Below are 72,089 nucleotides of genomic sequence, written 5' to 3' on the forward strand. Positions count from 1 at the left end.
TCCTTTACACTAGCAGTGTAAAGCAGCGTAATATCCTTTACACTAGCAGTGTAAAGCAGCGTAATATCCTTTACACTAGCAGTGTAAAGCAGCGTAATATCCTTTACACTAGCAGTGTAAAGCAGCGTAATATCCTTTACACTAGCAGTGTAAAGCAGCGTAATATCCTTTACACTAGCAGTGTAAAGCAGCGTAATATCCTTTACACTAGCAGTGTAAAGCAGCGTAATATCCTTTACACTAGCAGTGTAAAGCAGCGTGATGTCCCTTACACTAGCAGTGTAAAGCAGCGTAATATCCTTTACACTAGCAGTGTAAAGCAGCGTAATATCCTTTACACTAGCAGTGTAAAGCAGCGTGATATCCTTTACACTAGCAGTGTAAAGCAGCGTGATGTCCCTTACACTAGCAGTGTAAAGCAGCGTGATGTCCTTTACACTAGCAGTGTAAAGCAGCGTGATGTCCTTTACACTAGCAGTGTAAAGCAGCGTGATGTCCTTTACACTAGCAGTGTAAAGCAGCGTGATGTCCCTTACACTAGCAGTGTAAAGCAGCGTAATATCCTTTACACTAGCAGTGTAAAGCAGCGTAATATCCTTTACACTAGCAGTGTAAAGCAGCGTAATATCCTTTACACTAGCAGTGTAAAGCAGCGTAATATCCTTTACACTAGCCGTGTAAAGCAGCGTGATGTCCCTTACACTAGCAGTGTAAAGCAGCGTGATGTCCCTTACACTAGCAGTGTAAAGCAGCGTGATGTCCTTTACACTAGCAGTGTAAAGCAGCGTGATGTCCTTTACACTAGCAGTGTAAAGCAGCGTAATATCCTTTACACTAGCAGTGTAAAGCAGCGTAATATCCTTTACACTAGCCGTGTAAAGCAGCGTGATGTCCCTAACACTAGCAGTGTAAAGCAGCGTGATGTCCCTTACACTAGCAGTGTAAAGCAGTGTGATGTCCCTTACACTAGCAGTGTAAAGCAGCGTGATGTCCCTTACACTAGCAGTGTAAAGCAGCGTGATGTCCTTTACACTAGCAGTGTAAAGCAGCGTGATGTCCTTTACACTAGCAGTGTAAAGCAGCGTGATGTCCCTTAAACTAGCAGTGTAAAGCAGCGTGATGTCCTTTACACTAGCAGTGTAAAGCAGCGTGATGTCCTTTACACTAGCAGTGTAAAGCAGCGTGATGTCCCTTAAACTAGCAGTGTAAAGCAGCGTGATGTCCCTTACACTAGCAGTGTAAAGCAGCGTAATGTCCTTTACACTAGCAGTGTAAAGCAGTGTGATATCCTTTACACTAGCAGTGTAAAGCCGCGTAATATCCTTTACACTAGCAGTGTAAAGCAGCGTGATGTCGCTTACACTAGCAGTGTAAAGCAGCGTGATGTCCCTTACACTAGCAGTGTAAAGCAGCGTGATGTCCCTTACACTAGCATTGTAAAGCAGCGTGATGTCCCATACACTAGCAGTGTAAAGCAGCGTAATATCTTTTACACTAGCAGTGTAAAGCAGCGTAATATCCTTTACACTAGCAGTGTAAAGCAGCGTAATATCCTTTACACTAGCAGTGTAAAGCAGCGTAATATCCTTTACACTAGCAGTGTAAAGCAGCGTAATATCCTTTACACTAGCAGTGTAAAGCAGCGTAATATCCTTTACACTAGCAGTGTAAAGCAGCGTAATATCCTTTACACTAGCAGTGTAAAGCAGCGTAATATCCTTTACACTAGCAGTGTAAAGCAGCGTAATATCCTTTACACTAGCAGTGTAAAGCAGCGTGATGTCCCTTACACTAGCAGTGTAAAGCAGCCTAATATCCTTTACACTAGCAGTGTAAAGCAGCGTAATATCCTTTACACTAGCAGTGTAAAGCAGTGTGATATCCTTTACACTAGCAGTGTAAAGCAGCGTAATATCCTTTACACTAGCAGTGTAAAGCAGCGTGATGTCGCTTACACTAGCAGTGTAAAGCAGAGTGATGTCCCTTACACTAGCAGTGTAAAGCAGCGTGATGTCCCTTACACTAGCATTGTAAAGCAGCGTGATGTCCTTTACACTAGCAGTGTAAAGCAGCGTGATATCCTTTACACTAGCAGTGTAAAGCAGCGTGATGTCCTTTACACTAGCAGTGTAAAGCAGCGTGATGTCCCATACACTAGCAGTGTAAAGCAGCGTAATATCTTTTACACTAGCAGTGTAAAGCAGCGTAATATCCTTTACACTAGCAGTGTAAAGCAGCGTAATATCCTTTACACTAGCAGTGTAAAGCAGCGTAATATCCTTTACACTAGCAGTGTAAAGCAGCGTAATATCCTTTACACTAGCAGTGTAAAGCAGCGTAATATCCTTTACACTAGCAGTGTAAAGCAGCGTAATATCCTTTACACTAGCAGTGTAAAGCAGCGTAATATCCTTTACACTAGCAGTGTAAAGCAGCGTAATATCCTTTACACTAGCAGTGTAAAGCAGCTTGATGTCCCTTACACTAGCAGTGTAAAGCAGCGTAATATCCTTTACACTAGCAGTGTAAAGCAGCGTAATATCCTTTACACTAGCAGTGTAAAGCAGCGTGATATCCTTTACACCAGCAGTGTAAAGCAGCGTGATGTCCCTTACACTAGCAGTGTAAAGCAGCGTGATGTCCTTTACACTAGCAGTGTAAAGCAGCGTGATGTCCTTTACACTAGCAGTGTAAAGCAGCGTGATGTCCTTTACACTTGCAGTGTAAAGCAGCGTGATGTCCCTTACACTAGCAGTGTAAAGCAGCGTAATATCCTTTACACTAGCAGTGTAAAGCAGCGTAATATCCTTTACACTAGCAGTGTAAAGCAGCGTAATATCCTTTACACTAGCAGTGTAAAGCAGCGTAATATCCTTTACACTAGCCGTGTAAAGCAGCGTGATGTCCCTAACACTAGCAGTGTAAAGCAGCGTGATGTCCCTTACACTAGCAGTGTAAAGCAGCGTGATGCCCTTTACACTAGCAGTGTAAAGCAGCGTGATGTCCTTTACACTAGCAGTGTAAAGCAGCGTAATATCCTTTACACTAGCAGTGTAAGGCAGCGTAATATCCTTTACACTAGCAGTGTAAGGCAGCGTAATATCCTTTACACTAGCAGTGTAAAGCAGCGTAATATCCTTTACACTAGCCGTGTAAAGCAGTGTGATGTCCCTAACACTAGCAGTGTAAAGCAGTGTGATGTCCCTTACACTAGCAGTGTAAAGCAGCGTGAGGTCCCTTACACTAGCATTGTAAAGCAGCGTGATGTCCTTTACACTAGCAGTGTAAAGCAGCGTGATGTCCCTTACACTAGCAGTGTAAAGCAGCGTAATATCCTTTACACTAGCAGTGTAAAGCAGCGTAATATCCTTTACACTAGCAGTGTAAAGCAGCGTAATATCCTTTACACTAGCCGTGTAAAGCAGCGTGATGTCCCTAACACTAGCAGTGTAAAGCAGTGTGATGTCCCTTACACTAGCAGTGTAAAGCAGCGTGATGTCCCTTACACTAGCAGTGTAATGCAGCGTGATGTCCTTTACACTAGCAGTGTAAAGCAGCGTAATATCCTTTACACTAGCAGTGTAAAGCAGCGTGATGTCGCTTACACTAGCAGTGTAAAGCAGCGTGATGTCCCTTACACTAGCAGTGTAAAGCAGCGTGATGTCCCTTACACTAGCATTGTAAAGCAGCGTGATGTCCTTTACACTAGCAGTGTAAAGCAGCGTGATATCCTTTACACTAGCAGTGTAAAGCAGCGTGATGTCCTTTACACTAGTAGTGTAAAGCAGCGTGATATCCTTTACACTAGCAGTGTAAAGCAGCGTGATGTCCTTTACACTAGCAGTGTAAAGCAGCGTGATGTCCCATACACTAGCAGTGTAAAGCAGCGTAATATCCTTTACACTAGCAGTGTAAAGCAGCGTAATATCCTTTACACTAGCAGTGTAAAGCAGCGTAATATCCTTTACACTAGCCGTGTAAAGCAGCGTGATGTCCCTAACACTAGCAGTGTAAAGCAGCGTGATGTCCCTTACACTAGCAGTGTAAAGCAGCGTGATGTCCTTTACACTAGCAGTGTAAAGCAGCGTGATGTCCTTTACACTAGCAGTGTAAAGCAGCGTAATATCCTTTACACTAGCAGTGTAAGGCAGCGTAATATCCTTTACACTAGCAGTGTAAGGCAGCGTAATATCCTTTACACTAGCAGTGTAAAGCAGCGTAATATCCTTTACACTAGCCGTGTAAAGCAGTGTGATGTCCCTAACACTAGCAGTGTAAAGCAGTGTGATGTCCCTTACACTAGCAGTGTAAAGCAGCGTGAGGTCCCTTACACTAGCATTGTAAAGCAGCGTGATGTCCTTTACACTAGCAGTGTAAAGCAGCGTGATGTCCCTTACACTAGCAGTGTAAAGCAGCGTAATATCCTTTACACTAGCAGTGTAAAGCAGCGTAATATCCTTTACACTAGCCGTGTAAAGCAGCGTGATGTCCCTAACACTAGCAGTGTAAAGCAGTGTGATGTCCCTTACACTAGCAGTGTAAAGCAGCGTGATGTCCCTTACACTAGCAGTGTAAAGCAGCGTGATGTCCTTTACACTAGCAGTGTAAAGCAGCGTGATGTCCTTTACACTAGCAGTGTAAAGCAGCGTGATGTCCTTTACACTTGCAGTGTAAAGCAGCGTTATGTCCCTTACACTAGCAGTGTAAAGCTGCGTAATATCCTTTACACTAGCAGTGTAAAGCAGCGTAATATCCTTTACACTAGCCGTGTAAAGCAGCGTGATGTCCCTAACACTAGCAGTGTAAAGCAGCGTGATGTCCCTTACACTAGCAGTGTAAAGCAGTGTGATGTCCCTTACACTAGCAGTGTAAAGCAGCGTGATGTCCCTTACACTAGCAGTGTAAAGCAGCGTGATGTCCTTTACACTAGCAGTGTAAAGCAGCGTGATGTCCTTTACACTAGCAGTGTAAAGCAGCGTGATGTCCCTTACACTAGCAGTGTAAAGCAGCGTGATGTCCCTTACACTAGCAGTGTAAAGCAGCGTGATGTCCTTTACACTAGCAGTGTAAAGCAGCGTGATGTCCTTTACACTAGCAGTGTAAAGCAGCGTGATGTCCTTTACACTTGCAGTGTAAAGCAGCGTTATGTCCCTTACACTAGCAGTGTAAAGCTGCGTAATATCCTTTACACTAGCAGTGTAAAGCAGCGTAATATCCTTTACACTAGCCGTGTAAAGCAGCGTGATGTCCCTAACACTAGCAGTGTAAAGCAGCGTGATGTCCCTTACACTAGCAGTGTAAAGCAGTGTGATGTCCCTTACACTAGCAGTGTAAAGCAGCGTGATGTCCTTTACACTAGCAGTGTAAAGCAGCGTGATGTCCTTTACACTAGCAGTGTAAAGCAGCGTGATGTCCTTTACACTAGCAGTGTAAAGCAGCGTGATGTCCCTTAAACTAGCAGTGTAAAGCAGCGTGATGTCCTTTACACTAGCAGTGTAAAGCAGCGTGATGTCCTTTACACTAGCAGTGTAAAGCAGCGTGATGTCCCTTAAACTAGCAGTGTAAAGCAGCGTGATGTCCCTTACACTAGCAGTGTAAAGCAGCGTAATGTCCTTTACACTAGCAGTGTAAAGCAGTGTGATATCCTTTACACTAGCAGTGTAAAGCAGCGTAATATCCTTTACACTAGCAGTGTAAAGCAGCGTGATGTCGCTTACACTAGCAGTGTAAAGCAGCGTGATGTCCCTTACACTAGCAGTGTAAAGCAGCGTGATGTCCCTTACACTAGCATTGTAAAGCAGCGTGATGTCCTTTACACTAGCAGTGTAAAGCAGCGTGATGTCCCTTACGCTAGCATTGTAAAGCAGCGTGATGTCCTTTAAAATAGCAGTGTAAAGCAGCGTGATATCCTTTACACTAGCAGTGTAAAGCAGCGTGATGTCCTTTACACTAGCAGTGTAAAGCAGCGTGATGTCCCATACACTAGCAGTGTAAAGCAGCGTAATATCCTTTACACTAGCAGTGTAAAGCAGCGTAATATCCTTTACACTAGCAGTGTAAAGCAGCGTAATATCCTTTACACTAGCCGTGTAAAGCAGCGTGATGTCCCTAACACTAGCAGTGTAAAGCAGCGTGATGTCCCTTACACTAGCAGTGTAAAGCAGCGTGATGTCCTTTACACTAGCAGTGTAAAGCAGCGTGATGTCCTTTACACTAGCAGTGTAAAGCAGCGTAATATCCTTTACACTAGCAGTGTAAGGCAGCGTAATATCCTTTACACTAGCAGTGTAAGGCAGCGTAATATCCTTTACACTAGCAGTGTAAAGCAGCGTAATATCCTTTACACTAGCCGTGTAAAGCAGTGTGATGTCCCTAACACTAGCAGTGTAAAGCAGTGTGATGTCCCTTACACTAGCAGTGTAAAGCAGCGTGAGGTCCCTTACACTAGCATTGTAAAGCAGCGTGATGTCCTTTACACTAGCAGTGTAAAGCAGCGTGATGTCCCTTACACTAGCAGTGTAAAGCAGCGTAATATCCTTTACACTAGCAGTGTAAAGCAGCGTAATATCCTTTACACTAGCATTGTAAAGCAGCGTGATGTCCTTTACACTAGCAGTGTAAAGCAGCGTGATGTCCCTTACACTAGCATTGTAAAGCAGCGTGATGTCCTTTACACTAGCAGTGTAAAGCAGCGTGATATCCTTTACACTAGCAGTGTAAAGCAGCGTGATGTCCTTTACACTAGCAGTGTAAAGCAGCGTGATGTCCCATACACTAGCAGTGTAAAGCAGCGTAATATCCTTTACACTAGCAGTGTAAAGCAGCGTAATATCCTTTACACTAGCAGTGTAAAGCAGCGTAATATCCTTTACACTAGCCGTGTAAAGCAGCGTGATGTCCCTAACACTAGCAGTGTAAAGCAGCGTGATGTCCCTTACACTAGCAGTGTAAAGCAGCGTGATGTCCTTTACACTAGCAGTGTAAAGCAGCGTGATGTCCTTTACACTAGCAGTGTAAAGCAGCGTAATATCCTTTACACTAGCAGTGTAAGGCAGCGTAATATCCTTTACACTAGCAGTGTAAGGCAGCGTAATATCCTTTACACTAGCAGTGTAAAGCAGCGTAATATCCTTTACACTAGCCGTGTAAAGCAGTGTGATGTCCCTAACACTAGCAGTGTAAAGCAGTGTGATGTCCCTTACACTAGCAGTGTAAAGCAGCGTGAGGTCCCTTACACTAGCATTGTAAAGCAGCGTGATGTCCTTTACACTAGCAGTGTAAAGCAGCGTGATGTCCCTTACACTAGCAGTGTAAAGCAGCGTAATATCCTTTACACTAGCAGTGTAAAGCAGCGTAATATCCTTTACACTAGCAGTGTAAAGAAGCGTAATATCCTTTACACTAGCCGTGTAAAGCAGTGTGATGTCCCTAACACTAGCAGTGTAAAGCAGTGTGATGTCCCTTACACTAGCAGTGTAAAGCAGCGTGATGTCCCTTACACTAGCAGTGTAAAGCAGCGTAATGTCCTTTACACTAGCAGTGTAAAGCAGTGTGATATCCTTTACACTAGCAGTGTAAAGCAGCGTAATATCCTTTACACTAGCAGTGTAAAGCAGCGTGATGTCGCTTACACTAGCAGTGTAAAGCAGCGTGATGTCCCTTACACTAGCAGTGTAAAGCAGCGTGATGTCCTTTACACTAGTAGTGTAAAGCAGCGTGATATCCTTTACACTAGCAGTGTAAAGCAGCGTGATGTCCTTTACACTAGCAGTGTAAAGCAGCGTGATGTCCCATACACTAGCAGTGTAAAGCAGCGTAATATCCTTTACACTAGCAGTGTAAAGCAGCGTAATATCCTTTACACTAGCAGTGTAAAGCAGCGTAATATCCTTTACACTAGCAGTGTAAAGCAGCGTAATATCCTTTACACTAGCAGTGTAAAGCAGCGTAATATCCTTTACACTAGCAGTGTAAAGCAGCGTGATGTCCCTTACACTAGCAGTGTAAAGCAGCCTAATATCCTTTACACTAGCAGTGTAAAGCAGCGTAATATCCTTTACACTAGCAGTGTAAAGCAGCGTGATATCCTTTACACCAGCAGTGTAACGCAGCGTGATGTCCCTTACACTAGCAGTGTAAAGCAGCGTGATGTCCTTTACACTAGCAGTGTAAAGCAGCGTGATGTCCTTTACACTAGCAGTGTAAAGCAGCGTGATGTCCTTTACACTTGCAGTGTAAAGCAGCGTGATGTCCCTTACACTAGCAGTGTAAAGCAGCGTAATATCCTTTACACTAGCAGTGTAAAGCAGCGTAATATCCTTTACACTAGCAGTGTAAAGCAGCGTAATATCCTTTACACTAGCAGTGTAAAGCAGCGTAATATCCTTTACACTAGCCGTGTAAAGCAGCGTGATGTCCCTAACACTAGCAGTGTAAAGCAGCGTGATGTCCCTTACACTAGCAGTGTAAAGCAGCGTGATGCCCTTTACACTAGCAGTGTAAAGCAGCGTGATGTCCTTTACACTAGCAGTGTAAAGCAGCGTAATATCCTATACACTAGCAGTGTAAGGCAGCGTAATATCCTTTACACTAGCAGTGTAAGGCAGCGTAATATCCTTTACACTAGCAGTGTAAAGCAGCGTAATATCCTTTACACTAGCCGTGTAAAGCAGTGTGATGTCCCTAACACTAGCAGTGTAAAGCAGTGTGATGTCCCTTACACTAGCAGTGTAAAGCAGCGTGAGGTCCCTTACACTAGCATTGTAAAGCAGCGTGATGTCCTTTACACTAGCAGTGTAAAGCAGCGTGATGTCCCTTACACTAGCAGTGTAAAGCAGCGTAATATCCTTTACACTAGCAGTGTAAAGCAGCGTAATATCCTTTACACTAGCAGTGTAAAGCAGCGTAATATCCTTTACACTAGCCGTGTAAAGCAGCGTGATGTCCCTAACACTAGCAGTGTAAAGCAGTGTGATGTCCCTTACACTAGCAGTGTAAAGCAGCGTGATGTCCCTTACACTAGCAGTGTAATGCAGCGTGATGTCCTTTACACTTGCAGTGTAAAGCAGCGTTATGTCCCTTACACTAGCAGTGTAAAGCTGCGTAATATCCTTTACACTAGCAGTGTAAAGCAGCGTAATATCCTTTACACTAGCCGTGTAAAGCAGCGTGATGTCCCTAACACTAGCAGTGTAAAGCAGCGTGATGTCCCTTACACTAGCAGTGTAAAGCAGTGTGATGTCCCTTACACTAGCAGTGTAAAGCAGCGTGATGTCCCTTACACTAGCAGTGTAAAGCAGCGTGATGTCCTTTACACTAGCAGTGTAAAGCAGCGTGATGTCCTTTACACTAGCAGTGTAAAGCAGCGTGATGTCCTTTACACTAGCAGTGTAAAGCAGCGTGATGTCCCTTAAACTAGCAGTGTAAAGCAGCGTGATGTCCCTTACACTAGCAGTGTAAAGCAGCGTAATGTCCTTTACACTAGCAGTGTAAAGCAGTGTGATATCCTTTACACTAGCAGTGTAAAGCAGCGTAATATCCTTTACACTAGCAGTGTAAAGCAGCGTGATGTCGCTTACACTAGCAGTGTAAAGCAGCGTGATGTCCCTTACACTAGCAGTGTAAAGCAGCGTGATGTCCCTTACACTAGCATTGTAAAGCAGCGTGATGTCCTTTACACTAGCAGTGTAAAGCAGCGTGATATCCTTTACACTAGCAGTGTAAAGCAGCGTGATGTCCTTTACACTAGTAGTGTAAAGCAGCGTGATATCCTTTACACTAGCAGTGTAAAGCAGCGTGATGTCCTTTACACTAGCAGTGTAAAGCAGCGTGATGTCCCATACACTAGCAGTGTAAAGCAGCGTAATATCCTTTACACTAGCAGTGTAAAGCAGCGTAATATCCTTTACACTAGCAGTGTAAAGCAGCGTAATATCCTTTACACTAGCAGTGTAAAGCAGCGTAATATCCTTTACACTAGCAGTGTAAAGCAGCGTAATATCCTTTACACTAGCAGTGTAAAGCAGCGTGATGTCCCTTACACTAGCAGTGTAAAGCAGCCTAATATCCTTTACACTAGCAGTGTAAAGCAGCGTAATATCCTTTACACTAGCAGTGTAAAGCAGCGTGATGTCCCTTACACTAGCAGTGTAAAGCAGCGTGATGTCCTTTACACTAGCAGTGTAAAGCAGCGTGATGTCCTTTACACTAGCAGTGTAAAGCAGCGTGATGTCCTTTACACTAGCAGTGTAAAGCAGCGTGATGTCCTTTACACTAGCAGTGTAAAGCAGCGTAATATCCTTTACACTAGCAGTGTAAAGCAGCGTAATATCCTTTACACTAGCAGTGTAAAGCAGCGTAATATCCTTTACACTAGCAGTGTAAAGCAGCGTGATATCCTTTACACTAGCCGTGTAAAGCAGCGTGATGTCCCTAACACTAGCAGTGTAAAGCAGCGTGATGTCCCTTACACTAGCAGTGTAAAGCAGCGTGATGCCCTTTACACTAGCAGTGTAAAGCAGCGTGATGTCCTTTACACTAGCAGTGTAAAGCAGCGTAATATCCTATACACTAGCAGTGTAAGGCAGCGTAATATCCTTTACACTAGCAGTGTAAGGCAGCGTAATATCCTTTACACTAGCAGTGTAAAGCAGCGTAATATCCTTTACACTAGCAGTGTAAAGCAGCGTGATGTCCCTTACACTAGCAGTGTAAAGCAGCGTGATGTCCCTTACACTAGCAGTGTAAAGCAGCGTGATGTCCCTTACACTAGCATTGTAAAGCAGCGTGATGTCCTTTACACTAGCAGTGTAAAGCAGCGTGATATCCTTTACACTAGCAGTGTAAAGCAGCGTAATATCCTTTACACTAGCAGTGTAAAGCAGCGTAATATCCTTTACACTAGCAGTGTAAAGCAGCGTAATATCCTTTACACTAGCAGTGTAAAGCAGCGTGATGTCCCTTACACTAGCAGTGTAAAGCAGCGTGATGTCCCTTACACTAGCAGTGTAAAGCAGCGTGATGTCCTTTACACTAGCAGTGTAAAGCAGCGTGATGTCCTTTACACTAGCAGTGTAAAGCAGCGTGATGTCCCTTACACTAGCAGTGTAAAGCAGCGTAATATCCTTTACACTAGCAGTGTAAAGCAGCGTAATATCCTTTACACTAGCAGTGTAAAGCAGCGTGATGTCCTTTACACTAGCAGTGTAAAGCAGCGTAATGTCCTTTACACTAGCAGTGTAAAGCAGCGTGATGTCCCTTACACTAGCAGTGTAAAGCAGCGTGATGTCCCTTACACTAGCAGTGTAAAGCAGCGTGATGTCCTTTACACTAGCAGTGTAAAGCAGCGTGATGTCCTTTACACTAGCAGTGTAAAGCAGCGTGATGTCCTTTACACTAGCAGTGTAAAGCAGCGTGATGTCCCTTACACTAGCAGTGTAAAGCAGCGTGATGTCCCTTACACTAGCAGTGTAAAGCAGCGTGATGTCCTTTACACTAGCAGTGTAAAGCAGCGTGATGTCCTTTACACTAGCAGTGTAAAGCAGCGTAATATCCTTTACACTAGCAGTGTAAAGCAGCGTAATATCCTTTACACTAGCAGTGTAAAGCAGCGTAATATCCTTTACACTAGCAGTGTAAAGCAGCGTAATATCCTTTACACTAGCAGTGTAAAGCAGCGTAATATCCTTTACACTAGCAGTGTAAAGCAGCGTAATATCCTTTACACTAGCAGTGTAAAGCAGCGTGATGTCCCTTACACTAGCAGTGTAAAGCAGCGTAATATCCTTTACACTAGCAGTGTAAAGCAGCGTAATATCCTTTACACTAGCAGTGTAAAGCAGCGTAATATCCTTTACACTAGCAGTGTAAAGCAGCGTGATGTCCCTTACACTAGCAGTGTAAAGCAGCGTAATATCCTTTACACTAGCAGTGTAAAGCAGCGTAATATCCTTTACACTAGCAGTGTAAAGCAGCGTGATGTCCCTTACACTAGCAGTGTAAAGCAGCGTGATGTCCCTTACACTAGCAGTGTAAAGCAGCGTGATGTCCCTTACACTAGCAGTGTAAAGCAGCGTGATGTCCTTTACACTAGCAGTGTAAAGCAGCGTGATGTCCTTTACACTAGCAGTGTAAAGCAGCGTGATGTCCCTTACACTAGCAGTGTAAAGCAGCGTGATGTCCTTTACACTAGCAGTGTAAAGCAGCGTGATGTCCTTTACACTAGCAGTGTAAAGCAGCGTGATGTCCCTTAAACTAGCAGTGTAAAGCAGCGTGATGTCCCTTACACTAGCAGTGTAAAGCAGCGTAATGTCCTTTACACTAGCAGTGTAAAGCAGTGTGATATCCTTTACACTAGCTGTGTAAAGCAGCGTAATATCCTTTACACTAGCAGTGTAAAGCAGCGTGATGTCGCTTACACTAGCAGTGTAAAGCAGCGTGATGTCCCTTACACTAGCAGTGTAAAGCAGCGTGATGTCCCTTACACTAGCATTGTAAAGCAGCGTGATGTACTTTACACTAGCAGTGTAAAGCAGCGTGATATCCTTTACACTAGCAGTGTAAAGCAGCGTGATGTCCTTTACACTAGTAGTGTAAAGCAGCGTGATATCCTTTACACTAGCAGTGTAAAGCAGAATGATGTCCCTTACACTAGCAGTGTAAAGCAGCGTGATGTCCCTTACACTAGCAGTGTAAAGCAGCGTGATGTCCCTTACACTAGCAGTGTAAAGCAGCGTGATGTCCTTTACACTAGCAGTGTAAAGCAGCGTAATGTCCTTTAAACTAGCTGTGTAAAGCAGCGTGATGTCCTTTACACTAGCAGTGTAAAGCAGCGTGATGTCCCATACACTAGCAGTGTAAAGCAGCGTAATATCCTTTACACTAGCAGTGTAAAGCAGCGTAATATCCTTTACACCAGCAGTGTAAAGCAGCGTAATATCCTTTACACTAGCAGTGTAAAGCAGCGTAATATCCTTTACACTAGCAGTGTAAAGCAGCGTAATATCCTTTACACTAGCAGTGTAAAGCAGCGTAATATCCTTTACACTAGCCGTGTAAAGCAGCGTGATGTCCTTTACACTAGCAGTGTAAAGCAGCGTGATGTCCTTTACACTAGCAGTGTAAAGCAGCGTGATGTCCTTTACACTAGCAGTGTAAAGCAGCGTGATGTCCCTTAAACTAGCAGTGTAAAGCAGCGTGATGTCCTTTACACTAGCAGTGTAAAGCAGCGTGATGTCCTTTACACTAGCAGTGTAAAGCAGCGTAATATCCTTTACACTAGCCGTGTAAAGCAGCGTAATATCCTTTACACTAGCAGTGTAAAGCAGCGTAATATCCTTTACACTAGCAGTGTAAAGCAGCGTAATATCCTTTACACTAGCAGTGTAAAGCAGCGTGATATCCTTTACACTAGCCGTGTAAAGCAGCGTGATGTCCCTAACACTAGCAGTGTAAAGCAGCATGATGTCCCTTACACTAGCAGTGTAAGCAGCGTGATATCCTTTACACTAGCAGTGTAAAGCATCGTAATATCCTTTACACTAGCAGTGTAAAGCAGCGTGATGTCCCTTACACTAGCAGTGTAAAGCAGCGTGATGTCCCTTACACTAGCAGTGTAAAGCAGCGTGATGTCCCTTACACTAGCATTGTAAAGCAGCGTGATGTCCTTTACACTAGCAGTGTAAAGCAGCGTGATATCCTTTACACTAGCAGTGTAAAGCAGCGTGATGTCCTTTACACTAGTAGTGTAAAGCAGCGTGATATCCTTTACACTAGCAGTGTAAAGCAGCGTGATGTCCCTTACACTAGCAGTGTAAAGCAGCGTGATGTCCCTTACACTAGCAGTGTAAAGCAGCGTGATGTCCCTTACACTAGCAGTGTAAAGCAGCGTGATGTCCTTTACACTAGCAGTGTAAAGCAGCGTAATGTCCTTTAAACTAGCAGTGTAAAGCAGCGTGATGTCCTTTACACTAGCAGTGTAAAGCAGCGTGATGTCCCTTACACTAGCAGTGTAAAGCAGCGTAATATCCTTTACACTAGCAGTGTAAAGCAGCGTAATATCCTTTACACTAGCAGTGTAAAGCAGCGTAATATCCTTTACACTAGCAGTGTAAAGCAGCGTGATGTCCCTTACACTAGCAGTGTAAAGCAGCGTGATGTCCTTTACACTAGCAGTGTAAAGCAGCGTGATGTCCTTTACACTAGCAGTGTAAAGCAGCGTGATGTCCTTACACTAGCAGTGTAAAGCAGCGTGATGTCCCTTACACTAGCAGTGTAAAGCAGCGTGATGTCCCTTACACTAGCAGTGTAAAGCAGCGTGATGTCCCTTACACTAGCATTGTAAAGCAGCGTGATGTACTTTACACTAGCAGTGTAAAGCAGCGTGATGTCCTTTACACCAGCAGTGTAAAGCAGCGTAATATCCTTTACACTAGCAGTGTAAAGCAGCGTAATATCCTTTACACTAGCAGTGTAAAGCAGCGTAATATCCTTTACACTAGCAGTGTAAAGCAGCGTAATATCCTTTACACTAGCAGTGTAAAGCAGCGTAATATCCTTTACACTAGCAGTGTAAAGCAGCGTAATATCCTTTACACTAGCAGTGTAAAGCAGCGTAATATCCTTTACACTAGCAGTGTAAAGCAGCGTGATGTCCCTAACACTAGCAGTGTAAAGCAGCGTGATGTCCTTTACACTAGCAGTGTAAAGCAGCGTGATGTCCCTTAAACTAGCAGTGTAAAGCAGCGTGATGTCCTTTACACTAGCAGTGTAAAGCAGCGTGATGTCCTTTACACTAGCAGTGTAAAGCAGCGTGATGTCCCTTAAACTAGCAGTGTAAAGCAGTGTGATATCCTTTACACTAGCTGTGTAAAGCAGCGTAATATCCTTTACACTAGCAGTGTAAAGCAGCGTGATGTACTTTACACTAGCAGTGTAAAGCAGCGTGATGTCCTTTACACCAGCAGTGTAAAGCAGCGTAATATCCTTTACACTAGCAGTGTAAAGCAGCGTGATGTCCTTTACACTAGCAGTGTAAAGCAGCGTGATGTCCCTTAAACTAGCAGTGTAAAGCAGCGTGATGTCCCTTACACTAGCAGTGTAAAGCAGCGTAATGTCCTTTACACTAGCAGTGTAAAGCAGTGTGATATCCTTTACACTAGCTGTGTAAAGCAGCGTAATATCCTTTACACTAGCAGTGTAAAGCAGCGTGATGTCGCTTACACTAGCAGTGTAAAGCAGCGTGATGTCCCTTACACTAGCAGTGTAAAGCAGCGTGATGTCCCTTACACTAGCATTGTAAAGCAGCGTGATGTACTTTACACTAGCAGTGTAAAGCAGCGTGATATCCTTTACACTAGCAGTGTAAAGCAGCGTGATGTCCTTTACACTAGTAGTGTAAAGCAGCGTGATATCCTTTACACTAGCAGTGTAAAGCAGAATGATGTCCCTTACACTAGCAGTGTAAAGCAGCGTGATGTCCCTTACACTAGCAGTGTAAAGCAGCGTGATGTCCCTTACACTAGCAGTGTAAAGCAGCGTGATGTCCTTTACACTAGCAGTGTAAAGCAGCGTAATGTCCTTTAAACTAGCTGTGTAAAGCAGCGTGATGTCCTTTACACTAGCAGTGTAAAGCAGCGTGATGTCCCATACACTAGCAGTGTAAAGCAGCGTAATATCCTTTACACTAGCAGTGTAAAGCAGCGTAATATCCTTTACACCAGCAGTGTAAAGCAGCGTAATATCCTTTACACTAGCAGTGTAAAGCAGCGTAATATCCTTTACACTAGCAGTGTAAAGCAGCGTAATATCCTTTACACTAGCAGTGTAAAGCAGCGTAATATCCTTTACACTAGCCGTGTAAAGCAGCGTGATGTCCTTTACACTAGCAGTGTAAAGCAGCGTGATGTCCTTTACACTAGCAGTGTAAAGCAGCGTGATGTCCTTTACACTAGCAGTGTAAAGCAGCGTGATGTCCCTTAAACTAGCAGTGTAAAGCAGCGTGATGTCCTTTACACTAGCAGTGTAAAGCAGCGTGATGTCCTTTACACTAGCAGTGTAAAGCAGCGTAATATCCTTTACACTAGCCGTGTAAAGCAGCGTAATATCCTTTACACTAGCAGTGTAAAGCAGCGTAATATCCTTTACACTAGCAGTGTAAAGCAGCGTAATATCCTTTACACTAGCAGTGTAAAGCAGCGTGATATCCTTTACACTAGCCGTGTAAAGCAGCGTGATGTCCCTAACACTAGCAGTGTAAAGCAGCATGATGTCCCTTACACTAGCAGTGTAAGCAGCGTGATATCCTTTACACTAGCAGTGTAAAGCATCGTAATATCCTTTACACTAGCAGTGTAAAGCAGCGTGATGTCCCTTACACTAGCAGTGTAAAGCAGCGTGATGTCCCTTACACTAGCAGTGTAAAGCAGCGTGATGTCCCTTACACTAGCATTGTAAAGCAGCGTGATGTCCTTTACACTAGCAGTGTAAAGCAGCGTGATATCCTTTACACTAGCAGTGTAAAGCAGCGTGATGTCCTTTACACTAGTAGTGTAAAGCAGCGTGATATCCTTTACACTAGCAGTGTAAAGCAGCGTGATGTCCCTTACACTAGCAGTGTAAAGCAGCGTGATGTCCCTTACACTAGCAGTGTAAAGCAGCGTGATGTCCCTTACACTAGCAGTGTAAAGCAGCGTGATGTCCTTTACACTAGCAGTGTAAAGCAGCGTAATGTCCTTTAAACTAGCAGTGTAAAGCAGCGTGATGTCCTTTACACTAGCAGTGTAAAGCAGCGTGATGTCCCTTACACTAGCAGTGTAAAGCAGCGTAATATCCTTTACACTAGCAGTGTAAAGCAGCGTAATATCCTTTACACTAGCAGTGTAAAGCAGCGTAATATCCTTTACACTAGCAGTGTAAAGCAGCGTGATGTCCCTTACACTAGCAGTGTAAAGCAGCGTGATGTCCTTTACACTAGCAGTGTAAAGCAGCGTGATGTCCTTTACACTAGCAGTGTAAAGCAGCGTGATGTCCTTACACTAGCAGTGTAAAGCAGCGTGATGTCCCTTACACTAGCAGTGTAAAGCAGCGTGATGTCCCTTACACTAGCAGTGTAAAGCAGCGTGATGTCCCTTACACTAGCATTGTAAAGCAGCGTGATGTACTTTACACTAGCAGTGTAAAGCAGCGTGATGTCCTTTACACCAGCAGTGTAAAGCAGCGTAATATCCTTTACACTAGCAGTGTAAAGCAGCGTAATATCCTTTACACTAGCAGTGTAAAGCAGCGTAATATCCTTTACACTAGCAGTGTAAAGCAGCGTAATATCCTTTACACTAGCAGTGTAAAGCAGCGTAATATCCTTTACACTAGCAGTGTAAAGCAGCGTAATATCCTTTACACTAGCAGTGTAAAGCAGCGTAATATCCTTTACACTAGCAGTGTAAAGCAGCGTGATGTCCCTAACACTAGCAGTGTAAAGCAGCGTGATGTCCTTTACACTAGCAGTGTAAAGCAGCGTGATGTCCCTTACACTAGCAGTGTAAAGCAGCGTGATGTCCTTTACACTAGCAGTGTAAAGCAGCGTGATGTCCTTTACACTAGCAGTGTAAAGCAGCGTGATGTCCTTTACACTAGCAGTGTAAAGCAGCGTGATGTCCCTTACACTAGCAGTGTAAAGCAGCGTGATGTCCTTTACACTAGCAGTGTAAAGCAGTGTGATATCCTTTACACTAGCAGTGTAAAGCAGCGTAATATCCTTTACACTAGCAGTGTAAAGCAGCGTGATGTCCCTTACACTAGCAGTGTAAAGCAGCGTGATGTCCCTTACACTAGCAGTGTAAAGCAGCGTGATGTCCCTTACACTAGCATTGTAAAGCAGCGTGATGTCCTTTACACTAGCAGTGTAAAGCAGCGTGATATCCTTTACACTAGCAGTGTAAAGCAGCGTGATGTCCTTTACACTAGTAGTGTAAAGCAGCGTGATATCCTTTACACTAGCAGTGTAAAGCAGCGTGATGTCCCTTACACTAGCAGTGTAAAGCAGCGTGATGTCCCTTACACTAGCAGTGTAAAGCAGCGTGATGTCCCTTACACTAGCAGTGTAAAGCAGCGTGATGTCCTTTACACTAGCAGTGTAAAGCAGCGTTATGTCCTTTACACTAGCAGTGTAAAGCAGCGTGATGTCCTTTACACTAGCAGTGTAAAGCAGCGTGATGTCCCTTACACTAGCAGTGTAAAGCAGCGTAATATCCTTTACACTAGCAGTGTAAAGCAGCGTAATATCCTTTACACCAGCAGTGTAAAGCAGCGTAATATCCTTTACACTAGCAGTGTAAAGCAGCGTAATATCCTTTACACTAGCAGTGTAAAGCAGCGTAATATCCTTTACACTAGCAGTGTAAAGCAGCGTAATATCCTTTACACTAGCCGTGTAAAGCAGCGTGATGTCCTTTACACTAGCAGTGTAAAGCAGCGTGATGTCCTTTACACTAGCAGTGTAAAGCAGCGTGATGTCCTTTACACTAGCAGTGTAAAGCAGCGTGATGTCCCTTAAACTAGCAGTGTAAAGCAGCGTGATGTCCTTTACACTAGCAGTGTAAAGCAGCGTGATGTCCTTTACACTAGCAGTGTAAAGCAGCGTAATATCCTTTACACTAGCCGTGTAAAGCAGCGTAATATCCTTTACACTAGCAGTGTAAAGCAGCGTAATATCCTTTACACTAGCAGTGTAAAGCAGCGTAATATCCTTTACACTAGCAGTGTAAAGCAGCGTGATATCCTTTACACTAGCCGTGTAAAGCAGCGTGATGTCCCTAACACTAGCAGTGTAAAGCAGCATGATGTCCCTTACACTAGCAGTGTAAGCAGCGTGATATCCTTTACACTAGCAGTGTAAAGCATCGTAATATCCTTTACACTAGCAGTGTAAAGCAGCGTGATGTCCCTTACACTAGCAGTGTAAAGCAGCGTGATGTCCCTTACACTAGCAGTGTAAAGCAGCGTGATGTCCCTTACACTAGCATTGTAAAGCAGCGTGATGTCCTTTACACTAGCAGTGTAAAGCAGCGTGATATCCTTTACACTAGCAGTGTAAAGCAGCGTGATGTCCTTTACACTAGTAGTGTAAAGCAGCGTGATATCCTTTACACTAGCAGTGTAAAGCAGCGTGATGTCCCTTACACTAGCAGTGTAAAGCAGCGTGATGTCCCTTACACTAGCAGTGTAAAGCAGCGTGATGTCCCTTACACTAGCAGTGTAAAGCAGCGTGATGTCCTTTACACTAGCAGTGTAAAGCAGCGTAATGTCCTTTAAACTAGCAGTGTAAAGCAGCGTGATGTCCTTTACACTAGCAGTGTAAAGCAGCGTGATGTCCCTTACACTAGCAGTGTAAAGCAGCGTAATATCCTTTACACTAGCAGTGTAAAGCAGCGTAATATCCTTTACACTAGCAGTGTAAAGCAGCGTAATATCCTTTACACTAGCAGTGTAAAGCAGCGTGATGTCCCTTACACTAGCAGTGTAAAGCAGCGTGATGTCCTTTACACTAGCAGTGTAAAGCAGCGTGATGTCCTTTACACTAGCAGTGTAAAGCAGCGTGATGTCCTTACACTAGCAGTGTAAAGCAGCGTGATGTCCCTTACACTAGCAGTGTAAAGCAGCGTGATGTCCCTTACACTAGCAGTGTAAAGCAGCGTGATGTCCCTTACACTAGCATTGTAAAGCAGCGTGATGTACTTTACACTAGCAGTGTAAAGCAGCGTGATGTCCTTTACACCAGCAGTGTAAAGCAGCGTAATATCCTTTACACTAGCAGTGTAAAGCAGCGTAATATCCTTTACACTAGCAGTGTAAAGCAGCGTAATATCCTTTACACTAGCAGTGTAAAGCAGCGTAATATCCTTTACACTAGCAGTGTAAAGCAGCGTAATATCCTTTACACTAGCAGTGTAAAGCAGCGTAATATCCTTTACACTAGCAGTGTAAAGCAGCGTAATATCCTTTACACTAGCAGTGTAAAGCAGCGTGATGTCCCTAACACTAGCAGTGTAAAGCAGCGTGATGTCCCTTACACTAGCAGTGTAAAGCAGTGTGATGTCCCTTACACTAGCAGTGTAAAGCAGCGTGATGTCCCTTACACTAGCAGTGTAAAGCAGCGTGATGTTCTTTACACTAGCAGTGTAAAGCAGCGTGATGTCCTTTACACTAGCAGTGTAAAGCAGCGTGATGTCCTTTACACTAGCAGTGTAAAGCAGCGTGATGTCCCTTACACTAGCAGTGTAAAGCAGCGTAATATCCTTTACACTAGCAGTGTAAAGCAGCGTAATATCCTTTACACTAGCCGTGTAAAGCAGCGTGATGTCCCTAACACTAGCAGTGTAAGGCAGCGTGATGTCCCTTACACTAGCAGTGTAAAGCAGTGTTATGTCCCTTACACTAGCAGTGTAAAGCAGCGTGATGTCCTTTACACTAGCAGTGTAAAGCAGCGTGATGTCCTTTACACTAGCAGTGTAAAGCAGCGTGATGTCCTTTACACTAGCAGTGTAAAGCAGCGTAATATCCTTTACACTAGCCGTGTAAAGCAGCGTAATATCCTTTACACTAGCAGTGTAAAGCAGCGTAATATCCTTTACACTAGCAGTGTAAAGCAGCGTAATATCCTTTACACTAGCAGTGTAAAGCAGCGTGATGTCCCTAACACTAGCAGTGTAAAGCAGCGTGATGTCCCTTACACTAGCAGTGTAAAGCAGTGTGATGTCCCTTACACTAGCAGTGTAAAGCAGCGTGATGTCCCTTACACTAGCAGTGTAAAGCAGCGTGATGTTCTTTACACTAGCAGTGTAAAGCAGCGTGATGTCCTTTACACTAGCAGTGTAAAGCAGCGTGATGTCCTTTACACTAGCAGTGTAAAGCAGCGTGATGTCCCTTACACTAGCAGTGTAAAGCAGCGTAATATCCTTTACACTAGCAGTGTAAAGCAGCGTAATATCCTTTACACTAGCCGTGTAAAGCAGCGTGATGTCCCTAACACTAGCAGTGTAAGGCAGCGTGATGTCCCTTACACTAGCAGTGTAAAGCAGTGTTATGTCCCTTACACTAGCAGTGTAAAGCAGCGTGATGTCCTTTACACTAGCAGTGTAAAGCAGCGTGATGTCCTTTACACTAGCAGTGTAAAGCAGCGTGATGTCCTTTACACTAGCAGTGTAAAGCAGCGTAATATCCTTTACACTAGCCGTGTAAAGCAGCGTAATATCCTTTACACTAGCAGTGTAAAGCAGCGTAATATCCTTTACACTAGCAGTGTAAAGCAGCGTAATATCCTTTACACTAGCAGTGTAAAGCAGCGTGATATCCTTTACACTAGCCGTGTAAAGCAGCGTGATGTCCCTAACACTAGCAGTGTAAAGCAGCATGATGTCCCTTACACTAGCAGTGTAAGCAGTGTGATATCCTTTACACTAGCAGTGTAAAGCATCGTAATATCCTTTACACTAGCAGTGTAAAGCAGCGTGATGTCCCTTACACTAGCAGTGTAAAGCAGCGTGATGTCCCTTACACTAGCAGTGTAAAGCAGCGTGATGTCCCTTACACTAGCATTGTAAAGCAGCGTGATGTCCTTTACACTAGCAGTGTAAAGCAGCGTGATATCCTTTACACTAGCAGTGTAAAGCAGCGTGATGTCCTTTACACTAGTAGTGTAAAGCAGCGTGATATCCTTTACACTAGCAGTGTAAAGCAGCGTGATGTCCCTTACACTAGCAGTGTAAAGCAGCGTGATGTCCCTTACACTAGCAGTGTAAAGCAGCGTGATGTCCCTTACACTAGCAGTGTAAAGCAGCGTGATGTCCTTTACACTAGCAGTGTAAAGCAGCGTAATGTCCTTTAAACTAGCAGTGTAAAGCAGCGTGATGTCCTTTACACTAGCAGTGTAAAGCAGCGTGATGTCCCTTACACTAGCAGTGTAAAGCAGCGTAATATCCTTTACACTAGCAGTGTAAAGCAGCGTAATATCCTTTACACTAGCAGTGTAAAGCAGCGTAATATCCTTTACACTAGCAGTGTAAAGCAGCGTGATGTCCCTTACACTAGCAGTGTAAAGCAGCGTGATGTCCTTTACACTAGCAGTGTAAAGCAGCGTGATGTCCTTTACACTAGCAGTGTAAAGCAGCGTGATGTCCTTACACTAGCAGTGTAAAGCAGCGTGATGTCCCTTACACTAGCCGTGTAAAGCAGCGTGATGTCCCTTACACTAGCAGTGTAAAGCAGCGTGATGTCCCTTACACTAGCAGTGTAAAGCAGCGTAATATCCTTTACACTAGCAGTGTAAAGCAGCGTGATATCCTTTACACTAGCCGTGTAAAGCAGCGTGATGTCCCTAACACTAGCAGTGTAAAGCAGCATGATGTCCCTTACACTAGCAGTGTAAGCAGCGTGATATCCTTTACACTAGCAGTGTAAAGCATCGTAATATCCTTTACACTAGCAGTGTAAAGCAGCGTGATGTCCCTTACACTAGCAGTGTAAAGCAGCGTGATGTCCCTTACACTAGCAGTGTAAAGCAGCGTGATGTCCCTTACACTAGCATTGTAAAGCAGCGTGATGTCCTTTACACTAGCAGTGTAAAGCAGCGTGATATCCTTTACACTAGCAGTGTAAAGCAGCGTGATGTCCTTTACACTAGTAGTGTAAAGCAGCGTGATATCCTTTACACTAGCAGTGTAAAGCAGCGTGATGTCCCTTACACTAGCAGTGTAAAGCAGCGTGATGTCCCTTACACTAGCAGTGTAAAGCAGCGTGATGTCCCTTACACTAGCAGTGTAAAGCAGCGTGATGTCCTTTACACTAGCAGTGTAAAGCAGCGTAATGTCCTTTAAACTAGCAGTGTAAAGCAGCGTGATGTCCTTTACACTAGCAGTGTAAAGCAGCGTGATGTCCCTTACACTAGCAGTGTAAAGCAGCGTAATATCCTTTACACTAGCAGTGTAAAGCAGCGTAATATCCTTTACACTAGCAGTGTAAAGCAGCGTAATATCCTTTACACTAGCAGTGTAAAGCAGCGTGATGTCCCTTACACTAGCAGTGTAAAGCAGCGTGATGTCCTTTACACTAGCAGTGTAAAGCAGCGTGATGTCCTTTACACTAGCAGTGTAAAGCAGCGTGATGTCCTTACACTAGCAGTGTAAAGCAGCGTGATGTCCCTTACACTAGCAGTGTAAAGCAGCGTGATGTCCCTTACACTAGCAGTGTAAAGCAGCGTGATGTCCCTTACACTAGCATTGTAAAGCAGCGTGATGTACTTTACACTAGCAGTGTAAAGCAGCGTGATGTCCTTTACACCAGCAGTGTAAAGCAGCGTAATATCCTTTACACTAGCAGTGTAAAGCAGCGTAATATCCTTTACACTAGCAGTGTAAAGCAGCGTAATATCCTTTACACTAGCAGTGTAAAGCAGCGTAATATCCTTTACACTAGCAGTGTAAAGCAGCGTAATATCCTTTACACTAGCAGTGTAAAGCAGCGTAATATCCTTTACACTAGCAGTGTAAAGCAGCGTAATATCCTTTACACTAGCAGTGTAAAGCAGCGTGATGTCCCTAACACTAGCAGTGTAAAGCAGCGTGATGTCCCTTACACTAGCAGTGTAAAGCAGTGTGATGTCCCTTACACTAGCAGTGTAAAGCAGCGTGATGTCCCTTACACTAGCAGTGTAAAGCAGCGTGATGTTCTTTACACTAGCAGTGTAAAGCAGCGTGATGTCCTTTACACTAGCAGTGTAAAGCAGCGTGATGTCCTTTACACTAGCAGTGTAAAGCAGCGTGATGTCCCTTACACTAGCAGTGTAAAGCAGCGTAATATCCTTTACACTAGCAGTGTAAAGCAGCGTAATATCCTTTACACTAGCCGTGTAAAGCAGCGTGATGTCCCTAACACTAGCAGTGTAAGGCAGCGTGATGTCCCTTACACTAGCAGTGTAAAGCAGTGTTATGTCCCTTACACTAGCAGTGTAAAGCAGCGTGATGTCCTTTACACTAGCAGTGTAAAGCAGCGTGATGTCCTTTACACTAGCAGTGTAAAGCAGCGTGATGTCCTTTACACTAGCAGTGTAAAGCAGCGTAATATCCTTTACACTAGCCGTGTAAAGCAGCGTAATATCCTTTACACTAGCAGTGTAAAGCAGCGTAATATCCTTTACACTAGCAGTGTAAAGCAGCGTAATATCCTTTACACTAGCAGTGTAAAGCAGCGTGATGTCCCTAACACTAGCAGTGTAAAGCAGCGTGATGTCCCTTACACTAGCAGTGTAAAGCAGTGTGATGTCCCTTACACTAGCAGTGTAAAGCAGCGTGATGTCCCTTACACTAGCAGTGTAAAGCAGCGTGATGTTCTTTACACTAGCAGTGTAAAGCAGCGTGATGTCCTTTACACTAGCAGTGTAAAGCAGCGTGATGTCCTTTACACTAGCAGTGTAAAGCAGCGTGATGTCCCTTACACTAGCAGTGTAAAGCAGCGTAATATCCTTTACACTAGCAGTGTAAAGCAGCGTAATATCCTTTACACTAGCCGTGTAAAGCAGCGTGATGTCCCTAACACTAGCAGTGTAAGGCAGCGTGATGTCCCTTACACTAGCAGTGTAAAGCAGTGTTATGTCCCTTACACTAGCAGTGTAAAGCAGCGTGATGTCCTTTACACTAGCAGTGTAAAGCAGCGTGATGTCCTTTACACTAGCAGTGTAAAGCAGCGTGATGTCCTTTACACTAGCAGTGTAAAGCAGCGTAATATCCTTTACACTAGCCGTGTAAAGCAGCGTAATATCCTTTACACTAGCAGTGTAAAGCAGCGTAATATCCTTTACACTAGCAGTGTAAAGCAGCGTAATATCCTTTACACTAGCAGTGTAAAGCAGCGTGATATCCTTTACACTAGCCGTGTAAAGCAGCGTGATGTCCCTAACACTAGCAGTGTAAAGCAGCATGATGTCCCTTACACTAGCAGTGTAAGCAGTGTGATATCCTTTACACTAGCAGTGTAAAGCATCGTAATATCCTTTACACTAGCAGTGTAAAGCAGCGTGATGTCCCTTACACTAGCAGTGTAAAGCAGCGTGATGTCCCTTACACTAGCAGTGTAAAGCAGCGTGATGTCCCTTACACTAGCATTGTAAAGCAGCGTGATGTCCTTTACACTAGCAGTGTAAAGCAGCGTGATATCCTTTACACTAGCAGTGTAAAGCAGCGTGATGTCCTTTACACTAGTAGTGTAAAGCAGCGTGATATCCTTTACACTAGCAGTGTAAAGCAGCGTGATGTCCCTTACACTAGCAGTGTAAAGCAGCGTGATGTCCCTTACACTAGCAGTGTAAAGCAGCGTGATGTCCCTTACACTAGCAGTGTAAAGCAGCGTGATGTCCTTTACACTAGCAGTGTAAAGCAGCGTAATGTCCTTTAAACTAGCAGTGTAAAGCAGCGTGATGTCCTTTACACTAGCAGTGTAAAGCAGCGTGATGTCCCTTACACTAGCAGTGTAAAGCAGCGTAATATCCTTTACACTAGCAGTGTAAAGCAGCGTAATATCCTTTACACTAGCAGTGTAAAGCAGCGTAATATCCTTTACACTAGCAGTGTAAAGCAGCGTGATGTCCCTTACACTAGCAGTGTAAAGCAGCGTGATGTCCTTTACACTAGCAGTGTAAAGCAGCGTGATGTCCTTTACACTAGCAGTGTAAAGCAGCGTGATGTCCTTACACTAGCAGTGTAAAGCAGCGTGATGTCCCTTACACTAGCCGTGTAAAGCAGCGTGATGTCCCTTACACTAGCAGTGTAAAGCAGCGTGATGTCCCTTACACTAGCAGTGTAAAGCAGCGTAATATCCTTTACACTAGCAGTGTAAAGCAGCGTAATATCCTCTACACTAGCAGTGTAAAGCAGCGTAATATCCTTTACACTAGCAGTGTAAAGCAGCGTAATATCCTTTACACTAGCAGTGTAAAGCAGCGTGATGTCCTTTACACTAGCAGTGTAAAGCAGCGTGATGTCCTTTACACTAGCAGTGTAAAGCAGCGTGATGTCCTTTACACTAGCAGTGTAAAGCAGCGTGATATCCTTTACACTAGCAGTGTAAAGCAGCGTGATGTCCTTTACACTAGTAGTGTAAAGCAGCGTGATATCCTTTACACTAGCAGTGTAAAGCAGCGTGATGTCCCTTACACTAGCAGTGTAAAGCAGCGTGATGTCCCTTACACTAGCAGTGTAAAGCAGCGTGATGTCCCTTACACTAGCAGTGTAAAGCAGCGTGATGTCCTTTACACTAGCAGTGTAAAGCAGCGTAATGTCCTTTAAACTAGCAGTGTAAAGCAGCGTGATGTCCTTTACACTAGCAGTGTAAAGCAGCGTGATGTCCCTTACACTAGCAGTGTAAAGCAGCGTAATATCCTTTACACTAGCAGTGTAAAGCAGCGTAATATCCTTTACACTAGCAGTGTAAAGCAGCGTAATATCCTTTACACTAGCAGTGTAAAGCAGCGTGATGTCCCTTACACTAGCAGTGTAAAGCAGCGTGATGTCCTTTACACTAGCAGTGTAAAGCAGCGTGATGTCCTTTACACTAGCAGTGTAAAGCAGCGTGATGTCCTTACACTAGCAGTGTAAAGCAGCGTGATGTCCCTTACACTAGCCGTGTAAAGCAGCGTGATGTCCCTTACACTAGCAGTGTAAAGCAGCGTGATGTCCCTTACACTAGCAGTGTAAAGCAGCGTGATGTCCCTTACACTAGCAGTGTAAAGCAGCGTAATATCCTCTACACTAGCAGTGTAAAGCAGCGTAATATCCTTTACACTAGCAGTGTAAAGCAGCGTAATATCCTTTACACTAGCAGTGTAAAGCAGCGTAATATCCTTTACACTAGCAGTGTAAAGCAGCGTAATATCCTTTACACTAGCAGTGTAAAGCAGTGTGATGTCCCTTACACTAGCAGTGTAAAGCAGCGTGATGTCCTTTACACTAGCAGTGTAAAGCAGCGTGATGTCCTTTACACTAGCAGTGTAAAGCAGCGTGATGTCCTTTACACTAGCAGTGTAAAGCAGCGTGATGTCCCTTAAACTAGCAGTGTAAAGCAGCGTGATGTCCTTTACACTAGCAGTGTAAAGCAGCGTGATGTCCTTTACACTAGCAGTGTAAAGCAGCGTGATGTCCCTTAAACTAGCAGTGTAAAGCAGCGTGATGTCCCTTACACTAGCAGTGTAAAGCAGCGTAATGTCCTTTACACTAGCAGTGTAAAGCAGCGTAATATCCTTTACACTAGCAGTGTAAAGCAGCGTAATATCCTTTACACTAGCAGTGTAAAGCAGCGTGATATCCTTTACACTAGCCGTGTAAAGCAGCGTGATGTCCCTAACACTAGCAGTGTAAAGCAGCGTGATGTCCCTTACACTAGCAGTGTAAAGCAGCGTGATGTCCTTTACACTAGCAGTGTAAAGCAGCGTGATGTCCTTACACTAGCAGTGTAAAGCAGCGTGATGTCCCTTACACTAGCCGTGTAAAGCAGCGTGATGTCCCTTACACTAGCAGTGTAAAGCAGCGTGATGTCCCTTACACTAGCAGTGTAAAGCAGCGTGATGTCCCTTACACTAGCAGTGTAAAGCAGCGTAATATCCTCTACACTAGCAGTGTAAAGCAGCGTAATATCCTTTACACTAGCAGTGTAAAGCAGCGTAATATCCTTTACACTAGCAGTGTAAAGCAGCGTAATATCCTTTACACTAGCAGTGTAAAGCAGCGTAATATCCTTTACACTAGCAGTGTAAAGCAGTGTGATGTCCCTTACACTAGCAGTGTAAAGCAGCGTGATGTCCTTTACACTAGCAGTGTAAAGCAGCGTGATGTCCTTTACACTAGCAGTGTAAAGCAGCGTGATGTCCTTTACACTAGCAGTGTAAAGCAGCGTGATGTCCCTTAAACTAGCAGTGTAAAGCAGCGTGATGTCCTTTACACTAGCAGTGTAAAGCAGCGTGATGTCCTTTACACTAGCAGTGTAAAGCAGCGTGATGTCCCTTAAACTAGCAGTGTAAAGCAGCGTGATGTCCCTTACACTAGCAGTGTAAAGCAGCGTAATGTCCTTTACACTAGCAGTGTAAAGCAGCGTAATATCCTTTACACTAGCAGTGTAAAGCAGCGTAATATCCTTTACACTAGCAGTGTAAAGCAGCGTGATATCCTTTACACTAGCCGTGTAAAGCAGCGTGATGTCCCTAACACTAGCAGTGTAAAGCAGCGTGATGTCCCTTACACTAGCAGTGTAAAGCAGTGTGATATCCTTTACACTAGCAGTGTAAAGCAGCGTGATGTCCCTTACACTAGCAGTGTAAAGCAGCGTGATGTCCCTTACACTAGCATTGTAAAGCAGCGTGATGTCCTTTACACTAGCAGTGTAAAGCAGCGTGATGTCCTTTACACTAGCAGTGTAAAGCAGCGTGATGTCCCTTAAACTAGCAGTGTAAAGCAGCGTGATGTCCTTTACACTAGCAGTGTAAAGCAGCGTGATGTCCTTTACACTAGCAGTGTAAAGCAGCGTGATGTCCCTTAAACTAGCAGTGTAAAGCAGCGTGATGTCCCTTACACTAGCAGTGTAAAGCAGCGTAATGTCCTTTACACTAGCAGTGTAAAGCAGCGTAATATCCTTTACACTAGCAGTGTAAAGCAGCGTAATATCCTTTACACTAGCAGTGTAAAGCAGCGTGATATCCTTTACACTAGCCGTGTAAAGCAGCGTGATGTCCCTAACACTAGCAGTGTAAAGCAGCGTGATGTCCCTTACACTAGCAGTGTAAAGCAGTGTGATATCCTTTACACTAGCAGTGTAAAGCAGCGTAATATCCTTTACACTAGCAGTGTAAAGCAGCGTGATGTCCCTTACACTAGCAGTGTAAAGCAGCGTGATGTCCCTTACACTAGCAGTGTAAAGCAGCGTGATGTCCCTTACACTAGCATTGTAAAGCAGCGTGATGTCCTTTACACTAGCAGTGTAAAGCAGCGTGATATCCTTTACACTAGCAGTGTAAAGCAGCGTGATGTCCTTTACACTAGTAGTGTAAAGCAGCGTGATATCCTTTACACTAGCAGTGTAAAGCAGCGTGATGTCCCTTACACTAGCAGTGTAAAGCAGCGTGATGTCCCTTACACTAGCAGTGTAAAGCAGCGTGATGTCCCTTACACTAGCAGTGTAAAGCAGCGTGATGTCCTTTACACTAGCAGTGTAAAGCAGCGTAATGTCCTTTAAACTAGCAGTGTAAAGCAGTGTGATGTCCTTTACACTAGCAGTGTAAAGCAGCGTGATGTCCCTTACACTAGCAGTGTAAAGCAGCGTAATATCCTTTACACTAGCAGTGTAAAAGAGCGTAATATCCTTTACACTAGCAGTGTAAAGCAGCGTAATATCCTTTACACTAGCAGTGTAAAGCAGCGTGATGTCCCTTACACTAGCAGTGTAAAGCAGCGTGATGTCCTTTACACTAGCAGTGTAAAGCAGCGTGATGTCCTTTACACTAGCAGTGTAAAGCAGCGTGATGTCCTTACACTAGCAGTGTAAAGCAGCGTGATGTCCCTTACACTAGCAGTGTAAAGCAGCGTGATGTCCCTTACACTAGCAGTGTAAAGCAGCGTGATGTCCCTTACACTAGCAGTGTAAAGCAGCGTGATGTCCTTTACACTAGCAGTGTAAAGCAGCGTGATGTCCCTTACACTAGCAGTGTAAAGCAGCGTGATGTCCTTTACACTAGCAGTGTAAAGCAGCGTGATGTCCCTTACACTAGCAGTGTAAAGCAGCGTAATATCCTTTACACTAGCAGTGTAAATCAGCGTAATATCCTTTACACTAGCAGTGTAAAGCAGCGTAATATCCTTTACACTAGCAGTGTAAAGCAGCGTGATGTCCCTTACACTAGCAGTGTAAAGCAGCGTAATATCCTTTTACACTAGCACCTTACCTAGTACCTTAGTAGCCGTACGCCTCCCCTGCCAGGTTGCCATCTAGTGTACATCATAAGTAATTAATTGCTGTTCTGGCTGTGAATACCTGTCCTGCTAGCTGTACCCTGTTGTCTGAGGACTCGCTTAGTTTCATTTTGGACCCAAACAGAATTCCTTCTGTTTTGCCGAGGTGCGGAGATAGCTTGTTGATGTTAGTGAGCTCTGCACTCAGTATACTCTCCAGAGTGGTTTGGTTTATGTGAAAAACCAGGAGTGCAGAGTCATCTGCATAAAGAAACGGGTGACATTGAGCAAGCATCCTTGATATCTTTAATGTACAGCAGGAATAACAGAAACCCTAGCACACTTGCCTGTGGCACGCCACAGCTTATTTTACAGTGAGCTAATGAACATAAGCACAGTATCAGTCTGGCTTCATCTTGGGGTGGTAGAGAAGTATTTTTATCTTTGTATTATTTGTCCTTGTTGGATTTCCACGGGTCTTGACTTATTGATGGTCTGGAGGAGAGTGTAGTAAATGTAATCCATGTGTTTGTTGCAGAGGCCCTGTGCAAACACAAGACAAACAATTACAGCACTGATTAATAGGCCATATTAACGGCAGCAGCAAACTCGGCACACGCTGAGCCGACACTCTATCCAGTTTTACGGAGGAAAAAAATATTCTATAGGACTAATGCCCATACAGTCATGACTATTATAGTGCTACCATTGTATGATACTTTTATCACACGATAACAGATTGCAAAGATAAGTAAATACAGCGAGTGACTGAGAACACCAATGCTGATACACTTGGTGTTTTCAATTTCATATTCAGCCCTAGAAATAAAATAGGTGTAGTTAACACTGAGCAGAAAATAAAGATCTACAAACAACAGATGCAACTTTTCAAGAGCATCTCTTCCGGTTTTCTGCAAAGTGAGTTTGACTAAAAGGGAAAGGAAAGGGGGATACCTAGTCAGTTGTACAACTGAATGCCTTCAACTGAAATGTGTCTTCCGCATTTAACCCAACCCCTCTGAATCAGCCATGTTTTCACCATATCACTACCCATCTGTTCACACTCATTCAAGAGGCAAGACAATCTCTCCGTAGCAAAGACATCTAAAGCTCACACAGCAGATCCTGACTAAATGTGGTAGGTAACAGTTAGCTTCAACAACACTGTGTTATTCTACAGGTCTAGTATAGAGTATGATTATTATACCAGTGATACACAGACCCATGGATTTAATTTACAATATGAATTATTTTAAAACAAGCACACTATATCACGCAGGAAGGAGAGTGTACATCTCAGCATTTATCCCATTAGACTGAGAAGAGGACAGTGAAAAGGCCTGCCAGCCATAATCCCAGGGGAGCACTTTGAATGTGTTTTGATGATCTCATAGGTCAGTGTTACATGTTACATTACACAAAGGGTTAGCCACTTTGCCTTAAGGGAATAGCAGATAAAACAAGGTTTCCATTGAAGCCCTGTGTAACACACCTTGACCAGGACACGTGTACAGATGTAGGATCTTAATTTGAGCCGGTTTGCTAACGCAGGAAAATAATTCTGCAGCAACAGGAAATGTAAATTATTATGTGGATTATAATTTATTTAATTCATTTTTCTCAAGGGAAAATCAAGTCTGAAATGTCAATGTTGAAATTACAAACTTTAGAAGACTTTTTAAATTTCAAATACACTACAAGTTTTACATTTCCTTCATTGCACAAAAGTTCACTTGCAACAGGGTGATCAAATTAAGATCCCACATCTGTATATCCATCAAACCTGCTGAGCTAATTACAATACAGCTTGTGATGATCCCTGTTCTTCTGCTCATCTCTCTCACCCTCTCTCTCTCTCTCTCTCTCTCTCCCTCGCCCCCCTATCTCTCCCTCCCTCTCGCTTTCCTCACAAAGTCACAGAGGGAGGGCTAGCTCCATCTACAGCTACATTAAATGTGCTCTCCACATTTCCTTTAACTTTGGGTTCTAGTTTTTTGGGGGTTTTACTTAACATAAATTGTAGTAGGCCTACTAATATCAATCATCTGGCATTTCTACACCAACTACTGATCAATACATAACCATAATTCAAACAAATGATTATTGCTTGAAAATCTCAGAATCTCCAATTCATATGTATATAAAGTGCACTGCACAAACTACCAGAAAAAAAGTTGTTCCAAGCACAGTAACATGTTTCTGGGTCTATCAACATCCTGAATGAATGATATTTACAAGTACATTTCCATTTTGTTGTTAGTCTTATACTATACCTGTGTTATTGTATTTGTATTATGCCCAGCATAACATATTTAAGATAATATAAGAACTCTCTTGAATACATAACTTATTGAGCATATACAACTAACTAAAGGGTTTAGTAGGTTCTCCTAAATTAAGCATCCTTGGTTGAATGAAGGAGATTGCTGAAGAAAAGTTGTTGTATTCGTTCTGTTTCATTTTATGTTTATTAAATGTATTTCTTAGAAGTAGAAAGCTTATATTATGCTATTTCATTTTTATATAGAAAAGGTATTTCATGCAGTTAATTCACAGATATAAATCCTTCAATGTAGTAGGCTATCGACATCTTCTCTTGATCCAGACATTGTCCTTTTTTATATGAACCAGATTGTATTGTTTTGGCGCAGAATAAATTCCCCTTACATTCCACTGAATCAGTCATGCGGGATTTTCAAACGAGGATGAAAGTGATGCTCGACATGACAAAACAATGAAGTGCAGATAGCTAAATGTAGGCTACTTGTGTGTGTGGCCTATGTATGTATGTATTTCTTTGTCTGTTTGTTCTATTCTTGTCTAAAAAAGAAATGTGTGTAGGAGTGTGCATCAGAGAGGGAGAAAGAGAGCAGGAAAGAGAGAGAGATGGAGCGAGAGAGTGCATGCACATCTGAAAATGTATAATAGTTTTTCATGAAAAGGAAGTTGCATGTGTAAATTTAACACGGTATAAATGTATATATTTTAAAGTTGCATCATGATGGTGATGATTGGCATAGATGCACATGCATGTGAGAAGGCAAAGGGGTTTCAATAATTGGTTAAACAAGATTGAGGTTACAATGTTAAGTGGTAGGCCTAAATCATAGCGCGAAAAGATGAAACGAGGAAGAAGAATTGGTATAGGTAGAGTTTGATTCATACATCCAAATTGTGTTAAATGTGGGATTTGAATCCCGCAACTCTTAACCCAGAGGGTTCACTTACCAGAGGCACAGATAAAAGACATCGTCGTCGCCAATTAGCCGTGAGTCAGTGGGAGCGCTGATTGCCAGAGGCGTTAACTCGTTTTCGGTTTAACGTCGTCCTCCTTTTAAGATAGAAAGTCCCTGAGGAGGGCTGGTGTTTAGAATTTTATAAATAATGTAGCAATTTAAACGGCGAGGGGCAAGCGAGATCCAAACGATAACGATATTACGCACAATGATTTCCCACACAGCACTGTAAAGTATTAGGCTATTAAACACACGCAGGTAAACGATCTGTGCGTTATTTGATAGCTATGGCTAGAGATAGCTCGTGCTACCTATATGATCAGGCTATTATTTTAGTATATGTGAGCTAATAATTCTCTATGTAGCTTAATAAACGAAATGGCATACAGTAAATTAGGCCTCAAAATCTGTATAGATTTCAATATAGCCTATTCAAAAAAAGCTGGTAAATGTAGTTTGTTTTAGCAATACATGTTGTCATGATCTCTGTGTGATATGGCTTAATGCAACTTGCTTCAGAAAGATCCGTTGAGTTTAAGGAGAAGCAGGTACAAAAGAGAGTCGGACCACTTTGAAAGCATACTTTCGTAAATGGGTAGACGGATAAACAAATATTGTATTTTTTTTATTTTAAGTTACCATACCCAAAAGCACCCCGGGCCAGTCACAAATCAGTAATGTTAACACATGAAATGTTCTAACTGGCTTCAAAAACATAGTGAAAAAAAAAATACATGAAAATACAGATACAGTACGCCTATAAACAGTAGATAGATACCTCACACCTTGTCATGCGCCATCCCTCATGGACAGAGTGGCTGTAGACTGAAGAAATCCCGGTCATAAATTAGATCACACGTTGAAAACTATGCTCCAGTTGAGATGCAGATATGATGAGTCCGGAACTGAAGTTTGGTAGAAAACAAATCTAGAGGGGCGTGATCCACTACGATTTCCGTTCATCAAAGTCTGTCAAAAGAAATTACATTGATTTTTGCATTAGTCAATATGTTTTAGATTTTCAAAGCGTAAACATAGATCTAATGATTAAATAATGCACTTTTGACATAGCCTAGGCTATCTAAAAAGACTGCCAGAGAGGCAACTGACGATTCATAAAACTCACGGGTCTGTCTCTGTTGATAAATCTAAATCAATATTCAAATCTGTTTGAAGTGAGCGGTTATGCCAGTGTGAGTGTGTGTTTGTTGTCTGTGTGTGTTTGTTGTCTCTCTGTGTGTGTGTGTGTGTGTGTGTGTGTGTGTGTGTGTGTGTGTGTGTGTGTGTGTGTGTGTGTGTGTGTGTGTGTGTGTGTGTGTGTGTGTGTGTGTGTGTGTGTGTGTGTGTGTGTGTGTGTGTGTGTGTGTGTGTGTGTGTGTGTGTGTGTGTGTGCGTGCGTGCGTGCGTGCGTGCGTGCGTGTGTGTGTGTGTGTGTGTGTGTTCCTCAAGCTTTTAAGATGATACATTTACCAAGCCGTGACAAAACCCTCGGCATATTGTTTTTGTGTCATACAGGTTTAACATTCAGGTGACGTAGGCTATTAGTTGTGGCTTGAGTCAATATAAATGGCGGAAATCAGTTACAATGTCTGTTCTATTAACTATTCAACTAAAGCCCCTATTCAACTACAATAATAATAATATACATGATTTTGTAATAATATACAGGGATTCCATAACGCAATTCAACCTATTATTATTTACACGTATCACAAATTGTTGTGAAACGATCATTCAAAATGTAAGCAATAGGAAATACATTTTGGGGGAAAATGACGTTTTCATTATTCACATTAATTTAAAAGAACTATACCTTTGAGAGAGAAAAACAGTCTGCGTTGATTTTCTCCTGAAGTGCATGTGGTCCACTGAGTTCTCCAGTCAATTCAAGGTTGCTGTAAAAATGCATCCACTAATTTAAGTCGGATGTCACCCAACTCCTGCAGGGATGGTCTTCTCTCTGTTGATATGTTCCAACAACGACATCATGTGTTAACATGGCTGGATATTTAAATCTATTAATTAATTTAAAAAATAAGCCACCAGGAATTATTATTACATCTGGCAATAATATATGAGGCCCAAATTTTTGGTTAGTCTGCCTCGTATATTCCCTATCTTGGCTGAATGTTGCGATATCAACTTGATCGAAGCGGGCGCTCTGTGGATGGGAGCACAGTTATAAGGAAATAAGACTCCCTAAATCCCCCCTTGCTACGCAATGGAATGTGAGAGGACAGTGTTTTAGCCTCCACTTGGAGCGCTTGTTTTTCTCTAGGACGGTTTTTGTCATGGCCCCAGAATTGTCATGGATTCGTGGGGAGTGCTCCATGTTGTTATTAGTTCTTGTTATTAGTCATTATTCGGGAGATGAACAGGCTGTGGATATTGCTTTTAACTTGCCCACTGATCTGGAACCATTTATGAATCGTGAGGGTAGTTTCCTTTTTACCATGATTGGGAACATTTTATATAAAAATTGTTATATGTGCTAAACAGACGTAAATAATGTATATTCACGAGATGGTTAAATGTCCTCTGTCCACTAACCACTCAAATGAGTCGTGATGCAGGGAAACAACTGTTCCTATTCCTTTGCTAAGATTCCCAGCCCTGTGAGTTTGAGGTTTTATTACTAATTTACTGTCAGCTCCGGGATGAGAATGTTGTCAGTCGCCCCCTCGCTGCCATTGGCTGAGGAGTTTGCGTCAAAAAGTAGCTGGCGACATTTGCTTCTCAGCAAATTTCCCCGCGAGAGAGACAGACCCCCATCTCCGAGTGCTCCAGACGTTCTCATTGGCCAGACCTCTCTACAAATCCAACTCAGCAACTTCACTCAGAACAGACTAACAAATCATAACCGTATGTATTTTACCAACATAAACGCGTTTGCACTCTACCATACATTGGTGCAAGTGTTAAAGATGAAAGTTTTGTCGGTCTTTTTATTCTAATATATCCAAAGCGACAGTAACTTTTGATTGGTTATTTTATAGGATTTCGAAATTATAGAGAGAGATACTTTATTCAAGGAAAGGATTGGACAAAGAACTATCTTCTCCGGCCACAATCCTGAGTAAGTTGCTATGTATTATTATTATGATTATTATTATTAGTAGTAGTAGTACAGGTTATCATTATTATAGGTAAAGTGTCGTAATTGTACGACAAAATGATGAATAGGCTACCTATTAGCCTATATGCTATACATGCAACATCCCACAGGAAACATCCCGCAGAAAAAAAGAATAGCCTATAACAATAATAAATAAAAGTGTGTAATAGGCCGTATTAGGTTACTGTGTTTGTATAGCATATTTACGGTCATATTTATCCAGGAGAAAGAGCGAAACGTCCTGACACATGGTAATCGACTAACTAAACTCATTAGACCACTGAACACTCCGGTGTGTATTGTGTATGGATCTTCAATGTGAAGCCTACTGTGGGATACTGGAAAACAGTTTTAAGACATACTTTCTGTTCTACGTGACAATGAATTTGGTAGTTTTTAAACTCAGTGCTAGTTTGTAGCTACATTTAAATCCAAGTTAGGCCAATAATTTGAGCAGTAATGGTCTTCAACATGAATATTATCTTTTAAAAAATGGAATAGCTAATGTTTGTTCGACACTTCAGATGACTTTGTTCAATCTGCATTCCAGTTAATTCTCTCAATTTGTGTGAAAATGCATGCAGACAAAGGGCGATAATTGAGAAGGCGTGTAGTGAAGCCTCTCTCTGCCTGTACAACATCTCCCTCCCCGCGCAGTCCTCCATGGAACAACTAGGCGGGACAGGGCACGCGGGAGGATCGTGGCAATTCTCTCAAATATAGCCTGCATTGCAGAAATGTTGACCTTTTTTTATACAGAGCTGTTTTCGTTGGTTTATGCTAAATTAGTCGTGGTGTCATAGCTGTCGCTTTCCTCATCCTCAGATGAGGTGAGGAGAGAAGGATCTTCTGACCAAAATGCGGAGTCTGGGAAATATGCCATCTTTATTTTATAACGAACACCGATGACAACGAAAACAAACACTTTCAAAACTTACAAAATAACAAACGACGTAGAACGGAACCTGAACATAAACTCACATAACAAACGTAAACTCACGGACAGGAACGTTACATCGAAACACACGAACAGCCAAACAGTCCCGTAAGTGAAACACATCGACAACGACGAAGACATCACAGGAGACAATCACCCACAAACACACAGTGATAATGCCCTACCTAAATATGACTCTTGATTAGAGGAAAATGCAAACCACCTGCCTCTAATCAAGAGCCATACCAGGCAAACCGAAACCAACATAGAAACAGGTAACATAGACTGCCCACCCAAAACACATGCCCTGACCAAAAACACATAAAAACTAACATAAATAGGTCAGGACTGTTACACGTGGCAAACAGCTTCAAAACAAATTGCACACATTTGCTTAAAAAATGGTTTTGTTTGATGCAGGGAGGGAGTGTGTTAATCCATTAAAAAAAGTCAGAAATCATAAAGTCCAATTCCCATTCTAAAAGTGAATATTTTCTAACACTTTAATATCAATTGAGTAGACTAAAACAACACTATCTGCTAATTTAATAGTCAATATATTCTTTAAAAAATATAGCCTAGAGGCTAGGCTAATATTTAGCATATATACGCCTGTAAGTTGATTTGTTTCCATTATCCATATGTCTTACTACAACGAAAAACGTCTTATGAATTGTTATATCATGATTCTGCATGCCATATGGATATTAAATAAAATAGAGGAACCTGTGTATTTTTGTTAACACTTATTTTCGTCAGTTTGCAGAATTATTATGACCGAATGCTGTGCAAGGTTGAGGATAGCGTCCTGTAATTAGGGTGCGCGTGCCACCCGGATTATCTAATTAATTAATCAACAAAAAAATGTATCAGAATTAATTATTGGACAGGGTCATTATTATTGAGCGGGTGTGCAACTGCTATACGATGTCTGTTTTAAGAGTGACAGATTGAGTGGAGGTAAAAAAAAAAAAAAACGTTGGATGGATATTCAAAAATGCAACTCAGATGGAATAATCAAGAGACACAGAGGGGGTAAGGGTGTGGGTCACCATACATTGAATTTAAGCCAGTTGTCCAGGTAGAAATATTCCAATATCATCGAATTATTCAATCTTTATGAAGATACTCTGACTTAACTGACTTGCCTAGTTAAATAAAGTTAAAATAAAATAAATACAAATACTCCTGGAAATATATTAACCTCATTTAAACACTGAAATATATTTGTAATTGTAATTGTAAAAATGTATTTGTAAATACATTGACGTGGAAAGTGACAAACTATCGAGTACATTAAAGTTAGTCCCATTATGCTCTCATTTGTAAATTCAAAAACGGAATATTTTCCTGTGTAATATTATTTTGAGATTTCATTGATTCATCACCAATGTCAAAACATGAATAAAGCATGCATTTAGCAATACATTGCATTATTTATGCCTATTAAAAGGAACTATGCCTATAATCCAGGCCCTGCATGAATCATCTTTGTCTAAATAGTTTACTTTATAACAGTTTGACTGGCAGGGCTGATGTGTACTCCAGCCCAGTACTAAGGTTTTTTTAATGGGTTTTAGTACCTTTAAATTAGTCAAGAGGCGTTTTGACAGTGGGAGATAGGGGAGTTAGCCAATAACTTAGAATGGGGTTGCCTGTTTGGTTGTTTTGTTGCCTGTTTGGTTGTTTGGTTAACTCAAGTCCCCTAAGCATATGGCCTCGTTATCAAAACATTTCGATTGCCTTCTGAACGTTCTTCAACCTTGGAAATCTAATTACAGAGAGCAATTAATTAGGATGGAAATGGTGAAGAACCTATAGTTCCCTTCAAGTTTTAAGTTGTTAGCTGAAGTAGACTTCTGTTTTCACACTCTAGTGACACCCTATTCACATTTACAGTGATTACTGGTGCGGACAAAACCAAGAGGCAGAGTGAAAAGCTTAGGTTAGTGAAATACCTAAATGTACAAAATGGTCCCGATAAATTGACTGCATTGTTAGCTACTTTTCGCCAAGGGGGGTTTGTTATCTGTCGGGTCTACGGTGTCTTTGTCTCGGCCCCCATCAATTCCCTTATTATTTGACACAATTAGTTGGGTTCTATGTAAATTGTGGTCCTAGCTGATTCCCAGTGTGTGTGCAATTGAGCGACTGTGTTTTGTTCTTTGAGAGGACTTTTTGAAATTATAGGATGTTGCTTTTTTGGCCGGGGGGTTAGGGGGGGCAACGTTTGTCAAGATGAGCCAAGCTCAAGAGGACAGCTGGGGGTCTGGGACTGTTTTAAGAACACACTGCGGCTGGATAATATTGTTTCCCAAGAAATCACAACGCTGCGTCCATCAAATGCTATTTAACTGGCTGCAACTTGCTTTACTAAATGTCTTATCTTATTGTGATTTCTGGAACAGGTATCCAGCGGCAAAATCGAGACAGTGAGAAAAAGAACAGATAAACAACCAAGGACATCTACGGGCCTTACCCAATTTTCAACATTTTCTCCAACTTTACCCCCCAGTCCAACATTAGCATGATGTCGTATCTGAAGCAACCACCGTACACAGTCAATGGACTGAGCTTAACGACCTCTGGAATGGACCTTCTGCATCCATCCGTAGGCTATCCAGGTGGGTTTCAGCACTTTTTACGCGTGCGCATGGATGCTTTAATAATTTATGTCAACTCTTCATTGGATTAAATAGTCCAATTAGGATCAAATCACGTAGGCCTATAGCCTGCTAAAGCTTTAATGCATCTAATTACAAAAACATGCCAATGGATTCTTGCTACTAATGCGTCATTATATTGCTGCAATGGGGGAAGACGTCAACTAACTGTTGCATTCTGTAGTACTGACTTTAAAAATCTTCTTTCATTAAATGTTTGTAACGTGTCATTATTGGTCCTGAACTCGTCTTAGCTCTGGATAGCAAATACATGTGAAACAACGTTTTTATAAGTTATACTTAATATGGAAAATAATTCAGTCACAGTTGTCTCAATAACCCTGCTTTATATTCTGATAAACGGTTAATTCTACCCACATGAAATTAAGTTATGCATCTGTTTATTTTCAACAGCGACACCCCGCAAGCAGAGACGAGAAAGGACGACTTTCACACGAGCCCAACTTGACATTTTGGAGGCGCTGTTCGGCAAAACTCGCTATCCTGATATATTCATGCGCGAGGAAGTAGCACTAAAAATCAACCTACCAGAGTCTCGTGTACAGGTGAATGTTGACCAACGCAAAACATTCTCTATCTATATATCCCTGTGAATAATAAATATCCACTGTTTCTGGCAACTCAAACGAGGAGACAAATGGTCATAACAAATATTGGCTTAGCATTCATAAAGAGAACCTTTGAAAAGGTTAATGGATTAATCAGTCTACTTTAAAAAAAAACATGTTAAGTGTTAACCAGTGCTTTTCAGCATCAGTATAATAATGCATATCCAAAGCCTATGATCAACACAACACATATTTTCAGCATTATTTGATTCACACGTGCATAAAGAAATGTTTGGTTTATACGTCAAATGCCTATTTTCGTCACATTTTGGAAACTGTATATAATAGATGGCTTGCTTTAACCTGTTTGGGTGATTAACTGTGTTTGCTATTTTGTCTATTTTTAGGTTTGGTTTAAGAATCGAAGGGCAAAGTGTCGCCAGCAGCAACAGCAGCAGCAGAACGGGGGCCAGAACAAGGTGCGACCAGCCAAAAAGAAGAGTTCTCCAGCCAGGGAAGCGAGCTCTGAGAGCGGGGCGAGTGGCCAGTTCACACCGCCCTCAAGTACTTCAGTCCCGACCATCTCAACCAGTACCGCGCCGGTATCTATCTGGAGTCCAGCCTCTATCTCTCCGATGGCTGACCCTCTCTCTACCTCCTCTTCCTGCATGCAAAGATCATACCCAATGACCTACACACAGGCCTCGGGATACAGCCAAGGCTATGGCGGATCAACGTCATATTTCGGCGGAATGGACTGTGGTTCTTACCTTACTCCCATGCATCACCAGCTGTCTGGCCCCGGGACGACACTCAGTCCTATGAGCACCAACGCTGTCACAAGCCATCTGAGCCAGTCCCCGGCGTCCCTCTCCACTCAGAGCTACGGAGCCTCGGGGCTAGGCTTCAACTCCACGGCGGACTGCTTGGATTATAAGGACCAAGCGGCATCCTGGAAACTGAACTTCAATGCAGATTGCTTGGATTATAAAGATCAGACTTCATCTTGGAAATTCCAAGTCCTGTGAAAAAAACAATGTGTAAACTATTCAAACAAAGACAGTGATAATTCAAACATATATCTCTGACATCCTTCAATAAGATATATGCTTAAAATACTGAATATTCGTGTCGTCGGTAAGGAACTGCGAGAGAGGGGGCTATCGGTGGCGCCTCGCGTTGTTGCCATGATGTTTGGCCCCAGCCTGTAGAGGAGAATTTAGAATTTATTTTAGCGTTGGCTAAGAGACTTTATTTTCATTAACCTCACAGGTTGTAGCCCTCTCACATGTATGTCTGTCAATGTGTGCCTCTATTCTTACAACACCTGTTGGTTAATTTAAGGAAAACTCGGAGTGGACCCTTAGTAATTTATGGTACATCACAGCCACGGAACAAATCCTTATCCCAGAACAACATTGCTAGAGGAGCGGATGTTTTGGTGAAGAGCTTTGGATGGACAGGTTTAAGCCTTATAACTTGCCGACCTATTGGCAGAGAGACTGATCAGGATGGTGTGTGGACTGCGCGCACCCGAGGCGACATGGATGCACTACTTTATTTAAGAAAAAGTGTTTATAAGGAATCAATATGTAGTTTCTAAGAGACAATCAGTGTGTGTCTTATATAAATGGTACATATGTGTTTAAAAAAAATCTGTGCTAGCCTTCGAAACTGTGATCTGTTGTATTGTATGCAATTTGTGAGCTCCCTCGCATCAGCGATGACTCTCTGCTGTGATTTTAATAGCTTTGTAACTTTTTGAACAACAAAAAAAGTATGGATAATGATAAAATAATTATTATTGCAAGAGACAACCTGACTGTCCAAACCCATGGTTGAACATCTGAGGTGATACTGGAAAAGAAACTTGATTGCTGAGAGCTCTCTAGATTTGCGCGTTGTTCTCCGTTGATCACACGCTGATTGTGGATACCTAACATGGCTCCAAAGATGGTGTGACCCCACGGCTGAGCAGACATGAATAAAGGTCCTGTGATCTGACCCCCCTCCCCCCATTTATCAATTAACTTAATATGAATTCACTATTGATTGTGTGTGAGTGTGTGTGTGTGTTGATTATCATATTTATGTATTTTACAAGGTCACATTTGGACCGATATGGATTAAACGTTGTGTAAGTAGGTTTTATATGTACTGTATGTCCCCTCACCTTGAATCAGGGGCGGAATGGGACCAAAAATCTGCCCTGGCATTTCTAACAGGAGAACTCCAAACAGCCCATTTTTTTTGCCCCCATTATTAGCCAGATAATGATACAAAATGATCCTCATAGAAGGAGTCGTAATTCTATTTATTGGAATAATAGAGAGAGAACACCTGTCTCATGTGGTTTAAGGATATGTGTATGGCAAAACTTACAGCTCTTCAGCCATTCAAGCAAAAAGTCTAACAAAATCTTGGTAGGCAAGATAAATGGCAGTAGCCTAGGCCAATGCAATGTTATTTCCTCAGAATAAGATATTTTCTAAATAAATTAATGAACGAATGTCAGTCATATAAAAGACTCACTTAAGAACAGCAATAACAACCTCGATCATATTAATATTCAAATGACATTGAAAAAACCCTGTTGACTAGTTGTGATTACCTTTTGAGAGCAAGAGGGCGGGCTGTTTTATCATTTCCAGAGAGATTTTTCCCCTACTTCAGGTTTTAAGAGGTGTGTTAATTAGGTCTGTAATTACCATTTTAGTAAGCAATCATTAGCCACACTTGGCCGTTCAATATCCTCCAATCCGCCTCAAACGGTAAACAGGCAGCCTGCTGTCTACAATGACCATTGCTATAATAAAGAAAACGTACTGTGTAAACCTAGCTGTGTTTCAATCGTAATAAATAATGGATAAATAATACCAGAGTTGGCCTATTTCAAGCATAAAATGGCTGTTGCTTTTTTCTTTGTCAAGCCCAGTGATACAAAACGTGGATTTGACTTATTCACGTTGAATCCAAAATAAATAGGATACGATGACAGTGAACAGCTCTGCGTCGTGTAATTGCGCTATTACAAAATAAGAGCTTATAATTTCAGAATCAGCCAGGGTAGGCTATAGCACATTTTAATTAGCCTGCTTCTTTGTTCGTTTCCGGTCCCTCGTTTTAGATAGTCTCGGCGACAGGAATGTGCTTCTTGGGAAAATTGTGTTAATCCTGGCCTCAAAGAGAAGCTAATCCCAATATTTTACTAGCGGGTTTCTTTAGGCACAGGGCAACCGCGGTTTAATTCAAGCACCACTGCATGCTTCTACCCAACTCTGCATTCCATAGGCTGGCCTACTGCACCAGTTCATTTTAAGCAGCCTCTCTACAAACAAACTTTGATTGAGTTTTTGTTCAACACATGGATTGACTCGATCTCAAAAAAAATAATGAGGTTATAGCTATTCAAATTCATGCAACTTGGTAATACTATGGACATATTTTTAAGAACCTTTAATTGCATATTGCTAAACTGAAGCTGCCCATATTCTGCAAACTGGAATTGTTCAAATCAATTAAAAGGGAACAAAAGACGTCTAATTAGTTAAGTTAATCAAAGATATTGAAGCACAACTCTCTGCAAAGTTCCACTATGACTATGACGTGTAATTGCACAAAGTTTCAAGCTTGCATTCATAGTTGTTTTTGGACCAAATCCGATTTTGTTAAGGGGTGCAATGTTTATGAGAACAATTGGCACCCCGGAGTCATCTGGAGCTCAATGGAGAACTTCTACAAAGCTAAATCTGGAGAAGGCAAAGAAAGGCGGAGGGGGAAGGGTTTTAACGTCGGCTCTGGGTTCTTTCGGAAAGTCTGACTCTAGGCATGCAACGTTATTGTGAGTTGACTGAGAGGCAAAGTCAGGAAAGCAATCGAATCTTTAATGCCTCTGCGGTAATTGTTAGAAGTCGAACATTCAATTAGCATCCTTGACATTGCAAATAATCCTTCTTTCATTCGAGTCCTCACACACTAATTAAAACCCGGGCTTGAAATAATCGAACCATTAAAAATAATGACAAAGATTTAGATGTTATTCCTTTGCAGAAAAGGGTAGGCGAATGAACATTGTGTGTGTGTAATATGAATTATAATAATGATCAGCTAAAATAGATAGAAAGTTTAGATGAAAGTAAAAAGTTCAGTCGTATTAACATACTAAAAGGCCTACTTGAGTGCAAGTACACAACTGTACAACAAAAATGACGTACATATACTGTATGTAACAAACAATGAAACAATAATAATAATTAACATTTAAACAATAGCTCCAATTATCTGTTGCATACTTATTCATGAGCTGGCGTCTCCTCGTGCTGTGTCAACAACAACTGACCTCTGCCCTGCAGACTGTACAATATGTTTCCATAGTGTTTGGTATTGAAGGTCACCTGCATGAAAAACAAATTTAGATATCAACTGACACCTTTTGGTAGGCTATAAGTATTTGATTTGAGCGTTTGACCATAAATGATCAGTGTTCTTAAATGGGAAATCCTAACGATAAGCGCGCGTAATATGGATTTGTGCATAAAGAGATTAGCTCATAAATTCGATTTACTTGCGGGAATTAAGGATTCTGATTGGACCCTAGCGCACAGAGGCATTCACACCACATATTCATGAGGGATTCTAATGGTAATATATTTTTTAAATCAACTAACAATAAAATCCCTTTGCAATTATGCCAAACTGATAATGATGAGAGCGTTAACATCAGGTAAATAGCTAAATATCTTCTATCAATGCTTATATTCAACAAACATTTTTAGAAGTCAAATGGCCTGCTAAATAACTGTCAGACAGTGTAGCACAGTGGGGTTGGCACATTCATCTGAGGAGCAACTCTACGCGGGCAACTTGACGTAGGCCTTCAACTTCACACACATGCACAAAATGGCAACCACTAATTACAACAATAGCAACAATAGACCTAACCAGAATAATAATAGTAATGCTACAAATAATAACAATAATAATACCAAGAAGTCGAGTCATCATAATCATAACCATCACAATAGTCACCAAACTGTCGCCCATAAGGGCCCTGTGTTTAGCGCAATCATGTAACATGCCTGAATGCCTACCTGAAAACCTTATTTAAAGCTTTTTATTCAAACTGTCCACTTTTCATTAGGTGAAATAAAGGTGAAAATAAAATAAAAATGTCAGATGGTCCAGCATCATCCTCCGACAATTTCATTTCATTTTTGGTGTAATTCTCATTTCTGGATAAGGCTTAAAATGAAGGATACAATCTTGCTATGTCACGATTGTGCAAAACCCCCATTGCGTTTGTATTATTAAAATGCATTGGTAACTAGCTATTCATATGCGTTCCTCCATATGAAGGATGTTACTTATTTGACTTCCTGATGTGTTTAATCATCGAGATCAAACGAAGACGCAGGACAAATCATTCATCACGTCATGATCTCTTTTGCAGCTTCCTCGAGCCGGACTAAACAATGCAATAATTTTAACGTTTTAAATGTAGCCTTTATTTAACTAAGCAAGTCAGTTAAGAACAAATTCTTATTTACAATCACGGCCAACTAACAAGCAGGCCTGATTGATAAGTGCAGTGACATTCTGAGGGACACAATAGGCTCACTGAGGGTTATACCTTTTGAATGTGATGTTGTTTTAAGAGTGCACAAGTCACTGTGAGATTAGACATCAGGCACGCATATCCGTCTTGAAGACCCCATTCCTGCAGTCAGACTGAGTTTTAATCAAGCGCATGCGTCGCTGAAGAGCATGTGGGACCGACAGACGCTGCATTGATCCCTCCTAGCTTTTGTCAGTGTTACAAGAAGCACTCCTTGTCCTGCCCAGCAATGCACCGCACAACCACGGTCGTGACGGCCCTCTCCAAGCCCTCAATGGAGACGCCCCGATGCAACGCATACCCAAATTAATACCCCAGAGTAACTGATCATGATCTGTGATTATAGGCTACATAGGCCTACGAGGCCATCGTCGACAGACGCTTCAACAGAGAAACAGGTGATGCGCACCGCTTACTAGACAGGGTGAACTATCATATTAGTGTCCACATTCTGACTGTGCCCACATTTCTAGTCAGGTGTAGACGATTTACAAGAGGCGTTGTGAAATTATTTTGATCAGATCTTATATGTGTAAACGGGCAAGATCAGGATGAAGGACGCATGTCAGTGTATGATAGGACTATACACCGGGCTACAGATTAGCCTATAGCCTTTAGGTAGTTTATAGTTTGTGCGAAGTCAACTGTTATCAATTTATAACAATTTAGGAATTACTTTACGCGTAGGCCTATGACAACCACGTCCTCTATTTTGCTGATAATGACTGATAATCCTAGTCTTATATTTTTGGGGTAAATTATTTTCATATATCAGACGTTATAATTTCCTTCTTAAACGGTATATTTCACTGATTTAGGCCAGAATATGCCTATGGTCTGTAAAGTGGGTGTATAGGGTAATGTGTGCATCATGATAATTCATACCCTGTCACTAATTCCAAAAGGTTGGCGACCACCAGCTTAAAACCATCCTGCAAAAATAGTACGCAAAGCCTCTATCGTTATCAGTCCCAAAAGCTGAATTTGTTACCCCATTTCCATTGTCCTTTCCTGCAGTCTGGTGACGATACAAATCCTCTATGGCTCTGAAAATACATTGTTGTGAAATACTGTAGCCTACATCTAAACAAAACAAACCCATTATTGACTTTGAACAATGAAAAACTGGCAAACTATCCGTAGGCTACACATGCTGCTCTCTCAAATGACTGATTTAAAATAGATGTGTGCAGATTTCGACTTAAGCCATCATTTAGAGATCTACCTTTTGGCAAATGTTTAATGACTCACGGTAAACGGGAAGAACGATAAATGGTGTTAGGGAGAGTCATTGATTACTGTTACATTTTTTTTCATCACAAAATGCAGTTGCGACCGACTGGTTGGTTTGCTTATGCACAATTAATAACATTGAGCTGTAATACAACTACTACTACAGTACAAAAATACATTATAATAATAAATAACAATTCTAATAATTATATCAAACATGAATCCAGCACTATCCCTTTGCTTCTGCATATTCAGGCTCGGCACACATATAGGCCTATATTTTCTGCATTACTTATTTAAGTTTAATCTTGTCAAAGATTCAATTAAAATGGTTTTGTACCCATAATAACAGATTCATATATTTTAAAAATCAAGTGTAAAGGGATTGGAGTAAGCACACTAAACAGCATGTGATTTTAATTTATTCCAACTGCTCACACAAATCCTTGGATTTACAGAGATCTGAAACTAATAACAGTAACTAGTTGGAGGTGTGATAAACTAGAAGACCACACACTCTTTCCACATACTGTAGCATATTGCTTCAGCTCGGTTAAAAGCTACAATCAACATTTTTGACGAAGCAAACCATGTTTTGACATGTTTATTTGCCTGATTATCCCAACATGTAACATGCATCAACAATCTGATATTCTTTGAATTATCGAAATAGTTTCAGTTATGAAAAGTGCATAGTTCTTCTAACTAACTCATAGCCTATTCGATTCAGGTCAAAAAGTGCAAAATAATAATCGCTATCTACTAAACTTCAAAACGGATAATATTTCTACAGCCTCGGTTACATGTACGGGATTACAACAAAAAAACGGTAACTGTAAACATTACTTTACCAGACATTTTTTTTGGTAATCAGATTACAGATACTTTTGAAAAACTATATGATTACTTCGAGGATTCATTTTAAATTCAGAAAATATGTTTGCGACAAAAAAATCTTTGACACTTCTCTGTTATGTCAATGACATTCAAATCAGCATTGAACAAATGTGCAAGTTTAAGTTTGTTCCACCTGAGCGAGTCTGACCACAAATTAGAGACCACTATGATGACACACCAAATGTGTTTGATAGATTGCGGGAAAAGAGCAGGAAAGATTATACAATTTGAATAAATGCTTGGAGGTAAGGATGACAGCAGTGGTGTAGTCTACGGAGATACGGATATCACTTATTATTGATATCTACATAGCGCATTGATGTGAATCACACTGCTGCTCTCTCATTTAGCTATTTGCGCCTTACGGATTGTGGTAGTTGTGGATGGCTGTTCACAAATCTAAATGTGTATTTGAACCCAATAATGGTGGAATTCAAGAAGTTTAAGCTGACTGTTTTTGGAACCAGTGGACAGCCAGTGAAAAATGCAGGCTTCCAACAGCTGCATAGTGCGAATCCAAGCCCATGGAATAAAAGTGGGGCTTTTATTGCTCAATCTAATTCATGCTTATAAAAAAAATATGATTCCATAGGCCTAATGGACACATGCTCAAACTTTGATAGACTTAAAGCGTCAATCTGTAGTTGCTACAGTTGAAGTCTGAAGTTTACATACATACATTATTTCAACTTTTATTTCTTTCATCACATTCCCAGTGGGTCAGAAGTTTACATACACTCAATTAGTATTTGTTACCATTCCCTTTAAAAATGGTTTAACTTGGGTCAAACGTTTCGAGTAGCCTTCCACAAGCTTCCCACAATAAGTTAGGTGAATTTTGGCCCATTCCTCCTGACAGCGCTGGTGTAACTGAGTCAGGTTTGTAAGCCTCCTTGCTCGCACACGCTTTTTCAGTTCTGCCCACAAATTTTCTATAGGATTGAGGTCAGGGCTTTGTGATGGCCACTCCAATACATTGACTTTGTTGTCCTTAAGCCATTTTGCCACAACTTTGGAAGTATGCTTGGGGTCATTGTCCATTTGGAAGACCCATTTGCGACCAAGCTTTAACTTCCTGACTGATGTCTTGAGATGTTGCTTCAATATATCCACATAATTTTTCTTCCTCATCATGCCATTTATTTTGTGAAGTGCACAAGTCCCTCCTGCAACAAAGCACCCACACAACATGATGCAGCCACCCCCGTGCTTCACGGTTGGGATGGTGTTCTTCAGCTTGCAAGTCTCCCCCTTTTTCCTCCAAATATAACGATGGTCATTATGGCCAAACAGTTCTATTTTTGTTTCATCAGACCAGAGGACATTTCTCAGTTAAGAACAAATTATTATTTACAATGAAGGCCTACCCCGGCCAAACCCTCCCCTAACCCGAACGACGCTGGGCCAATTGTGCACCGCACTATAAGACTCCCAATTATGACCACTGTACCACTCGGGAGCCCAACAGTACCAGTCAAAAGTTTGGATACACCTACTCATTCAAGTTTTTTGTATTTAAAAAAACAACTGCTTTCTACATTGTAGAATAATAGTGAAGACATCGAAACTATGAAATAACACATATGGAATCATGTAGTAACCAAAAAAGTGTTAAACAAATCAAAATATATTTATATTTGAGATTCTTCAAAGTAGCCACCCTTGCCTTGATAACAGCTTTGCACACTCTTGGCATCCTCTCAACCAGCTTCACCTGGAATGCCTTTCCAACAGTATTGAAGGAGTTCCCACACATGCAGAGCACTTGTTGGCTGCTTTTAATTCACTCTGCGGTCCAACTCATCCCAAACCATCTCCATTGGGTTGAGGTCGGGGGATTGTGGAGGCCAGGTCATCTGATGCAGCACTCCATCACTCTCCTTCTTGGTCAGATAGCCTGGAGGTGAGTTGGGTCGTTGTCCTGTTGAAAAACAAATGATAGTCCCACTAAGCGCAAACCAGATGGAATGGCGTATTGCTGCAGAAAATCTTCCTGTCTGGGTTGGCGCCCCCCCTTGGGTTGTGCCGAGGTGGAGATCTTTGTGGGCTATACTCGGCCTTGTCTCAGGATGGTAAGTTGGTGGTTGAAGATATCCCTCTAGTGGTGTGGGGGCTGTGCCTTGGCAAAGTGGGTGGGGTTATATCCTTCGTGTTTGGCCCTGTCCGGGGGTATCATCGGATGGGGCCACAGTGTCTCCTGACCCCTCCTGTCTCAGCCTCTAGTATTTATGCTGCATTAGTTTACGTGTCGGGGGGCTAGGGTCAGTTTGTTATATCTGGAGTACTTCTCCTGTCTTATCCGCTGTCCTGTGTGAATTTAAGTATGCTCTCTCTAATTCTCTCTTTCTCTCTCTCTCTCTCGGAGAACCTGAGCCCTAGGACCATGCCTCAGGATGACCTGACATGATGACTCCTTGCTGTCCCCAGTCCACCTGGCCGTGCTGCTGCTCCAGTTTCAACTGTTCTGCCTGCGGCTATGGAACCCTGACCTGTTCACCGGACGTGCTACCTGTCCCAGACCTGCTGTTTTCAACTCTTTAGAGACCGCAGGAGCGGTAGAGATACTCTCAATGATCGGCTATGAAAAGCCAACTGACATTTACTCCTGAGGTGCTGCACCCTCGACAACTACTGTGATTATTATTATTTGACCATGCTGGTCATTTATGAACATTTGAACATCTTGGCCATGTTCTGTTATAATCTCCACCCGGCACAGCCAGAAGAGGACTGGCCACCCCTCATAGCCTGGTTCCTCTCTAAGTTTCTTCCTAGGTTTTGGCCTTTCTAGGGACTTTTTCCTAGCCACCGTGCTTGTACACCTGCATTGCTTGCTGTTTGGGGTTTTAGGCTGGGTTTCTGTACAGCACTTTGAGATATCAGCTGATGTACGAAGGGCTATAGAAATACATTTGATATGATTACAGGATGTCAGCATATGTTATAATAAAACCACATGTTATTGTCAAATTCATACCTTGTGAGTTAATGCCTGCTTAGTTAGCACTAAACACGGAGTCCATTTAGGCCCGAGGGATTTAACAACTCTTGGATTAACAGAGTATTCCACGATAGGAAACATCTAACGACTCCCCCTTTGTCTCACAAAGCATTAATAAAAAATATCTTTAAGAGACAAAATGAAATGCGTTTATGGTGGATTGCGTGTCTCTAATGGTAATGTCCTACACGCGGAGGCTTGATGGGGACTAAAGTGCTTCCAAATGAGTGGAATGCGAAATGTTAATCGCTTGATGAACAAATATTCCCAGAACAGACAACCCTAATGGTCGTTGATGTGGCCACAAGCCATATAATTTGTGATGGAACACAAAGTGTGGCTGTAGACAGCAGCGGAGTTTTGAAAGGTCATGCGAAATTCAAATTATTCTCGACAAACGCTCTAGTCTCTAAAACTAGAATTCTAGAGTCACATATCTAAACATTTTCAGTTTAACATCACTTAGGCCTACATAAAAGTGTGTCATAGATAAGGCCTATGAACATGATCCATTAACTCGACAGGGAAACTTGAAGGGGGAAAGGGGAGGCAGACTATAACCATCACCAACGTATGAAGGCGACGTAAACAAAAATAACTACATTCATGATTCGATGTTGGATGACTCTCCTAAACACTCTCACCCAAAGCACGTTCCAGTGAGCTGTAGCTACTTCTCTCTCCCACACTAGCCAAATGAGACACCTCATTATGGCAATTAGGCAGGTGCATGCGATGAGGCCTCTGATCGTTTACAACTTTTGAAAGAACTCTCGCCAACTCTTTCTGGGATCCTGAGTGGCACAGCGGTCTAAGGCACTGTTCGAACCCGGGCTGTATCATAATCGACCGTGATCGGGAGTTTCATAGGGCGGCGCACAATTGTCCCTGCGTCGTCCGGGTTAGGGGAGGGTTTGGCCGGGGTAGGCCGTCATTGTAATAATAATTTGTTCTTAACGGACTTGCCTAATTAAATAAAGGTAAAATAAAATAAATAAAAAGCTCTTAATCTCCCACGAACAAGATACTCTTGTGTGAAAGTGTACTAGGAAACAAACATGTATTAGTTGAAACCAACAGATTAGAGTTTACCGAGTCCCCTAGACGGACAGCTGCTACATGTTGGGAGGTTGTAAAACACAGAACTATTGTTCCTTCTTATTTCATTAAGTGATATATACACATCAATTAACTGTTGCGAGTTGTCATCCAGACAGAAGCCTTTTGAAGTCATGGCTCATCTATATGCCTACAACCAACTTGCTTTGAATATCTGTCAAGGGAAGCAAACGCAGAACTTTCTTCACTGAAGTTCGAGAATCACTTCAGGGTTTAGAGACACTGCATTTCTGGTCCCCAATACTTATCCACTTTTCCACTCAAACCAAAGCTTTTTCACATATTCTTTGCCTCAAGATGGAAATCTGAAACACTCCTGAGAGGTTATTGTTATCAATTTGGGCACATAAGGGAAAGGAATTGCTGTCCTCCAAGCCCCTCTCTCTTTTATTCAACTCTAGTTCTGTACTTCAAAGATTAGATTAGATTAGACATGCACAGAGGGCACAGTGAAATTCTTATGCTCCGAGCTCCAACAGTACAGCTAAAAAAAGATAAATGAATGAGACTATAGTAAAAAATATAAAAAATATATACACATTTACAATTGTAGAAATGATAAATGTCCATTGGGGTGTGGGGGCAGAGTAAATGGTCGCTATTGGCCAGTCTGACAGTTTTTGCCATGATACTCCTATATTGCCCACATCTGAGCGATAATACCTCCTCAAAAGGTTCAGACAGCATCTAATTGTTAGGAGAAAAGGTGTAACGGTTTCTCTCCTCCTCTTCGTCTGAAGAGGAGGAGTAGGGATCAGACCAAAATGCAGTGGGTTGTGAATACATAATGAATTTATTTAAAGACGAAGACGAACACGAAAAACACTTGGAAAATTACAAAACGACGTAGACTGACCTAAAACATGAGAACTTACAAATACACGAAGAATGCACGAAACAGGTACAGACTACAAACCAACGCTACAGTCCCGTGTGGTATGAACATACATACAGACACGGAAGACAACCACCCACAACAAACAATGTGAAACAACCTCCCTATATATGGTTCTCAATCAAAGGAAAACGTAAAACACCTGCCTCTGATTGAGAGCCATACAAGGTCAATTAAACCTGACACTTAACATAGAAAAACAACACAGACTGCCCACCCAGCTCACGTCCTGACCCACTAAACACAACTATACAAAAGGAAAACAAGGTCAGGAACGTGACAAAAGGTGACTGAGCCCTCACAGGACCACCTCATTATCTTGATATAAAGGCAGGAGATATCTAATCCCTCATTCAAGATTGCATTGTGTTCTTCGCGGTGTAGGGGGTAAGTTACCCGAAGCACTGTTCCAAGGTCAGTTTCACTGTTTACTTCTCAATTGTTGAGAATAGGGTTGGATTAAGGAGGCTGAATCTTGAACAGTGCGTTTTTGTAACCAGTGCCTTGATCCCCCTCTACCACAGTGACTGGGTAATCTGACATTTGACCTTTGTCACGTTCCTGACCTATTTCTGTTAGTTTGTTATATGTGTTAGTTGGTCAGGACGTGAGGTTGGGTGGGCATTCTATGTTTTATGTTTCTATGTTGGTTTATGGGTTGCCTGGTATGGCTCTTAATTAGAGGCAGGTGTTTTGCGTTCCTCTAATTAAGAGTCATATTTAGGTAGGTGTTTTCACAGTGTTCGTTGTGGGTGATTGTCTCCTGTGTTTGTGTATGTTGTTACGCCACACGGGACTGGTTTCGGTTTGTTTGTTCAGTGTTTTTTATGTGTAGGCTTTTTTCCCTGTTCGTGCGTTCTCGTGTGTTATGTGAGTCCGTCGTTCAGATCTGTCTACACCGTTTATTTGTTTTGTTAGTGTATAGTCGAGTTCGTGTTTTTTCTTTAATAAATCATGTCTACAAACTCCGCTGCATTTTGGTTCGATCCCTGCTCCTCCTCTTCTGATGAAGAGGAGGAGGAAAGCCGTTACAGAATCACCCACCAATCCAGAACCAAGCGGCGTGAGTTCGAGCAGGATTCTACACAGGTATCATGGACTTGGGAGGAGATATTGGATGGGAGAGGTCCATGGGCACGGCCGGGAGAATATCGCCATCCCAAAGCTGAGCTGGAGGCAGCGAAAGCAGAGAGGCGGTGGTATGAGGAGGCAGCTAGGTGGCTGGAAGTCCGAGAGGAGACCCCAAAAATTTCTTGGGGGGGGGCTAAGAGGTAGTGGGCCAAGGGCAGGTAGGAGACCTGCGCCCATTTCCCAGGCTTACCGTGGAGAGCGGGAGTACGGGCAGGCGCCGTGTTACGCAGTAGAGCGCACGGTGTCTCCTGTACGAGTGCATAGCCCAGTGCGGGTTATTCCACCTCCCCGCACTGGTAGGGCTAGATTCGGCATTGAGCCAGGTGTCATGAGGCCGGCTCAACGCGTCTGGTCTCCAGTGCGTCTCCTCGGGCCGGCTTACATGGCACCAGCCTTACGCATGGTGTCCCCGGTTCGCCTACATAGCCCGGTGCGGGTTATTCCACCTCCCCGCACTGGTCGGGCGACGGGGAGCATTCAACCAGGTAAGGTTGGGCAGGCTCGGTGCTCAAGGGAGCCAGTACGCCTTCACGGTCCGGTATTTCCGGCACTACCTCCCCGCCCCAGCCCAGTAACCCCAGTGCCTCCAGTTCCGGGACCGCGCACTAAGCCACATGTGCGTCTCCTAAGTCCTGTGCACACTGTTGTTTCTCCCCGTACTCGTCCTGATGTGCGTGCACTCAGCCCGGTGCCACCAGTGCCGGTACCACGCACCAGGAATATGGTGCGCTTCGAGAGGTCAGTGTGTCCTGTCCCTGCTCCCCGCACTAGGCTTGAAGTGCGTGTCCTCAGTCAGGTGCCTCCAGTTCCGGCACCACGCACCAAGCCTACAGTGCGTCTCAGCCGGCCAGAGTCTGCCGTCTGCCCAAGGGCGCATGAACTGCCTGTCTGCCATGAGCCTGCAAAGCTGCCCGTCTGCCATGAGCCTACAGAGCCTTCCGCCAGACAGGAGCAGCCAGAGCCTTCCGCCAGACAGGAGCAGCCAGAGCCTTCCGCCAGACAGGAGCAGCCAGAGCCTTCCGCCAGACAGGAGCAGTCTGAGCCATCTGTCTCCCCAGCGCCGTCTGAGCCATCCGTCTCCCCAGCGCCGTCTGAGCCATCCGTCTCCCCAGCGCCGTCTGAGCCATCCGTCTCCCCAGCGCCGTCTGAGCCATCCGTCTGTCCCGAGCCATTAGAGCCGCCCGTCTGTCCCGAGCCGTCAGAGCCGATAGTCAGTCAGGAGCCGCTAGAGCCAGTCGTCAGTCAGGATCTGCCAGAGCCGCCAACCAGACAGGATCTGCCAGAGCCGCCAACCAGACAGGATCTGCCAGAGCCGCCAGTGAGCCATGAGCGGCCAGAGCCGTCAGCGAGCCATGAGCGTCGAGAGCCGTCAGCCAGCCATGAGCGTCCAGAACCGTCAGCCAGTCATGAGCTGTCCCTTAGCCCGGAGCGGCTATTTACCCAGAACTGCCCCTCAGTCCAGAGCTGTCTCTCTGTCCGGAGCTGCCTTTCAGTCCGGAGTTGCCCCTCTATCCTGATCTCCCTCTCTATCCTGAGCTACCTCTATATCCTGATCTATCCCTCTGTCTTGAGCTATCCCTCTGTCTTGATCTATCCCTCTGTCCCGGTGCTGCCCCTGTCGTTGATGTCACCAAGAGGATTTTGTGGGGGTAAGATGAGGGTGGACATTCTTAGGGGGAGATGGAAGCTGGGATTGACTATGGTGGGGTGGGGACCTCGCCCGGAGCCTGAGCCACCACCGTGGTCAGATGCCCACCCAGACCCTCCCCTAGACTTTGTGCTGGTGCGCCCAGAGTTCGCACCTTATGGGGGGGGTTATGTCACGTTCCTGACCTATTTCTGTTAGTTTGTTATATGTGTTAGTTGGTCAGGACGTGAGTTTGGGTGGGCATTCTATGTTTTCTGTTTCTATGTTGGTTTATGGGTTGCCTGGTATGGCTCTTAATTAGAGGCAGGTGTTTGGCGTTCCTCTAATTAAGAGTCATATTTAGGTAGGTGTTTTCACAGTGTTCGTTGTGGGTGATTGTCTCCTGTGTTTGTGTATGTCGTTACGCCACACGGGACTGGTTTCGGTTTGTTTGTTCAGTGTTTTTTATGTGTAGGCTTTTTTCCCTGTTCGTGCGTTCTCGTGTGTTATGTGAGTCCGTCGTTCAGATCTGTCTACACCGTTTATTTGTTTTGTTAGTGTATAGTCGAGTTCGTGTTTTTTCTTTAATAAATCATGTCTACAAACTCCGCTGCATTTTGGTTTGATCCCTGCTCCTCCTCTTCTGATGAAGAGGAGGAGGAAAGCCGTTACAACCTTCATGTCCCTGTGGGATATATGGGGAACACCGCTGCACTAAACTCCTTTTTTAGAATTCAAAAAGATATGAAATGTACATAGTGCTACATGTCGTTTAGGCTATGTAAAGCATATTAGTCACATGTAGAAGTGTAAGCGCAGTGGGACGAAGGAAACTGGAGGAAACACAGAGAGACCATCTCCATCAAGGTTGTCCCTCACATCCCTCCCTTCAGACCCTGTCCTCACCTCTGAGGGACCTTGACTCATTTAATGACATTTTTGTATTATTCTTTTACTATGCAGGGTCAGGGGAAGATGCTACAGCTGTCATAACACTGTCAGCTGTCACCCAGACAGGCCCAGTGCTGCTGAGCTAAAACAGGATTAAACAGAATCAGGAGAGCCCAGTCTGCATGCCCTGCTCCACTCTGCTCTGCTCCCAATCATCTTACTGCTCTGCCCTCCTCTCCTCTTACCCTCCTTGACCCACCCAACACTACTACTGGAACCAGACCCCATCTCCTGCTGAGCCTGCCTACTGCACTGCCCACACCACAGCAGACCATAACCAGCCACTGGCATAATGCTTGCAGAGGCTCAGCCAGGTCTAGTTATGGTAGGCTAAACCAGGCCTAGTGATGGTAGGCTAAACCAGGCCTAGTTATGTTTGACTAAACCAGGCCTAGTTATGTTTGACTAAACCAGGCATAGATATTCATATAACTAACTGATGGACATATTGTTGATAAAGGCACCTACAAAAATATGACTATATGGATTTTATTACACAGAAAGAACACAATTGTTACGGCTGTCGCTTTCCTCATCCTCGGATGAGGTGAGGAGAGAAGGATCTTCTGACCAAAATGCGGGTTCAAGGAAATATGCCATCTTTATTTTTAATACGAAAACTGATGACACGAAAACAAACACTTTCAAAACTTACAAAATAACAAAACGACGTAGAACGGAACCTGAACATAAACTCACATCACAAACGTAAACTCACGGACAGGAACGTTACATCGAAACACACGAACAGCCAAACAGTCCCGTAAGTGAAAACACATCGAACACAACGACGAAAGACATCACAGGAGACAATCACCCACAAACAAACAGTGAGAATGCCCTACCTAAATATGACTCTTGATTAGAGGAAAACGCAAACCACCTGCCTCTAATCAAGAGCCATACCAGGCAAACCAAAACCAACATAGAAACAAATAACATAGACTGCCCACCCAAAACTAACGCCCTGACCATAAACACATAAAAACAACATAAAACAGGTCAGGACTGTTACAGTACCCCCCCCTCAAGGTGCGAACGCCGGGCGCACCAGCACAAAGTCCAGGGGAGGGTCCGGGTGGGCAGTTGACCACGGTGGTGGTTCCGGCTCAGGACGCTGTCCCCACACCACCATAGTCACTCCCCTCTTCTGTCTACCCCTTCCACTGACCACCCTAAAACTACTTTCCCCAAAATAAACAGCCAGCACCGGGACAAGGGGCAGCACCGGGACAAGGGGTAGCACCGGGACAAGGGGCAGCACCGGAACAAGGGGCAGCACCAGGATAAGGACCAGCACCGGAATAAGGGGCAGCACCGGGACAAGGGGCAGCACCGGGACAAGGGGCAGCACCGGGACAAGGGGCAGCACCGGGACAAGGGGCAGCACCGGGACAAGGGGCAGCACCGGGACAAGGGGCAGCACCGGGACAAGGGGCAGCACCGGGACAAGGGGCAGCACCGGGACAAGGGGCAGCACCGGGACAAGGGGCAGCACCGGGACAAGGGGCAACACCGGGACAAGGGGCAGATCCCGGCTGAAGGACTCTGGCAGGTCCTGTTTGGACGGCTCTGGCAGGTCCTGGCTGGACGGCTCTGGCAGGTCCATGCAGGCTGACGGCTCTCGACACTCATGGCAGACTGACGGCTCTCTACGCTCATGGCAGGCTGACGGCTCTCGACACTCATGGCAGGCTGACGGCTCTCGACGCTCATGGCAGGCTGACGGCTCTCGACGCTCATGGCAGGCTGACGGCTCTCGACGCTCATGGCAGGCTGACGGCTCTGGCTGCTCATGGCTCTCTGACGGCTCTGGCTGCTCATGGCTCTCTGACGGCTCTGGCTGCTCATGGCTCTCTGACGGCTCTTGCTGCTCATGGCTCTCTGACGGCTCTGGCTGCTCATGGCTCTCTGACGGCTCTGGCTGCTCATGGCTCTCTGACGGCTCTGGCTGCTCATGGCTCGCTGGCGGCTCTAGCAGATCCTGTCTGGTTGGCGGCTCTGGCAGATCCTGTCTGGTTGGCGGCTCTGGCAGATCCTGTCTGGTTGGCGGCTCTGGCAGATCCTGTCTGGTTGGCGGCTCTGGCAGATCCTGTCTGGTTGGCGGCTCTGGCAGATCCTGTCTGGCTGACGGCTCTAGCGGCTCCTGTCTGGCTGACGGCTCTAGCGGCTCCTGTCTGGCGGATGGCTCTGTAGGCTCATGGCAGACGGGCGGCTTTGCAGGCTCATGGCAGACGGGCGGCTTTGCAGGCTCATGGGGAGACGGATGGCTCAGATGGCGCTGGAGAGACGGATGGCTCAGATGGCGCTGGGGAGACGGATGGCTCAGATGGCGCTGGGGAGACGGATGGCTCAGATGGCGCTGGGGAGACGGATGGCTCAGATGGCGCTGGGGAGACAGATAGCTCTGTAGGGAGGAGAAGGAGAGACAGCCTGGTGCGTGGTCTAGGCACCGGCTGCGCTGGAGAGGAGGAAACAGCAGGAGAGAGAACCCGGAGAGACAGCCTGGTACGGGGGGCTGCCACCGAAGGACTGGTACATGGAGGTGGCACCGGGTCTACCGGACCGTGAAGGAGGACACGTGCTCTTGAGCACCGAGCCTCCCCAACCCTACCAGGTTGAATGGACCCCGTAGCCCTGCCAGTGCGGCGAGGTGGAGTAGCCCGCACTGGGCTATGCAGGCGAACCGGGGACACCACCTGTAAGGCTGGTGCCATGTACACCGGCCCGAGGAGACGTACTGGAGACCAGATACGTTGGGCCGGCTTCATGGCACTCGGCTCGATGCCCAACCTAGCCCTCCCAGTGCGGCAAGGTGGAATAGCCCGCACTGGGCTAAGCACGCGTACTGGGGACACCGTGCGCTCTACCGCATAACACGGTCTCTTACCAGTACGACGCCCTGACCATAAACACATAAAAACAACATAAAACAGGTCAGGACTGTTACAACAATCAATAAGTAATAGGTCAAATAAAAATGTAATAATCATCCAAAAAGCAGAGTCCCATTCCACTTCACATCACTTAATAAATTAAATATGTACTCATCAGCTCATCAAGCTCCTGCCCTATTTGGCTTTTGTTTTCTCAATTAGTTCTTCATTCCAGCTGACCCTATTCCCATTATATAAATATGCCAGTGTTTTGGCTTGGAAGTGTAGCCAACAAACACATTGACATGTCGTGCATAGTATCTGTCTTATGTTGGAGGGGTGATGTTCTCTGGGTCTAGTATGGCAGGCCACTGAGCCCAGACAAGACAACAGGGCATCTCTTACTGAAGGCCAAGCATTTAATATGGCTTAGGGGTAGGGGTCTGATCCAAGTGAAATCTTACTTATAAAGCTTATTTGAATTTTTTTTCTCCCAATGTCTTCTATCCCTCTGATGTCTACCTCTTCTAATCCCCCTACCCCCCTCCACCTGTTTGTCCCTGGTTTGCCTCCCTCTCTCCTGAGACCATATGGGGTAGTAGCTGGGGCTGGTCGGGGTCTGGGCTGAAAAACGTAAGGGAGTTGTTGGGTATAGGGACAGATGCAGCCCTCCCCTCTCATTATTTCCCCCCTCCCCTACTCTCCTACCCACCTGTTTGGGCCGCAGACGAGAGCTGAGCGGCCGCACGCGTGCCATATCAGCGGCTTGGAAACCGATTATTATCACACTCCAGACAAAGGGGTATTTAGGGTGGCCGGGGACAGCCTGCCTGCCCGGGGGAACACAATGCCATGAGGCTGGCAGGCCTGTGGCCACAGGCTCCTGAATCACGTGACCGCTTGTGTGTGTGAGTGTCAGGGGGCATCTGTTATGTGTGTGTCACCCGAGGTATTATGCCAAGGAGGAGGGGCACGGGGGTTGTTGTTTATTGAATTTTGTAAACAATTGTATTCATTATGATTAAATGAGATCTAGACAGAAATGCATTGTGGGCTCTAGCGTTAACCACTTATCAGTGGTTACCACTTACCACTGGTCAGTATCCACTGCTGTTGACATACACACTGCTGTCAATTACTGCTGTTTACTAGTGCAGTCACAATATTTTTTTCCACTTGTATTTTCCTTACTGATTGTTATTCATTAAAGTATAGAGTAGTAGGCAACTATGGTAATCCATTTACTGATACAGCATCAGTATGAGGTGCCATCTATGCTGAAAGACAACCAATCAATGAAGTTAAAAAAAAATAGGCATTTGGGAGCCCTCACACAGTCCTCCAGCACCACCTAGTTGAACCTGTTTACAGTCTGTTCCCCTCAGTCAGTTGCCTGGGGTATTCAGATCGGTTGGAACTGGGCCTCTATAGCCTACTGATGGCTGATCCCCCAGAGGTTTTAACCAAACCATGGAGTCTCTGTGTACTTCAGCCATTGGCTGCCGCTGCAGGGCAGTAGGGATAATGCTTTAATCACCCATAGGAAATACTTGTTGTTTCACAGAAGAATACAACTTATTGAAATGGAAAATTGATTAGCTACTCACTTCAGATTGGGCAGATCCACCAGAGGCTGTGTTGGTCTTTGATTTAATAACTCCTTGGTGAGTGGAGCAAACTAGCTTTGACAGGTTATTGGGGTCATGCCAGAAGCATCTAGGGGTTACTGAGGTCAAGTCCCTCTTGGTTTTGATGATGAGGATCCTAACCTCCAGGTCAACTGAAAAATTAAACAGACAACATGTCAGATACTGAGCCATGGAACATGCCAATTATCAACACAACCTTTAAAAATAGATTGTAACTTGGTTAAGTAGAAACTGTTAGTATAGCTTTGAGCTTAACATGGTGTTTCTTGTCATGGCCAGTCCCAACCACCATAAAGGGGTTACAACTTTTTTGGGGGTTTGGAACTTTAGCTCCATCACCATTCCTCTCTCCTCAAGGGTGGTCCCCGTAGGTTGGTGTGGAGTCGAGGCCTTCCGCCTCACCTTCGCCCCATTGCTCAAACACCCAGATCCCACGACATCCTCGGTAGTGGAGGTGGACGCTTCAGCGGTGGGTGTGGGGACAGTTCTGTCTCAACGACAGGGTAATCCACAAATTGTATCCGTGTGTGTATTACTCTAAGAAACTGTCCCCTGCAGAGAGGAATTACGACATAGGTGATCGAGAGCTCCCGGCGGTGAAGTTGGCATTAGAGGAGTGGAGACACTGGCTGGAGGGTGCCAAGGACTGCGTCAACTCCTGTTCCGTATGTGCTCAAACCAAATCCCCTCGGCATGCTCCAGCAGAGAAACTCCTTCCCCTTCCCGTGCCTCAGCGTCCGTGGTCTCATCTGTCCATTGACTTAGTCACTGATCTCCCCTCCTCTGATGGTTACACCACCATTTTGGTGGTTGTGGATAGATTTTCAAAATCCTGTCGTCTCATCCCTCTCTCTCGTCTCCCTACTGCTCTCGAGGTTGCTGAGGCACTATTCCAGCAGGTCTTCCGGTATTATGGTCTTCTGGAGGACATCGTCTCCGACCGTGGCCCCCAATTCACATCACGGGTATGGATAGCCTTTATGGAGAAACTCAGGGTCACGGGCAGCCTCACTTCCGGGTATAGGCCCCAGTCTAACGGGCAGGTGGAGAGGATGAACCAGGAGCTGGGGAGGTTCCTGAGGAGTCACTGCCAAGACCGGCAGGGAGATTCCTTCCATGGGTGGAGTTCGCCCAGAATTCGTTACGTCACTCTTCCACCAGGCTGACTCTCTTCCATTGTGTTCTGGGTTCTCAGCCGGCCCTGGCTCCGTGGACCCCGGGCCAGACCGAAGCTCCTGCGGTGGATGAGTGGTACAGCCGCGCAGAAGAGGCGTGGAGTGATGCTCACGTGAGACTCCAACACGCCATCCACTGCCAGAATGAGCAGGCAGACCCCTGTGTTCCATCCTGGGAATCGTGTCTGGCTCTCTACCAGGAACCTCCCACTCCGCCTGCCCTGCAAGAAGCTGAGCCCCCGGTTTGTGAGGCTGTTCAAGGTTCTCCAGAGGGTCAACGAGATGACGTATAGGTTACAGCTTCCCAGTGACTACCGTATCTCACCTTCTTTTCATGTCTCCCATCTCAGGCCGGTGGTTCCTGGTCCCCTGGCTGATGCTGTCCCCCAAGACACCACTCCGTCCCCCCTGGATGTCGAGGGAGGTCCCGCCTATGCTGTCAGATGCCTACTGGACTCCCGACGTTGTGGGGGTCGGCTCCAGTACCTGGTGGACTGGGAGGGGTACGACTCAGAGGAGCGGTGTTGGGTTCCACTGGAGGACATTCTGGATCCCAACATCATCCGTGATTTCCATCTTCGCCGCCCAGACCGGCCCTCTCCTCGTCCTCGGGGCCGTCCCTCTGGCCGGCGTCGTCCTGCGGCTGAAGCCGCGGGTCCATAAAGGCTCTCCATACCCGTGATGTGAATTGGGGGCCACGGTCGGAGACGATGTCACGTCTACTCCCGCTCCTCCCCTCCGGCTTTCGACGTCGCCGGTTTACTAACCACCGGTCCTGGCAACCATTACGAGCACCTGGCATCAATCATTACACGCCCCTGTGCTTCATCATGAGGCACACCCGGACTCCATTACCTCACTCATTAACTCCCCTTTATCTGGCACTCCCTTAGGTTCATTCCCCAGGCAGTATTGTTTCTGTGTTTCATGTCAAGACGCTACTCCTATGTTGTATCGTTCCATGTTCTTGGTTCTTTATTGTTCCATTCAATCTGCCATAATATCATCTAAAGTAGTCAGTATGGGTGTTTCTTTACAAGGTATATTTGTGGATTCGGAGTGGTTGCAATCCCTGGTATTCTGAGTTATGTTTGGACTTTGTGATAATAATTATGTTGATGACGTGGTGCGTGTGCTGTAGCACCCAGTCTAGACTGTGCTACATCATCTCAGAGGGGGTGCATGTATGTTGTTCTCGTGTTATTGTGGACGACCGACGACAGTCTGTCCTCTCTGACACAGTAACGTATGGCTTGTGCCGTCCTGACCTACAACTACCCCTCTTGTTTGTCAGCAGTTGTTTGACCTACTTTCATAAACAACACAGCCTTTTTGTTTTTCATTTCCATGAAAAAGGAAGAAAAAATAGGAGGGTCAGCTGAAGCGTTGGGGGGAGGGGGAAGTCGTGATGGAGTTTAACAACAAAAACAAAAGCGACAACAATGGCCACACTTAAAAGAGCGGACAAACAGTACTCACATGAATCAAACAACAAAATGCTATTCTAACGCTGACTTAGTCAATTGTAAAGTATACTAATAGCCAGTGAATACTGAACAAAAGATAACAGGACAATGAAATAAAACAGAGCTCAACAAACTGCTCCAGTATTGGTACAGTATTTCCTTTGAAGAGAACAGTTCATATCAGCAACATCAATGATAGTACATGCTACTAATATGGACGGAAGAAGACCATAACAATAACAGTGAAAAACTGAATGACAAAAATATATATATATAGCGCATGGTGTCTCCTGTACGTGTGCATAGCCCGGTGTGGGTTATTCCACCTCCCCGCACTGGCAGGGCTAGATTGAGCATTGAGCCAAGTGCCATGAAGCCGGCTCAACATATCTGGCCTCCAGTACGTCTCCTTGGGCCGGTGTACATGGCACCAGCCTTACGCATGGTGTCCCCGGTTCGCCTACACAGCCCAGTGCGGGTTATTACACCTCCCCGCACGGGTCGGGCTACGGGGAGCATACAACCAGGTAAGGTTGGGCAGGCTCGGTGCTCAAGGGAGCCAGTACCCTGCATGGTCCGGTATATCCGGCGCCATTTTCCCGCCCCAGCCCAGTACCACCAGTGCCTACACCACGCACCAGGCTTCCAGTGTGTCTCCAGAGCCCTGTTCCTCCTCCACGCACTCTCCCTGTGGTGCGTGTCTCCAGCCCGGTACCACCAGTTCCGTCACCACGCACCAAGCCTCCTGTGCGTCTCCAGAGCCCTGTACACACTGTTCCTTCTCCCCGCACTCGCCCTGAGGTGCGTGCCCTCAGTCCGGTACCACCAGTTCCGGCACCACGCACCAGGCCTATAGTGCGCTTTGAGAAACTAGTGTGCCCTGTTCCTGCTCCCCGCACTAGCCTTGAGGTGCGTGTCTCCAGTCCGGTACCACCAGTTCCGGCACCACGCACCAGGCCTACTGTGCGCCTCAGCAGGTCAGAGTCGGCCGTCTGCCCAACGCCGCCTGCACTGTTCGTCTGCTCAACGCCACCTGCGCTGCTCGTCTGCCCAGCGCCGTCTGAGCTGCCTGCCTGCCCAGCGCCATCTGAGCCATCCGTCTGCCCAGCGCCATCTGAGCCATCCATCTGCCCAGCGCCATCTGAGCCATCCATCTGCCACGAGCCTTCAGAGCCGCCCGTCTGTCCCGAGCCATTAGAGCCGCCGTCTGTCCCGAGCTGCCAGAGCCGCCAGCCAGTCAGGAGCTGCCAGAGCCGCCAGCCAGTCAGGAGCTGCCAGAGCCGCCACCCAGTCAGGAGCTGCCAGAGCCGCCAGCCAGTCAGGAGCTACCAGAGCCGCCAGCCAGTCAGGAGCTGCCAGAGCCGCCAGCCAGTCAGAAGCTGCCAGAGCCGCCAACCAGTCATGAGCTTCCAACCAGTCATGAGCCGCCCTCCAGTCATGAGCCGCCCTCCAGTCATGAGCCGCCCTCCAGTCATGAGCCGCCCTCCAGTCATGAGCCGCCCTCCAGTCATGAGCCGCCCTCCAGTCATGAGCCGCCCTCCAGTCATGAGCCGCCCTTCAGTCATGAGCCGCCCTTCAGTCATGAGCTGCCCTCCAGTCATGAGCTGCCATATACTCCGGAGCTGCATCTAGTCCGGAGCAACCATTCAGTCATGAGCTGCCTCTCTGTCCGGAGCTACCCCTCTGTCCTGAGCTACCCCTCTGTCCTGAGCTACCCCTCTGTCCTGAGCTACCCCTCTGTCCTGAGCTACCTCTCTGTCCTGAGTTGTCTCCGCTATTTAGGAGGGGCCTTGGTGAAGGTTCCTGGACCAGGGTCGGGGGCGAGGGTCACCACTCAAGGGACGCTAAGGAGGGGGACAAAGACTATGGTGGAGTGGTGTCCTCATCCTGCGCCGGAGCCGCCACCGCGGACAGATGCCCACCCAGACCCTCCCCTTGAGTTTTAGTGGTACGCCCGGAGTTCGCACCTTGAGGGGGGGGTTCTGTCACGTTCCTAACCTGTTTTCTGTTGTTTTTGTATGTGTTTAGTTGGTCAGGGCGTGAGTTGGGGTGGGCATTCTATGTTATGTGTTTCTATGTTGGGTTCAATGTGTTGCCTGATATGGTTCTCAATTAGGGGCAGGTGTTTGACGTTTCCTCTGATTGAGAACCATATTAAGGTAGGATGTTCACACTGTTTGTTTGTGGGTGATTGTCGCCGTGTCTGTGTTTTGTTGCACCACACGGTACTGTCTCGTTCGTTCATTCGTTTTTCCTGTTCGTGCGTTCTTCGTTTTATGTAGTTCTCATGTTCAGGTCTGTTTAACGTCGTTTGTTGTTTTATAGTTTATTCAAGTGTATTTCGTGTCAGTGTTCGTCTTGCCAATTAAATTCATTATATATTCATCACCCGCTGCGCCTTGGTCCACTCATTGTCCTCAAGACGATCGTTACAGGCCCCCCCCCCTTCTCTCCCTGGACATTAAAGATGCTACAGTTTACTAATGAGAGCAGGCCATAGAGTCCTTAATTAGTGGCACACTGACACAGAGCAGACCAGCAAGGAGGGGCACACTGACACAGCGCAGGCCAGCAAGGAGGGGCACACTGACACAGAGCAGGCCAGCAAGGAGGGGCACACTGACACAGCGCAGGCCAGCAAGGAGGGGCACACTGACACAGCGCAGGCCAGCAAGGGGGGGGCACACTGACACAGCGCAGGCCAGCAGGGGGTGGGGAGGTGGGACACACTAAATTGATTATCCTATAAACATGGTGTGACATTGATATTGTGTCAAGGTTAGGACATTGCCTCTGCCCACCCTGACTGAATGAAACACTTTGGCACAATTAAACAAGCAGAGGCATCATATTTGACTTGAATTATCAGCGGTCCCATAGGGGTTCAGATGGACCGGTCCCCAGAGTCAGACGTGTGTGGAATATTAACAGGGAATCATCAGTGACCAGTGGGTCAGGGGGCAGGGCTGGTAGAGGGGTGGGGAGGTAGTTCCTGAGGGGCTGGGGGAGTTGGGGACATTCCTCCAGCAGGTCTTTAATATGATCTGTCTGGACAGCCTCCCAACAGGTGCTCTGTGGACAGCCAGGAACACTTCTAGCACACAACCACCACAGCCCTGGTGAGTGTGTGTTTGTGTTGTAGGGGTGGGACTGGGATGGGGGTCCCAGATGGGTTAATGAGGAGTTTAGCATCAGGATTACAATGCAACAGTGCCGGCTTTGGATTGAGAGGCGATTATCCCAAGCTCACACTGTCTACACCCACTCCCCCTCCTTTCCAAGTTCAACAACACCCCCCCCCCCCCCCCCCCCTCCCCGGGGATGGGTGTGGCCAGGCCACTGGTCACTGAGAGTCCAGGCACACAGTCAGTCAACCACCCATCCTCTACAACAGGAAAAACAACACTTGTATCTCTCCATCATCACTCCATCACGTTCCTCCATCAGAGACACTCAGGGCTGGGGGACTAATCTGTTTGTGAAACGTGTGTCCTGCCTCTGCCCACCTGCCCCTCCAGCCCCATCCAACGGCGCCTGGCCGCCATAGGCCAAGCCCCAGCCAGCCAGGCAGGCAGGGAGAGAGAGGGAGATTGAAATGTTAAGGGCAGGGACGACAGCTCCACTAATTACATTTCCCAGGTTAATCCCTGCCAATCCCTTCATCACACTTTCCGGCCAGTCCCTGCAAGGAGAGAGGGAGAGAGGGAGGCCAGGGGAACACAAACAAAATGGAAACCAAAAGGAGGGGGAAAAGCAGAGTGAAATAAGGAAACAATAGATGGGAAGATGAGTGTGGTTGGAACAATTGAAACAGCGCAGGCCTATTGTATTGCACGCATGTTTCATGAAAAGGCTTTTTTATAAACAAGCACTTAAACAAAACACGTAAAACAGAACACAGAAACAAACATTTGCCACTATTGACAGATATGTTAATATGACCAAACTGTTAACCTGCGCATGCTAAATATCCTGAACAATGGCCATCACCCCTCATTGCATCCTATGTAATGAAATGCACAGAGCTATACATTCAATACAGACATAATCTAAAGGATGTCCTTTATACATCCAAAAAAAGATACTCTCCCAGCGAAGTAAATCATTCATTTTACCAACCACTGCCTTTGGTCCAAAACATTTTACTGTATATTATAGCTATGTGGAATAACTGTTATAATTGTTATTCCTAACCTGCCATCTCTGTCTGACCTGGTCCCAGCCAGGAGTGTGAAGCCCTGCACCCTGCCCACTGAGATGGGCCTTGGCCCCCTCATTCTCCCAGCATTCATTACTCATAAGTGGCCCTATATTTATTTTTTATTTCACCTTTATTTAATCAGGTAGGCCAGTTGAGAACAAGTTCTCATTTACAACTGCGACCTGGCCAAGATAAAGCAAAGCAGTGTGACACAAACACAGAGTTACACATGGAATAAACAAGCGTACAGTCAATAACACAATTGAAAAAAAGAAAGTCTATATACAGTGTGTGCAAATGGCATGAGGAGGTAAGGCAATAGATAGGCCATAGTAGCAAAGTAATTACAATTTAGCAGATTAACACTGGAGTGATAGATGAGCAGATGATGATGAGCAGATGATGGTGGGTAAAATAGTGATACTGGTGTGCAAAAGAGCAGCAAAGTAAATAAAAACAATATGGGGATGAGGTAGGTAGATTGGGTGGGCTATTTACAGATGGACTATGTACAGCTGCAGCGATCGATTAGCTGCTCAGATAGCTGATGTTTAAAGTTAGTGGGGGAAATGTAAGTCTCCAGCTTCAGCGATTTTTGCAACTCGTTCCAGTCACTGGCAGCAGAGAACTTGAAGGAAAGGCGGAGGTTTTGGAGGTGTTGGCTTTGGGGATGACCAGTGAGATATACCTGCTGGAGCGCGTGCTACGGGTGGGTGTTGTTATCATGACCAGTGAGCTGAGATAAGGCGGAGCTTTACCTAGCATAGACTTATAGATGACCTGGAGCCAGTGCGTCTGGCGACGAATATGTAGCAAGGGCCAGCTGACTAGAGCATACAGGTCGCAGGGGTGGGTGGTATAAGGCGCTTTGGTAACAAAACGGATGGCACTGTGATAGACTGCATCCAATTTGCTGAGTAGAGTATTGGAAGCTATTTTGTAGATGACATCGCCGAAGTCGAGGATCGGTAGGATAGTCAGTTTTACTAGGGTAAGTTTGGTGGCGTGAGTGAAGGAGGCTTTATTGCGAAATAGAAAGCCGATTCTAGATTTGATTTTGGATTGGAGATGTTTGATATGAGTCTGGAAGGAGAGTTTACAGTCTAGCCAGACACCTAGGTATTTGTAGTTGTCCGCGTATTCTAGGTCAGAACCGTCCAGAATAGTGATGCTAGTCGGACGGGCGGGTGTGCGCAGCGAACGGCTGAAAAGCATGCATTTGGTTTTACTAGCGTTTAAGAGCAGCTGGATGCCACAGAAGGAGTGTTGTATGGCATTGAAGCTCGTTTGGAGGTTTGTTAACACAGTATCCAAAGAAGGGCCAGATGTATACAGAATGGTGTCGTCTGCGTAGAGGTGGATCAGGGAATCACCCGCAGCAAAAGCGACATCATTGATATATACAGAGAAAAGAGTCGGCCCGAGAATTGAACCCTGTGACTGCCAGAGGTCCGAAAAACAGGCCCTCCGATTTGACACACTGAACTCTGTCTGCGAAGTAGTTGGTGAACCAGGCGAGGCAGTAATTTGAGAAACCAAGGCTATTGAGTCTGCCGATAAGAATACGGTGATTGACAGAGTCGAAAGCCTTGGCCAGGTCAATGAAGACGGCTGCACAGTACTGTCTTTTATCGATGGCCGTTATGATATCGTTTAGTACCTTGAGCGTGGCTGAGGTGCACCCGTGACCAGCTCGGAAACCGGATTGCACAGCGGAGAAGGTACGGTGGGATTCGAAATGGTCAGTGATCTGTTTATTAACGTGGCTTTCAAAGACTTTAGAAAGGCAGGGCAGGATGGATATAGGTCTGTAACAGTTTGGGTCTAGAGTGTCACCCAATTTGAAGAGGGGGATAACCGCGGCAGCTTTCCAATCTTTAGGGATCTCGGACGAAACGAAAGAGAGGTTGAACAGACTGGTAATAGGGGTTGCAACAATGGCGGCGGATAATTTTAGAAAGAGAGGGTCCAGATTGTCTAGCCCAGCTGATTTGTATGGGTCCAGGTTTTGCAGCTCTTTCAGAATATCTGCGATCTGGATTTGGGTGAAGAAGAAGCTGGGGAGGCTCGGGCAAGTAGCTGCGAGGGGTGCGGAGCTGTTGGCCGGGGGTTTGGGTAGCTAGGAGGAAAGCTTGTCCAGCCGTAGAGAAATGCTTATTGAAATTTTCGATTATCATGGATTTATCGGTGGTGACCGTGTCGCCTAGCCTCAGTGCAGTGGGCAGCTGGGAGGAGGTGCTCTTGTTCTTCATGGACTTTACAGTGTCCCAAAACTTTTTGGAGTTAGAGATAAAGGATGCAAAAATCTGTTTGAAAAAGCTAGCCTTTGCTTTCCTGACTGACTGTGTGTATTGGTTCCTGACTTCCCTGAACAGTTGCATATCGCGGGGAGTATTCGATGCTATTGCAGTCCGCCACAGGATGTTTTTGTGCTGGTCAAGGGCAGTCAGGTCTGGAGTGAACCAAGGGCTATATCTGTTCTTAGTTCTACATTTTTTGAAAGGGGCATGCTGATTTAAGATGGTAAGGAAATTACTTTTAAAGAACGACCAGACATCCTCGACTGATGGGATGAGGTCAATATCCTTCCAGGATACCTGGGCCAGGTCGATTAGAAAGGCCTGCTCGCAGAAGTGTTTTAGGGAGCTTTTGACAGTGATGAGTGGTGGTTTGACCGCGGACCCATAGCGGATGCAGGCAATGAGGCAGTGATCGCTGAGCTCCTGATTGAAAACAGCAGAGGTGTATTTGGAGGGCAAGTTGGTCAGGATAATATCTATGAGGATGCCCATGTTTACGGATTTAGGGTTGTACCTGGTGGTTTCCTTGATAATTTGAGTGAGATTGAGGGCATCTAGCTAAGATTGTAGGACTGCTGGTGTGTTAAGCATATCCCAGTTTAGGTCACCTAACAGAACAAACTCTGAAGATAGATGCCGGGGAAATAAATTCACATATGGTGTCCAGGGCACAGCTGGGAGCTGAGGGGGGTCTATAACAGGCGGCAACAGTGAGAGACTTATTTCTGGATAGATACATTTTTTAAATTAGAAGCTCGAACTGTTTGGGAATAGACCTGGCAAGTATGACAGAACTTTGCATGCTATCTCTGCAGTAGATTGCAACTTCTCCCCCTTTGGCAGTTCTATCTTGATGGAAGATGTTGTAGTTGGGTATGGAAATCTCCACATTTTTGGTGGCCTTCCTAAGCCAGGATTCAGACACGGCAAGGACATCAGGGTTGGCGGAGTGTGCTAAAGCAGTGAGCAAAACAAACTTAGGGAGGAGGCTTCTGATGTTAACATGCATGAAACCAAGGCTTTTTCGATTACAGAAGTCAACAAATGAGAGTGCCTGTGGACATGCAGGGCCTGGTTTAGCCTCCACATCACCCGAGGAACAGAGGAGGAGTAGGATGAGGGTACGGCTAAAGGCTAGCAAAACTGGTCGTCTAGTGCGTTGGGGACAGAGAATAAAAGGAGCAGATTTCTGGGCGTGGTAGAATAGATTTAGGGCATAATGTGCAGACAGGGGTATGGTGGGGTGCGGGTACAGTGGAGGTAAGCCCAGGCACTGAGTGATGATAGGAGAGGTTGCATCTCTGGACATGCTGGTTATACTGGGTAAGGTGGGACTAGGGGCTCCGCAGTAAACTAAAACAATGATAATTATCCTAAACAACAGTATACAAGGCATATTGACATTTGAGAGAGACATAAAGCGAGGCATAAAGCAATCACAGGTGTTGATTGGGAG

General features: G+C 44.7%; 1 protein-coding gene and 1 long non-coding RNA gene across 3 annotated transcripts; one reads left to right on the plus strand and one right to left on the minus strand.

Moving 5' to 3' along the window:
• Positions 1 to 30,267: 30,267 nt before the first annotated feature.
• On the minus strand, positions 30,268 to 35,463 carry LOC129812926 (uncharacterized). The gene is made up of 3 exons (XR_008753090.1): positions 35,028 to 35,463; positions 33,993 to 34,183; positions 30,268 to 30,521 (listed from the first exon to the last, which is right to left on the minus strand). It is a non-coding gene; the product is annotated as an uncharacterized LOC129812926 (long non-coding RNA).
• A 439-nt stretch (positions 35,464 to 35,902) lies between these two features.
• Positions 35,903 to 43,372, plus strand: LOC129812925 (homeobox protein OTX2-like). Of its 2 annotated transcripts, XM_055864914.1 has the most exons (5): positions 35,903 to 36,076; positions 36,211 to 36,290; positions 39,675 to 39,890; positions 40,344 to 40,495; positions 40,906 to 43,372. In XM_055864914.1, exons 3-5 carry the CDS (start codon positions 39,794 to 39,796, stop codon positions 41,524 to 41,526), a joined length of 870 nt encoding a protein of 289 aa, XP_055720889.1. In that variant the 5' UTR covers positions 35,903 to 36,076; positions 36,211 to 36,290; positions 39,675 to 39,793; the 3' UTR covers positions 41,527 to 43,372. The 2 variants fall into 2 exon arrangements, with proteins under 2 accessions (XP_055720889.1, XP_055720888.1); XM_055864913.1 differs by having other exon boundaries at positions 35,903 to 36,290.
• Positions 43,373 to 72,089: the final 28,717 nt, after the last annotated feature.

Source organism: Salvelinus fontinalis, chromosome 16 (genome assembly GCF_029448725.1).
Source record: "Salvelinus fontinalis isolate EN_2023a chromosome 16, ASM2944872v1, whole genome shotgun sequence".
In the NCBI taxonomy this organism is placed as follows: Eukaryota; Metazoa; Chordata; class Actinopteri; order Salmoniformes; family Salmonidae; genus Salvelinus; species Salvelinus fontinalis.

What these genes read in the sequence shown, in the direction of transcription:
- LOC129812925 (XM_055864913.1), top strand. Translation starts at nt 39,794, where the DNA reads ATGATGTCGTATCTGAAGCAACCACCGTACACAGTCAATGGACTGAGC. An exon ending in TCCATCCGTAGGCTATCCAG is followed by an intron (nt 39,891 to 40,343) that starts GTGGGTTTCAGC and finishes TATTTTCAACAG; the next exon opens with CGACACCCCGCAAGCAGAGA. An exon ending in TACCAGAGTCTCGTGTACAG is followed by an intron (nt 40,496 to 40,905) that starts GTGAATGTTGAC and finishes GTCTATTTTTAG; the next exon opens with GTTTGGTTTAAGAATCGAAG.